Source organism: Dromaius novaehollandiae, chromosome 4, assembly GCF_036370855.1.
Source record: "Dromaius novaehollandiae isolate bDroNov1 chromosome 4, bDroNov1.hap1, whole genome shotgun sequence".
In the NCBI taxonomy this organism is placed as follows: domain Eukaryota; kingdom Metazoa; phylum Chordata; class Aves; order Casuariiformes; family Dromaiidae; genus Dromaius; species Dromaius novaehollandiae.
Window position 1 is genome coordinate 86,065,561 of NC_088101.1, and position 64,574 is coordinate 86,130,134.

Below are 64,574 nucleotides of genomic sequence, written 5' to 3' on the forward strand. Positions count from 1 at the left end.
GGATCCTTGGAAATGGATGGAGATCACATTCTGCAAACCAAGAGGGAGACTTGTCCCACCAAAGCATCACAGAGCTTTGCAACACCAAGAGATCTCCTTCAGAGGCAGGGTTTTCTCTTCTGGGGTTATTTGCTAGCAATCCCATGGTCATCCCCTTAAGGACAGACTGACGTTGCAAGCCCTACTGGAGAGGCCTCCAAGCAGCTCCGCTCTCTGCAGGTTAGCAAAGCCCTCCAGGTAGCAGAGTCCACAGAAGATTTAATGATAATGAGACCATTTCACTCAAAAAGTGCCAGCAGGGCTCAAGGCTCTTTTTGCTCCAAACTCTTGCCTGAAAGGTGTTGGAGATCCATCGTATAGCTGACAGCCATCCGAAAGAGCAGTTATGCCACTTCTACCTGTGCTCCTCTGTTCTCAAGCCTGGCCACAAGACATTTCCAATGCACTGTAAAACTTCTAAAAAAGGAGGCATCACCTGGATGTTTGTGATGGCCCAGTCCCAGCTCTGCAAGTCCTGGACAAGAACCTGATCTCCTGCCAAAAATACAGCAGAGCTCCATTTAGCTACATGCAAGATCCTGTTCTCTAAGAGGAAGAGAACAGAAAAGAAGAGGACCAACCATTTCCTGTCCCAGAAAACAATGTTTTTTGAAGTTTAATGGAGAAAGTTCTCCAGCCGATTGTTTTGTGGGCTTTTTTCAACTATTGTGCGTGTCACTCAATGCCAAGGATTTCAAAGTGTGTCATCGTTGATTTTCTTTTGTCATTAACTGCCAGGTTTGGGGGTTGGTTCAGAGCTGAGCCGGAGGAAGATCGGAGACAAAGCTGACTTGATTAAGACTGTGTTTTGAAACCTTTCTGCATCTTGTTTAAATTGATTTTCTTCTGCTTCTGCTCTAAAAGGGGAAGGAAAAAAAAAGAACTCCATACAAGGGAACATCAAAGGGAACTGAGCTATTTTCACTGCTGGTATAAAAACGAAAAACATGCAAAGACCAAACTGCAAGACTGATGCTAATTAAGTGTCCAGGAACAGAGCCCCACAGAGACAGGGCACAAGAACTGACGTTAATACCTTGACTCAGTCCTGAGGGAACGGAGATGCTAGCAACACAAAAGCCTCACACTCGCAAAACCCTCCTGGGAAAACCACTGCTGAGGAGACAGGGTAAAAATCCTGCCAAGAATGATCTGAGACTCAAAGAATGACTAAACTTTGTCTTGCAGTCATGTTGTTTTTTGGGTTTTTTTTCTGGAAAGGGCAGGCAGGGGGAGAAAATCCTACAGAATGAAACAGAAAAAGAAATTCAAAAACCCAGCTGTTTTTTTTTTTTTAATGCCCAGAATTAAATTAGACCCTTTATCCAAATTGCAGTTCATGCTGGATTCGCTAAGCAAAGCCAGCAGAATGTCTCTGCAGGCCGGACTCTGTCCTTCAGACATCTCGAGGACTATTAGGTGTTTGACAGCTGCTTTAGTCCAACAGAAAACCAGTGTCTCCTGTCACAAGCTCACAAGATAGTGCCCATACCTGCTGTCCTGCATGTGCGTTTGGCCCGATGTGCATTCACAGCTGAGGTCCTGCCCCAACACTCACATCTCCCACTGGAGACCCTTGCACAACTGGAGCGAGTCTTCGTGGGGCTGCCCTGGCATCGCAGGTCTCGGGAGCTGGAGACTCCCTATGCCAGCCTTTCCATGGACAGGTCCTGCCCTGCAGCTGTGGTTCCAAAATCCTGGTCTGTTAGATCACACACACGGGCTGACTGTGATACCTGTAGCTCTGGCTTCCAGGCCCAGCCCGTTCTCCCCGCTTGCAGCCTGGGCAGGCAAGCTGAGCCGTTCTTGAAGTCGGGCTGCTGCAAGCTCTGCCTTCCCCTGCCCCTTGTGCTTTCTGCCCTTCTTCCTTACGTCATGTCCAAACACAGGGCATGGACGTGCAGCGGGACGAATCACATTAGCAAAGTCTTGCTGTAAATCCAGAAGTGTAACTTCACATATTGCTACAAAATCAGCGCAAAGGCTGCGTCTGGTTGATCCAGCTGAGAATCAGAGAGTGGCTATTCAGGAAGAAAAGAGGCCTCACGCTGGTGCTTATGTTTTCTTGTTCCTCATATACCACTGGCTGCAGAATAACTGTCTTCCCATGATGCAGGCGGATATATGGCAGCAGGCAATCCCCATCTAGACATTTAGAGATGTGCCTCTTAGATGAACCCTCTTCCACTTTGACACCTAAGGTGACTTAGGGACTCTCTTGTGCCTTCACCTATTCCCCACCAACCACAGCTAGAAGCAGGAGAGGGACCAAAATGGACCATCCTTGGTTGAGGAGAGCCACAGAGAGGAAATATATTCCTTTTCAGGCTAGTCCCAAAAGCTGTGACTGTACTAGCAAATTGAATAGTGAACTGAAGCCAACTGTCTGTGCAGTTTGGCCGTAGCATTTGGCCTTAGCGTGGTCCTATATGATTCCTGCACAGGTCAGCCACAAGTGTGGCCCAAGGATCATTCCCGGAAAGCAGCTTGCTGCTCGCCACCTTGTTTTGGAAAGTAGAATTTAATAACGCAGATGAAGACTGCTTTGTGCCATTGGCCTCAGGACCCCCAAAACGTTCCCAAGCACATCTAATATACCAGCACGGACACGACCAAAGCTCCCTGCTCTGCAAGCCCAGGGATCGCAAAGTGCATCCTTCACAGACGGCTGCTTGGGACTGTGACTTTGGACAGGAACAGCTTTATTTTTTTAATGCAAACCCAATAAAGACAAAATGATCCGTTTAGGACAAGAATTTCATCCTCATACGCATTTCTTTAAAGCACCTTTGGATACCAAAGAAATGGCAGTAATAGCAATAAACAGCCCTCTATCCTATTTCATTTTACTATCTAGGGGTTCATCTTGACTAATTTTAACCAACTAAACATTAAATGTCTAGACTAAGCTATTCATTCAGGCTCCATCCACAGCCCATGGAGGCAGACTGACACTTTTGAAGCACTTCTGCTTCCCACCCTGAACACCCGCCACGGGAGGGGAGGAACCACCCTCGGCAGGGGCCAGGCCACGTCAGGGTCCACCTCGGAGGGTGCTGGAGGCTGCGCAGACCAGCTCTGCCGTTTGTGGTAGGCGAGTCCTGCCCAGAGTCTCTAATCCTAAACGTGACGGCGGAGCAGGACAGCCCAACGCAGGGCAGAGGCAAGCAGAGCTTTGAGAGCAGAAGTTGGAAGAAAACTGGTCACTAAAGCCAGAAATAACGCTGGACTAGGTTTGGGAGAGGGAGAGGCAATGTTGGACCTGTTCAACAACTACATTGAGCCTCCTCTTCTGTTTCCTTTAACCAGAGAAGAAACCACCTGGGAGACCAATGTCCCCCCAGCCTTCCTTGTTCATGTAGGAAAGTTGGTTGAGCAACGTCCTACTCTTCAGAGCTTTGCTGCTGAAGGGCAGGACATTGCTCACGTGCTCAGCGTGGTGGAGCTGTGGGAGAAAGCCCATGGGCTCAGCAGGGCTGATAGCATAGGCAGCCTTTCTTATGGGCTCTATCAGCCCAGTTCAGTCGCTGGCTAGTCATCGTTGTCCTCTGCGAGCAGCTCACAGCCTATCAGCGGCCACTGTGGTGCAATCCCCTAAACCAGCCCTGCTCCCTGCAACTCTTTATTGGCTCCATTTTTCTTTACCTAGCCCCTACCTTGAGTCTAATTCTGTCTAGGCCCTCTCAAAACAGTAATTCATGCCACAGCTGGGGGGATCGAAGGTGGGGAGCACTTAGCTATGACTCTTTGCTACCACATTGGTCCCAGCTGCTGGTAGAGCCTTTGGGTCTGGTGGAGTAGGTTCAGCACAGAGACTGAGGAATTGTCAACAGGGGCTCATTTCACATCTCAAGATCTTTATCTTATCTTTGTACAGTCCTTGTAAGGTCTTTGTAGGGTCCTTAAGTCCCGAGGAGTATTAAGTTTCAGCCTCACTTTCTTCAAAGGACCACTTACACTGGGAATAATCCTTGAGGAGGCCCTGGCTAAGACGAGGGCATTGAGATCCCCCTGCAGAAGGGAAATCGAGTGCAGCAGAAATAAATCTGCAGTGTAACAGGATCAGCACACGCACTGGGTGAGTCTCTTGTAGGACCCTCACAGCCTGAGTCTGGGTTGCCGGTCTCATCCTAGGATCCCAGGCTATGGCACTTAGGTTTCCTGTCACTACACACATGCTCGTCCCGTTTATACCCATTGAGCCAACAGCTCACTGGCTGGCAAAGTCTCCTTGGCAACAGGTTCCTTTGGCTCTCTCAAAGGTCTGAAAAAAAAAATTCAGAGACAAAAGCTCTTTTCTTCCCATCATCACCCAGAAAGCTGATACCTTCAGTCCTGGGAAGGGCTCCAAAGGGGGTCCTGTATCCCAAAGGTGGGTCGAGCTGTGTGTGCATGGCAGGCACCACTGGGGACCACAGCCCCAGGCCGAGTATGTCGCATGAGATAGTAAGCACCATCCAACCCAGAGGCCAGACACTGGGGTCCCCACCTCAAAATGCGTATTTAGATGCACACCACCCACATGGAGGACTTCTGCATGCTGGAAAGAGCAGAATATCTTAGTATGGGTTACTTTAATATGACTCAAAAGCTCTGAGAGAAAATAAGGTCTACTGAGGAGCTGGAAGGAGAAAAAAAAGCACTCAGAGATGTGTTTATCTGGGCAGCAGTTCAGTAAGTCTTGCTGAATTAGGCCAGGACATCTCCTCTTTCATTTATTTATCTGTTGAACTCCTTCCATGAGCTGGCCACCTGGGTCTCATGCAGCATTTTCTAAGCCACACTGTAGTATTTTTTTCCACCACCACCCCCACCCCCATCTCCACATTCTCTGACTTCCTGGTTTTAGTTCTTTGGAACGGTTTGGTTTGGTTATCCAGGACCAAAAGACATGTTGCACATGTTCTCTGATAACCAGGTACAGCCTTCCCTTTGTTCACAGATGCTTTCAAACCATGGTGGACAGTAGAAGCATTTTCTTTGCATAGAGATGCCATGCCTCCATGAAGCCGTAGAGGTGAATTTGGGCAACAATCCCTCCTCCAACTGAGCAGCAGGATCTTTACTAGCTATCCCACTTCCATCTGGGCAAGGGATGCTCAGACACTCCCCACATTAACCCTGAGTGGGAACCTTGCACCAGTGGACAGGGGAAATGCTTCTCACCAGGTTAGCCTCCTCATCCACAGCTTCACCCCAGGTCAGCCCTGCATCAGAGAAGGCAGTAAGGCAAATATTCCTGTCATCCTTGTCCATATCCCTCCAGCCCTTCATGCTCTCAGTCCCCACAGAGACAAGAAAGTCTCCTTAGCTTGTTCCCCAGCAGCCGCTCCCTGCATATTGGCTTCCCAACAGGTAAATGGAGGGGGTCTGCTAAGACCAGAGCTTGGTCACCCTGTAAGGAATCTCATGGCATCTGCCACCAATCAAGGACCCGGGTTCTTCTCTCTGTGACAAAGTAATAAAGAAGCCCTGAAAACTACCCACTTTCCATCACAACTTTTTTTCCTCCTTCCTTGCAAACAGAGCCAGCACAGTGCAGGGCTTCATACCAGCTCCAGACATTGCCCAAACTTGCCCTGATTTTTTTCATTTATTGCTCCAAGTAAGGATTTAAAACAGAAAGAGAAGTTGGAGACAGGGAGCTGCTTCTTGCTTTGACACTCCTCACACAGAAGTGCTCCATCTCCAAGCTCATTTTGTACTTCATAGCACTGGGACTTGAAAGACACTCACTTCTTTAAGAAATACTTGGAAATTGGAGAGATGAGAGATCAGCTTTAGGCAACACTTCAGTGGCAACACTCAACGGGACCCCAGTCTTTAGCATGTATGTGTGTGTATAAAATTATAAATGTATTTCTCTCCTTCTCTCTGCATATATAGAAATGTTGATGCAACGAATTAAAATCAAGCTGTGCTTTATACTTTCATTTTTAATGGGACCGTTCTTGGCTCCAAGGAGAGAGCTATCAGCCCCCGGAATAGCAGAAAGGGGTGGAGAGAGCAATTGTCTTCTGCCAAAGACAAATAAAGTAAAAGGAAAGAAAAGGCACTAGAAGATGATGAATGGTTCAACTTCCTAGGCTGCAGGAGCCTCTTCATTAACTGCTTCACTGCCTTTTTTCCTTCTCTTTTCTTTTTCCCTGGCTCTGTGTATGCACATGTCTGCCTGCAGTTCTGAGTATCCGTGTGTGTGTGTTGCCTGCCTGCAGCTGTGTGCTCCCACTCTGGGTCTCCTTCCCCTTCATCTTTCCCACCCTGGGATACAACATTAAATGAGAAAAATAAGAGGAGGATGGTTTTACACTGGCAAGGGATTTACCTGACCTGCACTGAGCTGTAGAGGACAGAAAGCTGGACCTGGAGGTGTACAGGGAGGGTGAGACAGACACCCCTGAATTGCTGGAAGCCAGCTGGCTAGCTCAGGTGGTCTGGCGATGTCACCTAGCGCTGCACCATGTGGGACAGGGCCTGCCTGGTGCCAGGACATGCACGGACATGCACTGGTCTACCTGCAAACTCGGTGTACCTCTAATCTCAGTGCTCTATCAGCAGGCAGACATGTGGTCCATGCTTCTTGATGCAAGGAGACATCCCCAGCTTGCTCCAGAAAAGCCCCCAAATTCTGCAGCTCACTGAAATCCATTTGAACCTTGGGGACCCTCCCCTACCCCTCTATTGCTTTGCCCTTCACCCACAGCCCCGCTTGCCTGGAAACCCCTGCAGAGCCCAAGCAGGCCAGAAGACACAGAGCAGGTCAAAGCATCCTTGCACATCCTGGAGAGTTCAGCCTTTCTCTGGGGGTCAGGATTTGGCCTCTTGCTGTGGCTCCCACACCTAATGGTAATTGGGCAGGACAGGACATGGGGGGGACAGCAAGTGTGATGGGTGACAACAACCCCCTGAAATGACCAGGGAGGTAAAGTCCCAAGTCCCTTTCCCACTCCCTCTGCAATCTGGGCTTGCTTTCTGCTTCATGGGGAAAAGTAGCTCATCCCAATGAGCCTGTTAACATGATGGGGCAGCTCTTCAGGGGCTATCCACGGTCTCACCACTTTGCTGGGGACAGTAAGTTAGGCTGAAATGCTGGTTCCAGTGGAGAGAGGAGCCCAACAGCACTGTAACCTCCCAGAAACCACGTTCTCCATTAATGCAGCATGGGCTGCTGTGAACAGGCCCAGCTAGCTGGGGGCAAGAACTTTGTCTTATTAAAGGAAATGCTAGACACTGAGGTGGCTCCTAGAAAACAGTGGTGAGGAAAAGACAAGTGGCTGCCTCATGCCAGTCTCTTTGGTCTGCCAAATTTACCTTGGAAATGGTTCACCTCCCTGCTTAAGAGGAGGGCAGAAGGGAAAGATCAGGGCTCTGGGATACTGGTTTCCTCAGAGGAAAACTGTGCTTTGGGGTAAACTCGGAGGGCTTCTGTTAGCAGGCTCCTGGGTGTCCAACACCTTCAGATATCCAAATTGTCTGTGCCTTCCCTGCAGAAGAGAGCCATCGCATCCTCCTCCTAGTGAGCTACATCAGTCCTGTCTCAAATGCAGGGCCTAATCCTGGTGTCCTGGCTAGGTCCACCTGTGACCAGGAAGTCAGTCTCAAGGTGGAGGTAGTAGAAGTTGGCTGTAGCCTCTCCACCACCAACAGAGCAAGCTGGGTACTGCCAGAGCTGTTTCCCTATGGTTAGTTGTTTCACATCTCCTTGGCCGTCTCCAGGACCAGAATGGGCCCAAATAAGCCCTATCACCTCAGCAGGCTCTTTCTCCCGGGTTCTGGCTGTGCAGTCTTATTCCCTGGCTGGTTGGTTCAAAGGAGTCCACTGTGTTAAAAGAAAGCCTGGGAGATATTCACACACACACATACACACACACACTCTCCCTCATCAGCCCCAGTAAGAGTGAAAGTATCCAGAAAGCCCAGAGGCCTCTGCTATTTTCGTAGTAGGCTGGATCACGAGCTCTGAATTCTGCTGTTTGCAAAATGCCTGGTGCACTGGGACCTCTTAGAAGTCTTGGAAAGAATGTTAATGGAGATGAGACACCAGCAAGAGAACAGCAGATAGACAGAGAAAGAGACACTGCTGGAGATGACTCACTCAAGTTACCCCAGCTTAACCTCTCTTCCATTTCATTTGCATAGGACTTGGAGTATCTCAGTGCAGGAGGAAGAGGAATCCCCATAAATTAGGCAAAAGCTAGAGAAAACATTTGTACTGCTGGAAGAAAAGCGCATGAAGATGTTTCCTGAAGCAATGTGGGCTCTCCATCACTGGAAGGTTTAAGAACGTAAGGGCAATTATAGTGGGACAGAGCAAAGAGCTTAAATGAGTCTCCTTAGGGAACAGACTGAAATCTGCAAGGAGCTGGGCTTTGCTCCATCTGTCTTACCCTTCTTCTGAAATGTCCGCATCTAGCTGCTGTTGGAAATGGGATATCAGACCAGAAGGAGAAAAGGGATGGGCCCATCCTGTCTTTCAACATGTTACTGGGAATTCAAGAGCATGTAAAGTCATTGAATTTCATGTAGATGCTTTCCCTGAGGGAGACAGGAGGGGTTTTTTTTTTCCCCTTATCTTTCCCACTCTAATCTCACAAACTCTCCTACGTGGCAAGTACAAATACCACCACATAACAAGAAACATACATGCTAAAAGACTGGTCAAACCAGCAAGTAAGCATTAGCCTGAATCTCTCAGCCTCAGCCCTGGCTCAAGAGCTCCCCAGAGGTGGGGGGTTTCAGCACACATCTCCATAAACACTGTCCCAGGTGCTCCCTTATTCAACCACAGGGGTAGCAGCAAGGCCCAGCCTACCAGTAGACTAAGCATTTTGGGGACACTTTCATTCTGAGAGGCAGCCAAGCCAAGGCTAAAAAACACAAATGAGTTAAAGCAGATTACAGCAGTCAGTGTACTCTGGTGCTGCTCTCTGCCTCCAGCTGCATACCAGGACAGACAAGGTATATGAGTTGGTCTCTCTGTCAGCAAAGCTGGGAAGAGACCTCAGAAAAGCTGATGTGATGAAGGTAAAACTGGTATGAACCTCCGCCCCAAACCCAGACCTCCAAGCCTTAGACAGACTCAGACACATTTAAGCAGCAGATGGGATGCTGCACGTCTCAGTGCCCCCAGGTTTGCAGGGAAATGACTAAGCCAGAACCAACACTGCAGGAGCCTTCCCCTTTCCCCTTCACAGAGCACAGGCTCCATTAACCAGGAAGGTGCCATTGATATTGAGAACATGCTACAGAGAAGGGCTGTGATTTTTAATTCTCCGCCATGATTATCCAAAGGTACCCAAACTACAGGACTCCTCTATTATGGGGAAAACTTCACTTGAGAGAACTTCAAGCTCAGCTAGCCATCAAGGGAACTCAGCAGCTTTCATGCCCAGCTCACGCTTATAAGAGGATTGCAGATGCTGAGGCAGGCAAGGAAAGAGCAAGAAGAAAAGCTACACTTGAGCATCTGGAAAATCCCACCACAATTCAGAGGCAAGGCTGAATACAGGCTTTCATGGTCATATGCTGCCATCTAGTGTTATCTGAACGCTCAAAAGCCTTCCCTGATTCATGAATTTCACTAACCAGTCCCAAAGTCCTGTCTGACCCACACACCACAGGCCACATCTTGCATCTGTGGGTGCATCAGGATGGATTTCTTCTCCCTGCACTCCCCGTGGCCCTCTCAGGCCAGTCAGGGCCAGGAAACAGACAGCTGTGTGCTGTCCCTAAATAACTATCCCTCACGCCACTGATCAAGGCCAGAGGATCTGGGTTCATCCATTCACATGGACGTGCCCTGAAAGGGCTGTACTCAGCACTAATGGTCTACGTAGGGAACAGAGCATGTGACTGGTTATTCGCACCATGGCACAGCTTTTCTGCCTCAAAAAAATCCACTGGTGCATGCAAGGACATCTTCCAGGAAGACAAAGGATCTTCTGAGATGGTTGAAAGCAGCATTGCTGAGTTCTTACTGTGCTGCTAGGTAGAGCTCTAGACCTGTATGACCTAGCAGGATCCCTAAGACCAGAAATGGGGGTTTCCATCAATTCCTTTCTAGTCTAAATGGCTAAAATCTAGCCCAACTAATGTACATGTCCTGGCTCTGCATCACTGGTGAAGGCTGGGTACCTCTAGAGGAAAATTCAGCCCTCTAGGTGGGTAAATCTCTATCTCCCTATTTGCAATAGGAGAAGGCAGAGAGGAGCATGATAGTCAGGTACGTGACATTAATAGGCAGGAATCAAACCCAAGGGACATAGCATCAACTTGATGTGATCACTTAATTGCTGGCCCCAAATGTAAGATGCTTTTTGACTGTGGCATTGTCCTCCCTCGCCTCCTTCTTCATTAAACAAAATGAATCAACTCCTTGAAAACAGGTTTTCCAGCCCCGTCATCACTGTAGTGACCTCTCCAAACCCTCTCCAACTGTTCAACCCTCTGCTGACACCAATACCAGACAATAGAAGGAAGGACATCCACACACAGTGAGCAGCGTCTCCCTTCTCCAGCAGCTCTGTAGGCTCTCACCCACGTCTGACCATGCTCAGGAGCCCTTGGGAGGTGGGACCCCATAAAGTTTTAGGGACCTGTTCATTTATCCTGTCCTCTAGAAGGCTGCTGAGAAGGTTTAAGGAGTCCTCTTTCACCAGTGGAACAGCCTCATCTCCCCATCCCAATTCCTGCTCAGCCAGTGAGTGTGACCAGAGTGGTACTTTACAGGGATCCGAACCCCACCCCAGGCAATTCCAGGGAAGGTGAGGGCACTCCCTCCAGCTGGTCTGTCGCCAGATACCCCTTCTTCCTTGTGCTTAGGGAACAGCAAGTTTCAGAGGCAGAAGTCCAGAAGAGCTATTCAAACATCAGGGCAATTCTTTCCTACAAGCAGCACTAGTATCCAGCTCCGAACCTAACAAGATTTATGACAAATACAAACACTGCTGCCCAATCCTGTTCAGTGGATTCAATGGGAAACATTTATAGGGCTCTTACAGGCCACCAGCAGTCTTCAAAGCACAGTTTACAGATCCCTGATGGCCTCTGATGCATAGGAAACGAATCACAGCACTGGTCCCTACCGTCCAGTAACATCTGGACATCTATCTGATCTGAAACATCGATCGTGTTTCATAGACTCATAGGAAATACAAAGGGCTTCCAGGAGACCATCCACCTCCAAGCCAAAAGCAGGATTAGGCCTCCCCCAAGAGGCTACCAGTTTTCTCTTTAGCCCATTTCTCTTGGAAGAAAACAGATTCCCAGTGCTGTCAGGTAGCCAAAAAAGGGCTACCAGGATTCAGGGGTGTATGAATGGGGAATTCTCACCCAGGAATGCAAACCTGTGTGTCTTGCACATTTGTTATCAAAGTAACAGGAGCTGCAGGACCCTACATCCCACCTGGATATCCACCTACCAAGAAAGATGTGGAGGCAGCAGAGATGCTTCAGGGAAGACCCATTAAGCATAACCAACAACTTCAAAACCAAACCTCATCATAAAAGAGTCAGGACAGCTTAGGTTAAGTCAGACTTAACCATAGTCTGCAATTAGCAGCACCAGGGAAACGAACCTGCCAGGTGCAGAACCTTAGTCCAGCAATTGAAAGTAGAACAGTATCTTGTGGCAGCAGATGAAGGTAGACAAATTCACCCCAGAATAATGTGCTTATTTTGTAGCATTGAGGATAATGAAACACCAGCAGTTTGCTGAGGTTCATCCCTGAGCCTGTATCACAAGCAAGTTTACATCGGTTGGATGTATCTCAAAGATTTGTCCTAGGTCAAATAGGATCTAACCCAGTGTAGCTGACACGTTACATGCTGTTGGAACAAATGAACCCAGGTTTAAGGGCTAACAGAAAGGACTTCCAGGATGTCTGTTTATACTAGTGTGGTGGAAGACATGGAGTTTTTGGTGTCTAAAGGCTTTGGGAACTTCTGAGCAACAAAACAGCTGAAGGAGCCGGGAGACTGTACAAAGCCATTGTTCTCATTTCGGACCTTGACACAGCCGCGTATCAAGTCATAGGAAAGTGGCACGGTATAGTACTGTGCAGGTCAACAGCACCTTTGATCTGAGGATTGTAAAGCCCTTTCAAGACGTCAGTTTGTTAAACCTCACAGCACCCCTGTGAGGTAGGTATTACCCCCCATTTTACAGACGGGGGAACTGAGGCACAGAGAAATGCAACGGCTTGGTCAAGGCCATTAGGAAAGCCAATGGCACAAGCAGGAGGCCTTCCTGCTTTTGTTCCTGGCTTGTGACTCCTTCCCCTTTTGGGCAGCAGAGTGTTAGCAGCTCACAAAGCCACTGCTGGGCTTGTCCCATGAGCAGGGGACATGCAACGTTTCCGGAGGGCTCCTAAGCCCCTCAAAAGCACCCTGGTAACCAGCCACCACCAGCACCGCAGACACTAAACCATTTCCCAGATGGCTGCTCCTTGCAGGTACAGTCCCAGGATTGCCACTGTTTTCTTTTTTTTCAGTCAGAAAGGAAGCTGAGAGGCATCTGAGAACTTGGTCCTTCATGCAAAAGTCCCAGCACTGTCTAACACAGTTCAAACTGGAAACCATTTCTTTTCTCTCATTGCAAATGGCTCCGGAAACAATGCCCAGCATTGAACTCTGGTGGCAATGGGTGGTGGAGGGTCTCACCAGGACTGGAGGAGAAGGAGGAGGTAGCTAGAAGGATATTACACGGCTTCCGCTTGCACTGTCGTCAGCTTTTCTCGTCAGTGTTGGATGCTCACTGGACCCCAAGCCACCCCGTCCCAGCGCATGTGCAACGTCAGTAAGAAACCAAGACCGGAGGATAAATTGGCAGGGAAGCAATGCGAGGAGTGGTGGTGGAGCCTCCATCATGGTAATCCCACCACCAGTCTATCCCAACCCTTAGTTATATCACGGTACCAATTTCCCCTCTCCTCCCCTCCCTAACCCCCCACTACTGTTTTTGTGCTGAATACACATACTGTCTTATAAAAATAGTCCTCTGGTATCAAAATACAAACAAAACAAGAGAGAAATAAAAGACCCCTGTCGCCAGCAGCAGTGCAAATCAGGAGAGCCAGCTCAGGAAGGATGGGCTTAAGGTGTCCTTGGTTTGTCATTTCTTCAAGGGGAATGAGGTTGATTGGATTTTGATGGTTGGAACTGGCCTAGGAGCAAAAAGAGCAAGAAAACAACTCATAATGAGTGCAGAGACACCACGCATCCACCATCTGCACTACAATCATCCTTCCACAGCTCAAGGAGTGCAGACCAGCAGCTATCCCTGAGACCAGAGGAGATGCAACCTGCAGCTGTTCCAGGTCACTCCAGCATCATGCAGGCAGCCTATTCAATTTGGATTGCTTTGGTGCTAGGCTTCAAGTCTAAACCTACACTTTCTTATTTCCCTTATTTCCCTTTTCCAGGTAGCAGAAATAAATAACACTGGTCTCAGCCTCGTGTTTAACCAGAGGCCATCTCCCCACAAGCAATCCCGTTCCCAGCAAAGGTGCTGTCCTGCATGGTGTCTGGGACTCACCTTTGAGGCGGCATCGGTCTGTAGGAAGGAAAGACAAATAGGGTGTCACTAGCCATCCCTTCACTCGTCTGTCCCCAACAACTCACTGACAGCCCCCTCTGCGCTCTGGAGGGGGAGACCCCATGCACCCACCAAAGGGGGGCACCTCCCTTAAGCCCGCAGGACTCCACAAACCCTGAAGGCCATTTTCTGACCTTGGTCACATTACCCACAGCCCCCTGACATACACGACTCCCCCAAACCTGCATGCAAGGACCCCCAAAGTCTTAAAGGCCTTTTTCCCAGTTCCCTCAGACTTGGTGGACTTTGAAGTCCTTTGTAGCCCAGGCAGCAGGGCACAGAGCCGCACACCCCAGAGCCCAGATCATTCCTCTTGCTCCTCAGCAGCCCAGCCTGGACACACTAGCCATGTCGGGGAGGAGCAGGAGAAGTTCAGGTAACCCTGCAGAGACCACAGGGTGAGGGAACAAGGGGCAGACCAGAGCACACTGCATCCAGATGACATTTGGGATGTCCCCCCAAGACGCGACCCACAACACCCCACACACCATCTGCCTGTGGGACCCCAGCCATGGTGGGAGGCAGCTCAGCCCCTCCTCTCTCGACTTACTTGAACGGCCTCGTGGGGTGGCTCGTGGTGCGGCTCGTGGTGCTTGTACCTGATGCCTTGAAGTTGATAGGAGGGACCATGACCAGTAGTGTCCGTCCATGTGCAGGAGGCAGCTCTTTGGCCACGAGTGGACTTCCAGGCAGTGGCCGACGGGGCGGCTGGTGCTTTGGGACAATCTGGGATCAGAAAGTGCATGGGGAGAGACAACATCCTTAGAGAAGCATCCAATAACCTCCTACGATCCTCCCTCTCCTGCCACAGAGCTGAAATGCTTCAAAGCATAAAACAACACATTGTTGATACCCAAACTACCTAAGAACACTCTCATTATCTAATGGATTTTCTTCACCACTGCAACAGACTTATCTCTTAGGGTGGCATGACAGCTCCTTAACAGTGCCCAAAAACTCCACAGAAGAGCCACCGGTGCCCACGTCTCCAAGGTTCTCAGAGGCAAGGCGGAGATGGGATGCACACTTTGTGCGCACACAAGCCCTCAGCACTGTAGTGCCATGAGCCACCAAACGATGCCACCTAAAAGGATCACACCCAGGACATCTGGAAGGAAAAACTAAGCTTCTGGTGCTGGAGCTAAAAACAAAAAGTCATAGACAGGCCAGAGCACCCTCTGCTTTTATGTGGGGTGTCTGCGTATCGAGAGCCAAGCTGTGCTGGCTGGAGGTTTAATTGTGCTGAATTTGCGGCAAGCTGTTATTCTGCAGGAAGTGGGTGGCAGCCAAAACCAGGGAATTCTTCCAAGCCCAATGGGCAAATATGGCCCACCAGCAACGCTCACCAGTGGAGTCCTCACGGGACTGCAAGGAAGCGGTTTCTTCGGAGGCGGCAGCTTAGCATGAGAGACGACTGTTTTGGTGGGGACGGCAGGCGATCTGCTAACTGGGGGAGGTGGCCTCGCAGGCTTGTGGTCTCTCGGAGGCTGAGGGATGGAGTGGGGAGCCGGGCGAAGCGGGTGGACAATGTTGACAGGCTGGGAGCCGTTCTGGTGAGCCCTGGGTTTGTTGGGGAACGCAGACCGCGTTGCCTGCAGGGACGAGAAATGCAAAAGCACGGAGAAAAACATTAGGTGTGTTTTCCTGAGCACTGGAAAGCAGAAGTCCCCTCATGGTCTGGGTACTAGGGAGTCGCAGGAGGAGGACAGGGTATTTATTCCACTTCCTGGGACTGACCTTTCACCATCCTGCCCCAAAGTGAACACAGAGCAGACAGAGAGGAGCGAGGCACCAGGAGAGGGCTCAGGAGACCTAGAGCAGGGACAGCTCTCGTCATTCCATCCCACATTTCCACCACACTGACCAATTGCTGAGATGGGAGAGATCATCCTTTCCGCCCTGCGCTCAGCCACTGCGGCCATGCTCAAAAAAAACATTGCTCTGTCTTCCTAAATTCTGCTCTCTGCGTATCTATCCCAAAGCTGCCAGAGCTGTAACAACCAAGAGCAAACCATCTGCCTTCCCGGAGACTCAGTGAAAAGCTTTCAGTGGGATCACGGAGCCCCTGCTAAGCTTTGCCATGGTGACAGGGCAATTTCCCTGCGGAGACTCCTAGCAGAGATGAAATGTCAGCCAGTCATCCAGGCCCAGCACTGCAGCCTGCTCAGGGGTGCCACCTCCGAAACGCAGCCCGGGGTCAGGGCTGCCTATGCCAGTTTGTGCCACGTCTCATTCACGCTCAGAGGGCACAGCAGGAGCGTTTGCACCGAGGAACAAGAGCAAAGCAACAGTGCACTGTGGACTCGTAGCTTAACTCAGGGCTACTGACTTGACACCCCCGACTCCAGTGTACTTTTGCTAGACTCAGCTCTAATGCAAGGCAGAATACATCCCTGCAGTCACAACCCTAAGGAAATCCAGGTGAAAAGTCGTCCTTTGACCAAAATATTGCCCAAACAACTGAATCCTGCACATCGTAGGTGAGTATGCAGCTGGCTGGCGGTTGGTACCACCATACAGACACACAGAACTGAAAGATCCTTATCCCCAATCTGCAGCTTCTGAGCCTCAGTCACCTTGAAAGCCACCAGCAAAGCAGCTTTCGCACCCAAGCTGCAGTCACAGGTGTGGTGACCCTAGGCCACCCGGCCTGAAAGTCTCTTTGCTCACAGCAGAGACACACGCAAAGCAGCATAGAGTACCAGTTGCTAGCAAGAGATGAGATCACCCACAATTATCAGTCTACAAGAAGGAAATCAAATCTGGAAGGTGAGTTATCACTTACTTTATTAGTGTGGCTGGAAGTGGAAATGTCCCGTAAGGTGAAAGCAGCTTTGGAACGGCCACTGTTTGCCTTCCGATTGACGGCTTTGCTCCTGCCCAGGATCACAAACATAAATCACAGATGACAAAATAACGCAACCACCTTTGCCACAGCTGCCTCCCAAAACAGTGCATGTCAGAGATATCATGTCTCCATTAGTGGATAGGTAAATGTCTTGCAGTGCTAGGTTAGTGAGAGCTAGGTCTGCTTTGAAATAATGGGAGTATGGTGGCATTTTTGAAGTTGCTTGTGATATAAAAAGAGGAAGCTTATTTGTTTCTGAACTTTTTTCTCATATGCTTGCAGGGGCTTTGAGATATGTGTCTGCACCTGTGCTGGGGAAAATAGGGGGTGGAGGGAAGGAAATAATGAGAATATCTAAATGTAGAGCTCAATTAGAGCCATTCCAGCTCTTGCAGTCTGCTAGGAACAGATGGCAAACTGGCTCCTCAGTACCAGGCCACCTCCTCATCACTCCCTGGGGTTGTGCTGTCCCTGACAGATCATTCCTGTCCTCTGCTCATGAAGGAGCTGAAAGCTTCAGACCATCCCTGGGAGAAGCTTTTTCGATCTCAAACCACGTCTAAGTTCCTCCATACACACTCAGGATGTCAGTAAGTGAACCAACGCTATCAGATTCGTTTGTGCTCTGATGTGACCCTATTTTTCCCTTGACAATAAACCCAGAAGCAGAACAGGGCAAAATTCACACCAGAGCCTGAGGCTCCAGACACCACAGACACAAGCCAGTCTGCATCATGTCCCAAAGACCAGGACTCATTACCTGCACGCCTGAAAAGGATGCTTGGAAAGGACTGAACAGCTACAGCCCCTGTGATCTCAAATCCAAGTATGTTGTCCCAGTTCACCATTTGTAAGGTACTGAAACATTTGCTTTACAGGTTAACCAGTGGATTAGACCCAGAATGGACACATACTGGTTTGTCAGCCCAAGTGCATGAAGCCAGCTGAGACCAGCTGCCCCTCCATTGTGGTTAGACAGCTCAGGGTTCAAGGTAACATGTCCTGCCACCCTCAAACAGCATGGGGTCCTTGCACTGTGTTCTTCCATATTTCTGTCCCAGGAGGGCTTTGCAGCTTTGCCACGGCACCATGGGAGTATAGGTGGACTTCTAACCTGGCCCCAAGGTGACTTGCTTTGGTATTATCTCCTCCAAGGACTGGAGCTACCGGGAGCACAAGATCCTCTGACAGCCTTCAAAAGACAGATCTGGACACTGTAAGACCTTGCGTTTCTCCTGAGCGTCTCATGACCCCAGACGATGGAGAGCTAACTGCTGTGTCTGTAACTTCCCTGAGTTCATACCAGATTGAAACAGGCCCTGCCCACCCCTTCCATTTCCCCACAACCACTCCTACCAAGCTGCATTCTGCCAGTGGCAAGAAAACAAGGTTTCAGGGTCTCACTGGGTCCTCAAGAGAGAAGGGATTCAGGATGTATCACTCACCTGTATGTCTCATGGCTCCTCCTCATCTCCTTTATCCATTTATTCAGGAGCGAGTTCTCCTGCCGGTACCAAAAGTACATGATCATCACCAGGGCCAAGAGGAAGAGCAGGAAGATGAGCAGCACGGTTATTAGGATGACTTCGTGATCTAGCAGGGAAAGCACAAAGATGAGCACAAGGCTGGGAGGGCTGTCAGCCTAAGTGTTTGCCTCAGCTCTGCAGTGCAGCTCAATGCGAATAGCAGTCCCTTCTGCCTGCTCCTGGACAGCTAGGCTAGAGACATCACTGCTGCGCACACCTTCAAAAAAGGGGAAGTAAACACCTCTGTCCAGTGGCCTCTGATACCAGTAGGCAGCCACCAAATGACTGGAGCTGGGCACAACCTGCAAGTCTGCCTTATCACGCCAGACCCAGCACATCTGGGAACAAAGCTGTTGGCAGCATTCTCTCCATCTCCCTGTCTTTGTGGCATTGCTCCAGCCCCACTGGCACCGCAAGGCACTGGGTGCTCCCCCAACCACCTCAGCCACTTGCACCACACAGATGGGAAGTCAGGACTCACTGTCGCGCTGCACAGGGCCGCTGTCCACACTGCCACCCAAGCCTGGCTTCTCGCAGTACGGGGGAGCCCAGCCGGCACTGCAGTGGCAGTTCTTGTTGCTGTTGCAGACCTATGGGGAAAGGATGGTTGGAGACGATGAGGGGCAATGGCGCATATGGAAATGATGATCCATACAGGGGGATGAGATCAGATGGCCAATGAGAGAAATCTGGGCTGGAGATGCAGAAGGAGCTTAATCCCTGCCAATATCCATCCCTTGAACATCACTTGGATCATGCCTATGTTGCCTTCAGAGCTGCAATTGCAATGTATGGAGACATTCTTTTGCTGACACATTTATTTCCCTGCTCTTTGCAAAATCCTTTAAAGACAAGTATCTTACACCCTCAGTTTTCACACCACTTGACTAAACAAGCCCAATGTCCTTAATACTTCTTGGGAGGCCAGAAGTTTGTCAGACATTGTGTCTTCCCCTTGGAGGCCTTCCCAGTAATCCATACCTTTCATAAAGCACAGAATACAAACCTGAAGCATTAACAATGCTGAGCAGAATGCAAGGGTAAATTTCGGTGCCCTGCCTAGGACCTCCTTATATTTAATCCCACTGTGATTTTCTGCAGCAGTTTGTTGTTTCCTTACAGGACAAAGCCTGAGTTCATGACCTAAGGAATCCCTGTCCGCAGAGGTCAAATCTTTGTAGCCTTTAAGCTTTGGACAATAATGATTCTTTCTGTTCTTTGAACCACTTCCCTGCTTTTCTGCAGTCCCAGTAGTGCTTCTGACTATTGCTTTGCTCTCAGAGGGAACAGGCACCTGCTCTGAGCTCTGAGTTCAGAGAAAATACTGATTCAAATTTTGCAGATGGTCCTTACATCAAGAACAATCTTCTCCAACTTGGACACCGATAGCAAAGATCTCAGCTCAGTCTCACCCATAGCTGACACGAATGTGATAGTTATGAAAAGCAGGTGCCTGCTGCATTGCAAGACTCATCCCTGTGGGAGATGTTTGGTTTTGCTTAAGAATCTGAGCTCATCTCAGTACCCTGCTGTAGGTCTCAGATAGCAACTCACCCCATGGCCGTTGCACTGGGAAACACACTTTTCCAGCTCAAAAAGGGAGGCATTCTGGCACCGGCGATCTTTGCAAACCTAAGAGAGATCCAAGGAGCCAAGGTCAGAGAAAGACCCAAGAGAGGGGAAACAGTGATCTTCTGGCTTCACAGACAGGAGTCTTCTGAAATGACACTGTCTGCTACAAAATGCAGGTTGGTTAAATCATATTATTCCAGATCAATGCACTGATTTCACTCCAATTTTCAGCCTATCCCAGGAAACCTCTGCCATGCTCAGTCCATGCCAGCTCACCAGACAACAGCCAACACAGCTCCCACCTCCCTCCCCTGACAACCCACCTGGCAGCTCCTGGAGAAAGCATTTCCCATCTGCCCCTAACAGGCGGGCCGAAGCCAGAAAAGTCTACTTTGGCTCTTCAAAAATGGGCATCCTTTCTCATGAAAATGTCAATGTTTTGGCCTTTCATGCTAAACTAGGATGAAAATTTCCCAATTAAAATGCCAAATAGCGAAGACCATATCTCCCTAGCCAGCTCTGTCTGGCCTGCATCCCTGCTACCGTGTCGTTTAGAAAGCCTCCGCGATTTCTCAGATGAACTGACCCCTCTCTAAAGTATTGAGGGATGCAGTGACTGTAAAACAGACTAATGTTTAGCTAGCAGCATCTACTTGGAACTATCCTCTTGATTCTTAACACAATTTTCCCTTGGGAAACAGTTTATTCATTGACAAATTGCCTGGAATTTACCAGGAAGTTTATATGCAAGAAGAACATTTTGGACCCAGACTCCAGGCCCACCATGGCCGTAGCATCCCTGTTTACCCCATCTTAGGTTAGCGCACACAGCCTGGCTGAGGGCACACAGACCTCTTCTCTGCTTATGGGCATCTCCAACACATCCTCCTGGAAGGAAGCATCATCTGGCAAGGCCTGAGGCAGGCACCTATCTTGCTGGGTTGCTCTACTTTGCATTAAATAGCTAAATAAGCACTGAGACAAAAGAGGGATTCGGTTGCCCACACACAGGCATCTGGTACCATCTAGAAATGCCTCGGCTGAGAACTCCTTATGAGGGTTCATCTCCCAAGATAGAAGAGGGAATTGAACCTGGGTTCCCGCACTCCAGGTGCTGCTCCATCCCCAGGGACCTGCTGCATCCCTCCACCTTTGGGAAACAAGGATGTCATCTCCTTTGCCTTTCCTACCCATGCCCGGTGGGAAATATTCCCAAGGAAACAGTCCAGAGAACAAGATTACACTCACAGGGAGTTTAATTTCAGTTGAAAAGGAAGAAAATTGCTTGGATCCGATCAGGACTGATATTATTTGTAATTATTGTTTCTTGTTTCCCTGCTAAACTGGTAAATCAGTGGTTTGTACTGTCATTGCCAAAGATTTTCCCCCAAAACATTTGTCCTCCTACCAGCAGGGACCTCTGATTTGGGGACATCTGCAAGCATAAATAAAACCACCTCCCGTGGCCCTGCTGTCATGCAATGAAGCTGGAGCTGGGACAAGAAGCTGAAGAGCCAATCTCCCCTGCACCACCGGCCCATCCTCAGACCCCAACCCTAGCAAGGGGTACTCACCATCCCATCCCCACATTTCGTCCCCGTCATCACCAGCCCAGGGTCCGAGAGGTCCTCCTCGTCATCCTTTGCCGTGTACATGTACGTGCCCCGGCACTTCACTTCCCGCCCGTTAAACCGGATGGTGGTGTCGATGGAGACAGTGTTGGTCCCCTGGGGTTTCTTAGCCGAGCTCTGGCACTGGATCTTGCCACACATAGCGTCTCTAGGAGGAGAGGCACAGCCATGAGGGACGGGGCCTGCTCACTTCGGCAAATTCACGGACAGCAGAGAGAGATGCTGGAGGGAAACAGGCAGGGATGTTCCCTCTAACGTCCCAGTGGATGCGGGGGAGCAAAGGGGAAAGGACTGCTGCTGCATTCCCTGAATAGCGTCTCCCACTGTCACTGTCCTTGTTGATTTTCCCTTTGGGCCGGTGTGCGGGGTGATGCTTGGCGGAACAACCTCCCAGCAGTGATGAGGACTGAGCCCAGGAAGGACCTGGCAGCTTTCTCGGGTTCAAAATGGAGCTGGCCCAAGGCTTGAAGCTGGGACTTCAGGGTACAGTCCTGGCGTCCCTGGGGGAGAGCGAGCACTGGGGGCCATGGGTGCAGGGGGAGGAGATGGGCACCCGCAGGTGTCCGTGCTGCACTCACCTCTTCTCACACTTCACATAGCGCCCTTGGCTGTCTTTGCCACAGTTGCCATAGGTGTTGCCAGCCATGTTCACGTCCTGGAAACAGGCATCAGGGGCTGGCCAGGCACCTGCAGGGAAGCAGAACGGATCCAGCATAACCAGTGGTCCAGAAAAGCAGTCAGGAGGGAGAGGGTAGAAACACTGAAACCAGGAACAGTATCTGAAAGCTCACGCAGAAAACACCGTGCAAGGTCTCCTGGAGCACCACTGCTGCGGGTGTGAGGCTGCGAACAGCACAACAGGGGCGAACCCCCTGTGCTCTGGGGGCTTGCGGAGGATCTCAGCCCTGGGGGAGGCTTTGCCACCGCTGCCTGCTGCAGCTCTCCTGCAGAGGGGCGTAGCATGGCGCTGACCCCGGGAGGTGGCAGCGTCACTGCGCGAATGGGGACGGGAGAGCTGTGCGCGCTGTACGGTGTGTGCGCAGTGAGAGCTGTGCGTATACCGGCTGTGAGCAGGGCGGCACGCGCGTGTACGCGGGGACTCCGGTGCGCACACAAGCCGTATGCAGTACGTGAGCATATGCTGCGTGCGGCCCTATGTAGCATTAAGGCCATAAGCAGCATGTGAGCCCTAATGCGGCCTCTGGGCCGTAGGCAGCGTGTGCCTGTACGCAGCGTGGAGGCCATATGCAGCACGTGAACCGTGTCACCTACGGGCCATATGCAGCACTGGAGCCATATGTAGCCCATGTGCTGTACGCAGCGTGGAGGCCATATGCAGCACAGAAGCAGTATGCAGCATGGGGGTCATAGGCAGCGTGTGGCTGTAAGGAGTGAGGGGGCCGTACACAGCATGGAAGGCATATGAAGCGTAGGGGCCATATGCAGCATATGGGCTGTATGAAGCAGAGAGGCCATACGCGGCACGTGGATAGACTGCGCACAGCGCAGGACCGAGCACCTTTGAGTGTGCACGCATCGTGCCCACAGCCCTGCCAGCCCCACTGCGCCAGCCCCACAGACGCAGACGTCCAGTCCTGGATGGGGACAGCACACGCCATCCATCCACCATGCTCCAGCCCCGTGGGCAGGGGGCACGGGGACCCCGGCCCTTCCCCAAGCACAGACACAGAGTTGAGACCCGACGTGGCTCCTGCTCCAGGGAAGGGCTGCAAGGAGGCAGGGCTTGGGTCCAGCACGCTTACCCGGTCCCCAGAGCTGGACGCACTGCTCGTGGTGGGTCATGCACATGCCGTTGTTGCAGTAAGCCTCGCCATAGGCGCAGGAGGAGCCGTCCAGCAGGTAGACGTTGGCTGGGCAGTAAGGTGAGGCACCCGTGCAGTACTCGGGGAGGTCACAAGATCCCGCTGCTTCCCTGCAGATGGTCCCAGCCACCTTTAACTACCGGAGGAGGAGAGAGAAGTCTCAGTACCGAACGGCAGTAAATGTGCTAAGCCAGGACTGACGCTGCCTCCCAGCACAGCCCAGGGCCAGAAGCCATGAATATAGTTCCCTATGGGACTAGAAGGGACTCCCAGGGTGGATCCCTGTGCAAAGCCAGATTCCTGGTGCTGGACCCCAGTCACAGGAGCAGCCAGCAGAGAATCCCCAGAGAACGCGTGTTCACGGATAAACCTTCCCATTTGGCCCTGGAGGTGCTGAACTCGGGGCCTGAGGAGGGACATGCACAGCGTGAGTCCCAGGGGGACGGTGGGGGCTGTATTTCCCTCCTCGGCCCCAGGAACCCACACCTCTCAGGCGGGTGGGCGTGCGGGGAGAGGAGGCGTGGGTTACCCTGCAGCTCTGGCAGCAGTCCCCGTGGGCACACTGGGCCCCCATCTTCAGCGTGCAGTTGTGCGCGTTGCAGCACGGGTTGGTGCATTCCTGCGCAGAGAGAAGACACCACTGTGTCAGCGAGCCCGTCCCTTCCCCTTCCCCAGCCGAGCCCCCTCGCTCCCTCTGGCTCCTTCACCGAGCACAGCATTATTCTCCTCACTTTGCCAAAGGGGAAACTGAGGAATGGGGGAGTGAGGAAGAAATGGGCACACGGGGCAAAGTCAAGAAGAAAGCAAGGCCCAGGCTAACAGGATTTAGGAATGCAAGACTGGAAAGGGCACTTGGGATGGAGTCCCCACTGGGGACTTCCCTGAGGTCCCATGACCAGCAAACCCATTCTCGTTGGAAATGAGCCTCTCCACATGGGATGCCCTCCTCCTGCCTGCCTGGCTCCCCGCAAGCAGCTGAGAGCCGAGCTGCAAAAGCCTCTAGAAAAGAGACGCAGTGCCCAGGACCGTACCTCCACCTCCCCACAGTCACAATCTTCTCCATCTTCCAGAAAGCCGTTGCCACATTTCCGGCCAACCACCAAGTCCTTGGTGTCAGGCAAGTTGAAGAGACACATGCCGCCTCCCTTCTGGAAGTAGTTCTCCAGCTGCCTTTTGCTGCAGGAGCTGAACACACGAGGGAAGGGATGTCTGTGCAGGGGAGAGATGGGGAGAGATGGGAACTGGGGCAATCAGGACTAGGAAAAGACGGAAAAATCACAAACAGAGTTTGGAAATAGGCACACGAGAAGACTAGCACAAATCCTTCCAAACGCCAGAGTAGAAGCCATCATTGGCCAGATGCATTGATGCTAACATCCCCCACCCCAAACCCACACAACTGAGCATCAGACAGGAATAACCACGGAAAACTACACTGAATCCAAGCATTTTGCAGAATGGGATTGGCTGGACAAGCAGGGCTGCTATATATCACCCCACAGAGCATCAGGCACCCAGAAGAAACCTCTTGGAGACCCCCATGGTCTGAATCCCAAAGGCCTGAAGTTTGGAGCCATTCAAACTGCAGCCATGGGTATAACTCCAAACATGGCAACACTGGAAAACAGGGCCTTTCCTATGGGAAAGAAAGCAAATTGCCATTCCCCCCCCACACACACAGATTTTTTAGTAGGAAAAAATCCTGTTTAGTAGGACCCCTCGATGTGGGGGTCACCGGTGCAGGCATCACCTCCATGCCTACGCCCAGGATGCCGCAGACCCCCCTCCACCCTCACCGCAAGGCCAGTCTCTATGTTACAGTGACTATTTGCCCAGGGTGTCGCCTATATACGTGTCTGTTACCACTGAAGTGGTGATGGGAAATACCCATTTGGGACTATTTAAATACCGCTAAGGCTGAGACAGACAGAAATCCTTTAAAAAAATAAAGAAAAAAGAAAAAACAAAATGGCTGTATTAAATCATTAACAAGGCTTGAGCAACAATAAAAAAATAATAATAAAAAAATCAGTACACACTACATATATGGCCATTTCTCTAACAGCCCAACTGATCTTTCATCTAAGCAGTTGTACAGAAACCGATGATTTGTTTTTTCTGAGAAACTCTGAGAACAGTTCTTCCTTAATTTTGCACAAAATTGTGGGGCTCCTTGCATGATGCATTTAAAAGGAGGAAGCAGGTGGTAAAAATGTATGCACTGCTCTCTGTTTCAGTGTTGTTTTCGCTTCCCCATATTACTGAAAAAAATTTTCTTTGAGATTAGGACATCCTATTTCTGACATAAGCCAGAGAACTTTTTCTGAAGTAATTCTGAAGCCTGGGGGAAATCTCTTGAGCTGTACGGAAAATGTAGGCGCATACAAGCTATTGGAGAGTGAGCAAGTAAATAAGCCCACAAATTGGTACATGAACATGCAAATAGGGACAGTCTAAAGATAGTTCAAAATAAGCTTCCCACCCTTGTGGGGAAAAACGTTTTAGCAAAAGAAAAAATTTTAAGAAATATTTGGACTGAAAAGCACATCATCCATTTGAAAATGGAGCCAGGCTATTCACGTGCCACTTCTTTCCCCCGCCAGTTGTTCAAGCCAGGTGGCATCTCCCATCACCCTGCAGGGTCCATCTTCTCCAGGAGGAGAAGCAAGGCATTGCAGGGAGATGTCTAGCCAGAAAGCTTTGCCTGCAGAGGCGAGCGGGGGCACAGCACAGCTGAACTACAGCACGTGGTATACTGCTTTCTTCCAGGGTATCCAACTCAAATGGATGAGGGCAGGAAAATTAAGGCTTTCCATACCTAAATAAATAAATACACAGCTACATCTTCCTGGAAAGCAGACACTTTTCCCCATCAGAAGCTACCTAAACAGAGAATAAACCCTGTTCTAACAGCCAGGAGACCCAAATCTGTCACAGAGAACAGATTAAGTACCAATTAGGCTCACTCTGGGGCTGACCGGGCAGTTCCCTAAAGTGAAACAGAATTGTGATCATTGACTGTTATTTATTAACTCTCAGACCAGGTGAGTTCAAAGAACAGGGAATAAATCACTGCTCTTCTGCAATGCAGGGAAATCTGGGACAATCCTATTGTCAGGAACTGGGAAACCTGATGGAGGAATGGCCTTGGAAGGGGAAGTGGTGCCAGTTAGATAAATTTCATACAGCTCTGAACTGAATTAAGGGGTAAAAGTAAAGAAAAGGAAAAGGGGGAGAGGGGGAGGTGCTGGAGAGTGTGAAAGTTAGCTACTGCTGATCTGGAGCACCCTTCACTGGGACTTAGTGAGGCTGGCTTTAGGGAACGTGAGCTCATCCCACCAGCACAGCCACATCCTGGCTGCAGACTGGGGACTCCTCGTCCTCCAGGATTACAAGCGAATAGTAACTTCAGCAGGGCGTAGGTCAGCCCAGGAAAAGCCTTGCGTTCCCCAGCAGCGTCCGCCTGCACAATGTCCCACTGTACAAACAGCGAAGGAGCAAAGCAGCACCACTGGCGAGAAACAGGCCACGTAACGTGTCAGCCAGATGAAATCCATTTGCCTCCGTCCCTGGCTCTTCCTAGGGCTGGGGCTGCTCAGGGAGTGGGCTGGAAACCAAACGCTGCCTTCGCTTGTCCTACCTGCCTCCCTTGTCCTCTCCTAGCTGCTCTGCTGCCCTTCGGAGACCTCCAGAGTGGTCTGTTCCTCCTGAGCAAGGCAGGAGTTCACGGAGATGCTGTTACCTTTTCTCTGCATGTTTTGCCAGGAAGGGATGAGAACTGCCTGCTCCCCTTGACCTCTGCCTGCTCTGGAGAAGCAGGACGTGCAGGGCAAGCAGGGAGGAAGGCAACCAGCCAGCTTCCCCTTTGCGGTGTGGAGCCACACACATAAGAGAGCATCTGCAGGACAGGTCCCCCCTCTCTGCTCCCCAGCCTGCACATCTGGAAATGGCATCCGGAATTTGCTCGAGGCCACATTCCCCATGTCCCGTCCCCACCGTCACCCCGTCTCTTACCCAGTAGCCGCTGCCATGACGCACCCGCCTTGCTCAGGAGTGGCCTCCACGCAGCAGCCCTGGCTGTCGTGGCTCATGCCGAAATTGTGGCCGATTTCGTGGGCCATGGTGGCGGCCGCTCCGATGGGCTGCTCCGAGTGGTCCTGCGCAGGGATATGGGGGCGGGGGGGGGGGGCTGCATCAGAAAGGCAGCCAGAGAGCAGAGAAGGGCAAACACCCCACAGCGGGGACAGGGCTGGGGTGGGAGTGCGAGGCAGAGGGACCGTGGCACTCCTGGGTTCACAGCTGGATCCCGCAGCGGGGAGGGAGGGAGGAGGGCTCACTGCAGAAGCAGGGTTTGGCCCACCAAAAGCCCACGTGGAGCTCCCCACAAGTGGCAGCATTTTTTCTTTATAACCAGCTTGGTGGCAGGAGGGCAGGACCTAGCTAGGAACAGGCCTGCAGAGCTCAGAGGGCAAAAGAAGAGGCAATGATGGATTTGGGAGAAGATGTGCCGCTAGAGCCAACTACTGAAAACCCTGAGGACTGAGGCACACGGCCTGGAGACCAGAAACCACAGCACCCCACACCGCCATCCTGCCCAGGCCTGCAGGGTCACCAGGGCTGCTGTCACCCCACAAGGGAGCAAGAAGAAAAGCAAAACCAGAGGGCATGAGCAGGGAATAAGAGGGAATGTTCAACATGAGGGGCTGGATTCAAGAGATCCTGATGATGCTGCTAGCTGAAAGCTGGACGTTGTACACGGAGCAGAAGAGCTTTATACTGGCCCTTTCTCACCCTCCTCCTAATTGCATGGCCTATATGTGAGAGGCATAAGGGACTACCAGCATCTCTGGTGCAGCTCAGCATGGCTGGGCCAGCGAAGAAGATGGGGTGGTGATGGGTCCCCAACCTGGGAAGATCAGCAGAGACTCCCATGCCTCCCTTACCACGCTGACGCCTCCAGAGTTATCTGGGCTGCACATCCCCTCCAGTGGGGCCATGCCGATGGTCGTCCCCCTGAACGTCTTCCCGCTGTCCAGACGTGTACCGGAAAGGAGAGCGGATGGGCAATTAGTGCCTCCGGACAGGGCAGTTAGCCCCCCTGGGGGCACCGGGCTCGGCAGAGACCCCAAGCTGGGCTGGGAGCTCCCTGTCCCACCGTCCCCAGGTCCACAAGGATGCTCACGTCAGCAGCTGGGCATTGTCATGCTTCTTCCGAGACCTCAGTGCCTTCCTCCACTGCAGGAAGGACCAGAGCGTGGCGTTGGCATCACTGGTCACGGTGCACTGGTCCCGCTCTGTCCACACTTCCAGGCCGATCAGGGCCACCTTGATATTCAGTGACCTGTAAAACTGCAGGAAGGGGACAGGAACGGAGGGGACAGGGACTAGTATTTACAGCACTTCATTATGCTCCCCCGTCCCCACCACGATGCCCTGGTCTTTGGGACCCAGTGAGCAATAAGCACTGTTTCAGCTGGTGGATCCCCATGCTTTCCCTGGATGACTCAGGGACACATTTGTCCCAAATCCACCTGCAAACATGAGCTCTACAGGCAAAAGTGTGGGCATATGAGCCAGTGATAGTGGCAACAGCTTATGTACCTCCTGTGCACACCTAAGTCTGTCCCAGCTGCGTGTCAAGGATGCTGGCTTTAATCACAGTCACTGAGGTTACAGCAGGACATGTACCCGGGCCAGGCAAAGAGCTGGCACTCACTGTGCTGCTACAGCTCAGCTGATGGGTGGGAACCCATTTTCCACCATGCTTATGACCACCATCTAAACTCCCAGCATCAGTGACATAGGGACAGGCCCTGAGGATTGCCAAAGGGGTGGCCCTGAGCTCGGGTGCTTTCCCATGCACTAGAAATGACAAAAGGGATGGGCTGGTCCCTCTCCCCAGCCCTTACCTTGTCCACGTAGTTTGCAATCTCCACAATGCGCTGCTTGGTGTGGCCCAGGTTGAGATTCTGGTTCCTGAACTGCAAAGAGATGAGCCCAGGGAAGGGGGTTGCTACCCAAGTTTGATGCTTTCAACCCCATCTTCCCCGTCACGCCAGGCTGCAGGGGGACCGGCGGTGCAGAGGACAGGATAAGGGGGACTGGCCCTGGCAGATGCTGTGCGGTGGGAGAGCCGAAACCACTGAAGACCTGTCATTTCACTGGTGACTCTGCAGTGCTGCTGATGCCGTTAAGCTACAGCAGCATCTCTCACACGAGCGCGACAGAAGCAGGGGGAGGACACCCACGCTACCAGGATGTGACAATATGTGATTTCAGGTGACCTTGGGAAAAACACAGCCTCCGAGTGAGGCCTAGAGGAAATATGAGCCGGCACATCCACACCAAGTCCTGCCCTGTGCTGGACACATCCTAGCCGTGCTGCACCCATGAAGCTTGGAAAGTCCAGCCATTAACGGTGCTGCTGACGGTTATCAGCAACCTGCTGGAGATTGCCAGACGAAGAGCGGAGAGGGAGACTGAGAGGGGTCCTGGCTTATCTGCAAAGGACCATGTTTCTGCCCCTCTGGAGCTCACCAGTGTGTGATCAGCAACGATGAAGAGCTCCATGTACTTCATGGTCCTCCAGGCATCTCTCTTCGCCTGCAAGACAGACGCAAGGCTCACAGGAGGGAAGAAGCAGACAGCTAGGGGCACAGAGGCATGGGCCACTGGTATCTCAGGCTCCTCAGACATAACCATCCTTCCTGGGCAGGACTGCCAAGGGCAGAAACTGAGGCATGAGAAGACAAGGAAAATTTGGGCAGCTATGGTGCAATTCCCAACCTCATCCCAGGACCAGGACCCCAAGGCCAGTTCCCTGGTCAGGACTCACCAAGATGCTGCATTCAAACACATCTGCTGGCTCTCACAAGATATCATCCGGCACCGGTCCCCCACCCACATCTCCTAGGGGTTCCCATTGAGATCTCCTGCCCAAGCACAACCCCCATGACCTAATACCACCCATGGCAGCAGAAGACATTTAGCAGGGGCATGTAGGGACCCAATCCCAGCCCTCCGTCCCTCCTGTGAGCGAAGGACCCAGGGATTTACCCGGTAATGCACTGGCTTGAAGAAGCGAGCAATATCAGCTATGCTGCTGCCAAAGTCGTCGCCGTGGCCACAGGTCCCACCTTTGATGGGCAAGTGCTCTGCTCGGTAGATGACGTGATGCCCTGGCTCTGGGGTTCCCAGGGGTTTCAGGTAATAGCTGTCATTGCTGTTCACTACAATCAGGCCCCTGGCAACAAAGAGGAGAGCAAGCCCTGAATGGCTCCTGTTGCTCTTTCACTCCTGCTCCCCCAGCCCTTGCTGAGGCCTCACAAACTGACTGCACCTCAGGCTGGTTGGTACCCAGGGTGGGGGCACAGAAGAGAGACAGATGCCCCTGTGAATACAACCCTATGAGCTAGTATACTCTTAGCATTAAAACCTCCACGTTTGTAAGATCACTTGAATGCAAAATTGCCTCTATCAGCTTAGATCATGGCTGCATCTTTCCTTCCTCATTTCCCCCACTGAGCTGGGAAACAGTCCTTGTCCTGCAGCAGGACAGCTGCAGAGCCCTGTAAGTGCAAAGGGGACTTCCCTGGGCTATTTCCAAACCTCTTCTCGGAAAGTGAGCAAGATACCAGCAGGAAAAGAGCCCCTTAGTTTACAGCAAAGCTCAGTTCCGGAGCATCCACCGTGGGGTACGGGGTCTTGCCACCTCTGGAGCCGGATTACACTGAGCACCCTGCACACGCTGAGCATCCCGCAGAGAAACGCCAGACAAGCAGCCAGCTGGGGCACCTCCTCTGCATGCTAGAAGCCACAGGACCCCTGGGGCCGTAACTGCAGCGCGTTCAGTGATTAAAACACTGCAGGTTTTCCTCTTCAGGGATAGGTTCAGTCTTTGGGGATGGGATTTACAGGCCAAGTTGGGCCACACAGAAGGAGTTCAGGAGTGCCAGGAGATTGTCTCTGTTCACCTGGCTCACCATCACCCCAAACTTTGTGGAGGGAGACCTCCTCAGCAAAACAGACCCCAAGGGAGGCAACCGGGATTCAGACCCCACTGTTGCTACTCCATCCTGCACCCAGGGTCAAGGCGAAGGATCGGGGAAGGGAAGTGATGGAAAATCAGTCATGCGAACCATCTAGCGCTCACTGAGTGCTGAACAGTCCATGATGCAAGGAAGGGATGCAGTCAGGCTTGTCGGATGCACTGCCTTTGTCTGAACTTTCAGGACTTTCCTCACTACCTTTGGTGCCAGGGGATTTATCAGGGGAGGATAACTGGAAGGATGGGGCTGCCGAATCCAGCCCTTCACCTGCCCACAGCCACGCGCTCCCTTTAGCTTGCGAGAACGGCAGCCCAGCAGCCAGGAGCCTCCCATTTGGTGTCACAAGCCTCCCTGTCCCACACTCACTCCCTACCTTATTCCTGAGCAGGTGCTGAGAACAACCCAGGAGCTCCGGTAGCCCCGGACATGTCCATGGTAGTAGCAATGGTCCTGAGAGAAAGGCAATGGATACTAGGCATTAGAAACCTTCAGGCAGAGCCAGGCAGCGTCCTTCCTCTCTGCACTCTCAAATTGGGGGGCAGGGACCTCCCTTGCCCCCTAAATAAACTTCTCGCAATACCCTGAGCTGGGCAGGGCTGCATGCCTTGTCCTAAAGGCCACCTGACTCCCATCTCTGAGCATTTTACAGCCAGGCGAGTGGTGTTGTTCTGCACTGGGGAAAGGGAGGGATGGAGCCAGGATGCTGTCTCCTCTGGCAGTTCAACCCAGGACACGAACAACCCCTTCTCCGGGCTGTGTGTGCTGGAAGGGAGACAAATAGCCAGAAGGGGGGGACGGCAGGGAAAGCCAGGGATGCTCGAGGCCTGCTGAGCAACGGGACAGGGCAGGGGAGGCGAGCGCAGCCCCGGCACAAGCGCTGCCCTCCGTGCTCTGTGTTTATTTCCCTAGGTGCTGTATCTCAGCCAAGAGATACAGGCAGCCGCGTGCTGCTCGCATTCCTCCCGCGGCATGCGTCGCGGATGCTGCCAGGGAAAACATGTCACCTCCCTCCCGGTGAGGTTCTGTCTTCAACCTGGATCGTTTTACAGTGCGGGTTTGACACACAGCCTCTCTGATGCCACTGAAGGGACAGCAAGTTGCAACGTGGCGGGACGGGGCTCTTTTGACCGGTTTTGCTGCTGCAGAAAACATAAGCCACATCCAGCAGACCCTGGTCTGCCCATCTCCGTGGCCCAAAAGCCTACAGGCAAAGGAGGGCTGAGACAGGTCTGGACCATTCAGCCATCCCTGGTCCCTCCGGCATTCACATCAAGCAGGCTTCGAGGCTGCCGACTGTCAGTCCTCCCCCGCAGCCACCACCCGGTACAGAAGTGAAAGCAAGAGCCTGGCTGCCAGGACACCTGGGTCCCGCTGCTGCGGCTTTAAGTTTCTGTTACAATGATGCTCAAGTGCGGTTTCTGGGGAGGACCTGAGGCGAGCTGAGCTGCTGCAGCCTCAGCAAAGGAAGGAACATGTGGTGTTGAGTACCGAAAAGATGGTCTACCTGCAAAAAGCACCTATAATTACTGCTGATCAGTGGCTTTTGGGGACAGAGGTAAAACACAGGAAGGCAGAAGTGCCCCCAGCATCACCTAATATGGCACCTCCGTGGAAGGAAGCCCCCCGGGGACGAGCAAGTCTCCTCCCCTGCTTCCTCCCTGGGGAAACCATAGAGCTGCCGCAGGATCCTGCCGTGCCAGCCCAGCCTGCCCCCCCTCCTGCCCCACAGCATCAGCCCTGCATCTGCAGCACATCTGGGCACCTGCTCGCCCCAGGAAACGCATGTTTTCTGTCAGCCTGGTAACAAACCTGGGCCTTGAGAGAGCTTGGACCAACGTGACTTGCTGGATCAGAGCAGGGGATAAAAGCTGGGCTCCGCAGCGAGACACCTGCCCTCTCTGAGCACCCTTCTCCCTCACGAGGCAACTCAGCCAGCTTGAAATACCCATGTGATGGAGCTCTGGAGGAGGGAGAGGGGGAAGGAGGGTCCAGAGGTATTAATTGCCAGACTGGCGATGATTTTAGTGGAGGTCTTCTAATTTACGTCCCCTGAGATGACTCCCCTAAACAAACACACAGCTCACGTGTCTGGTGCACCAGCTCTCTAACCACTGGGCAATACTCCCTCCTCGAGCATCTCCGCCCATCACCAGGGACAACAGGGGCATCCAAGGCACCCCAAAAATGTTATTTCCCTCCTTCTCAGAACAGGAGATGGGATATGAGACGTGCAGCGGCCTCTGTGCCCACAGAGGAGGAAGCGACAAATGCTCTGCAGAGGAAGGAAAGGCTTCAACAGGCAGGTTTCGGCAGCAGGGAACAACGCATGGGGCGAACGCTGCCCCAGCACTGCCTGACACCACCCTCCCCCGGCACCCACCGTGTAGTTAGGAGCGACCGTCACGGGCTGCCCATCCGCAGCATAGTGAGTCTCGGTGTAGTCTGGTGACAGCAGCCTGCGGAGAGAGAAAGGAGCAGGGTGAGGACTGCCTGGGCTGCTCCTGGCACCTGGCAGAGGAGGGGGGAGATGTGGGGCCAAGCAAGCCTCTGCACGCTGGGCCATGGGCAGCGATGCTCCAGGATGCCCCGCGGTACTCCAGCGGTCCCGGGGCGATGTCTGCAGGGACAGCAGATGTGCCAGCCTAGGATGCATCCCAAGGCCTGCCAGGGCATCTCTCCCCACCTTCCCCAGCTGCTGCGATGCTGGGCCGGGCCGGACGCACGGTCCCCCTTCGCTGCACCCCTTGCAGGCGGTCCGCGCAGACCGCAGAGCTTCCTGGCCAAGCAGGTGCCGAAGCGTCCCTCCTCCAGGAAAGCGGAGCCGGCAGCTCGGCTGCCAACGCTGCGTCAGCGCTGGGCCCCCGACCAGCGGCACCGCGGCCCGCTCCAAGCCGCGTGCACGGGGCTGGGAGAACAGCCGCCCTGCCAACAGCCCCCTCCTAAGCGGGGCGAAACAGCAGGCACCGTTCATGCCGCGCAGTGCGCCAGCACACTCGCACCCACGCCAGCCTGCTCCTGCACGGATGCGGGCATCGAGGCAGGAGGCTGGCCTCAAGGAAAGGGAAACTGAGGCAGAGGAAACCTGCCCGTCACCTTTACTGAGCACGGGGGTACCCAGACCTGGGAGCATTGCCCTTGCCCAAATTCTCCCTATCTCAGCACTGTGCATTGCAGCAGGGCTGCAAGATGTAAGGCCGCCGCCAAACCCCTCTTTCTCCTAGTTCCCTCCATGGCCCAAAAGGAATGGGGACGGGCTGGCCAGTGGGGACTGCAGCCCTCTTGGCTCCTGGGTGACCCTGAACAGAGTAGAGCAGCAATGAGGACTGGTACTCGGCCCACTGCCTGGCCCCAATGCTGCAGGCTCAAGCAAGGAGACAGGCACAGAGGATGAATCACGACGTCCCACTCCTTTCCAAGTCCCCTTCACCTTCTGCATCCCCCCTGTGTGCTGGCGCGCTCTGGCCCATGCTCAGGCAACACACCAGCATGAGTCCAGATCTGACAGCAGAGGCTGGGGCATCTGCCGTGGAGCAGATAGCTGGGGGCAGGGGGGAAAGGGGAAACACCTCCAGCCGTGGGCAAGGCCAGGCTGGGCCCCCGCTTTGCATCTCAGCAAGGAAGAAGCTGCCTGGGCTTTCAACAGCCTCGGGCAGCGTTGCTGGCCAGGCAGGATTTGGCAAGGATACCAGGGAGGAGATCACCTGAAGGCAGCCCAGCTGCCCACCTTTGGCTATCTGAGGGCCCAGACACGGCCCAGAGCCTGTCGGACACCTTGCCACCACTGAGGACGAGCAGCCAGGGCTGGCAGAGGCTTCTCCACAGAGGACCAAACCCCCAGTGGGACTAGCCACAAAGACCCTCAGCCCTGCCAAGTCTCCCTCTGCCCTGGCACAAAGTGGCAGCATTTGAACCCAGCACCAAGCTGAAGGCCCTAAGGGAAAGAGCCCTGCCTGGAGAAGAAAGAGTCGGCCCCACGCTCAGTGCTTCAGCTGAGGGCATGGGAAATTGGGAGTCTCTGACACAACACTCCGTCCAGCCTTGGGCACGTCACTTAGCCTCGCTCACTGCACAGAGGGGCACCACGAGGACAAGGCTCCTGGTGCACACTTCAGCAACGGGGCAGGGCCCCAAAACCAGAGTCAGCTCTGAGGAAGATCAGGCTCAGGCTGCTGCCTGCAGCAAAATCTGCATGCACACACCCCTGCCTTCGCCCTGCTCACATCAGCCAGGATGGTTTTCCCACAGCTGCAGGCAATCTCTCAGCAAGGCCAGCACCAGGGCCCTTCCACCGACACAGCTCCAGTCCAGCACTGATAAATCGCTTCCTGCTGCTGGAACGGTCACTGAAAATTGGGAAGCAAGACAGAGCGCGAAGAAAAGCCAGAGCAGTGTTTGCATCCGGCAACTGTACGTGCACAGGGGCTGAAGGTCCCGGTGAGGAAACGGAGGAATTAGACTGAAATGACCCTGCTGGAGGTGGGACAGCAGAGAAGAAGCTGGGTTTTTTCCCATTCTGCCTCATGGCAGGACACCAAATGCTGCTATGACAGCTTCAGCCTGGAGGAATCCACCTCGGGAAGCTCAGCCTGATGCGGGAGTGGTGGGAAGGGGGTTTGGCACCAACAAACCCCAGCTTCCTCTTGTGGGTCCCACGGCCTCTTCCAGAAGAGATGCAACAAGGACACTCCTCATGTCCCGTCCATCTGCGCTACTGTGCCCAGATGCCACAGTGATGGATACCCTGCCGTGAGCTACAGCTGGGTGCCACATGGAGAACAGAGTGTGCATACAGGGGTCTTGGCCATCCAGAGACACAGCTCTTTGCAGACTTAAGGCTCCCAGTCGTGACCAAGTGGTTAGATCCCACAGGAAGAATAAAGCAGGGCTCAGTTTATTCTTGGTGACAGTTTGGCCCTCAATACACAGGTTTTGGCCCCATCCCAGTGATCTTATTCTGCGGTAGAAGAAAATAAACTAAGCACCCGCCCCTAGGCTAACCTCAAGCTCTCTCCTCTCTTGGTTTCTATTTTGCAACCAGTTTGCCCAAAAAACGTCCTTGTGGGCTCCTGCCCAGCTTCCAAACCCACCAGCCCCTTGCCCACGCAGCCCCACAAGCAGGTGCTGGCCCAGCCATGGCCCGGCACCAGTAACTCCAGTTACCCCAGGGAAATAACACAGGGGCTCGGACTGGGCCCTGGCGGCTCCTCTCCCACACCCTGCGTGCAGAGAGCACGCGCCAAGCCGCTCTGCCCAGCAGCGGGGCGTCCCGGGCGCTGCTCCAGCTCTGCGCGGTTAAATACAGAGGTGCCCGGGGCGGAAAGGCTGTCGGCCAGCTCGCTGAGACAGCCACCCGGGCAGAGGAAGGGCGGCTGCCCACGCGAGATGGGGACATGTCAGCCAAGGACAGCAGAGCGGTGAATGCCTCTGGACTGTGGCTGGGAAATGGGGGGAGCAGGGAGGGTTGAGCCGATCCCATAACAGGGGACACGGCGAGTCCCAGCACGGCTCAGACCACTGGGATGTCTTCTCCAGGGCAGGCAAAGGACCAAGAGCCTCAGGGAAGGAAGGGCAGGGAGGAGATGCGACTCCTCCTATTCCTGCACAAGGCAAAGCCTTGTTAGAAGACACTGCCAAGGGTGGGTTTTGGATGACAACCATCTCTCCCATCCCCCTGAGGAAAGATTTGAGGTCTATCACTTGCCCATGAGCTAGAAGGGCCAATGGAGCCCTGTTAGGTGGCACAAGACAGCAGTGTGGACGGCCACAGCTGTCTTGGTCTCCCCAGCAGACACCACCTTTATGCATGGACAGTCTTGGGTGCCGTGGATGCTCTTGGGTACTCAGCTCCCACTTACTGCCACAAAACCCCTCTCATGCTTCCCTCACCCAAGCTCAGCATCCTCCTGCCATGCCCTGCTCAGCCTCCTCGCACTCTTCCAGCCCTGCAGAGACACTGCAGACACCAGGCCTTTCATCAACCCTTTTCTACACCCCTTACAGCCACACTTCACCCTTTGGGAGGGCGAAGCAGCACCAAGGCCCCTGCTCACGGCTCCCACGTACACTCCCACCTCTCTGGGGTTCACAGGCGTAGTTTTGCTATCGCCTGTTTCCACTCCCTCCAGGGCTGGTCCTGCTCCCAGTCAGCCCATTTCCTCACCCCAGTTCTCCCAAGTTCAGCACTTATCAGCAAACCAAACGCCGTCTCTGTCTGGCCGGGGCTCAGCTCCCCCCGTGCAGCCAGACAGCCGCAAACAGGCTCAGCTTCCAAACATTTATGGCCTGACGATAACAAGAGGCGCACAGGAGGGTCATAAAAGCTGGGAGCGATCTAAGAGATCCAAAGCAAGGATTTCAGCCCATAAACTAAGCCAGGAGGAAGCCAAGTCTCCACCTCATGCATCTCCTTCTCCCTGCAAATGGCATGCCTTGCAATGCCAAGGGGGAGCTAGAAGACTGGGGTACAGCCGTCCTTCATCTTCCATCCTCACTGACCCTAAACCACCAGATCCCAGTACTAGCAGCTAAGCCATCATCCAAGCATCAGTATTTACAAGCAAGATTGCATGGCTGGTGGAAATCCGGCCATCTCCAGAACTGATACTAAGACCTGGGGTCGCAGAAAATTGTCATCCCATTAATGAGGTTACAACTATTAATGGCTCAGATTCTGGGTTAGACCCTCTTGCAGGGCCAGAATTATGGTCATGAGAAGAAATAAAAATATTTCTGCACTGGGTGCACCAGTTCAAAACAAGGCTAAACTTTGCACATTTGCTTTTAACCCCCTACCGGCTCCCCCATTGCTCACAGTCCTAAAATGAAGCATGTCCCAAATTCTCTTTCTTCACAGATAAAAAGCCCCTCTGCAGGTCTGAGACCTGCTGCACAACAGGACAGCTGATGGGACACCGACATGGGTGATTGGTACCCCAACCACCAGCAAGAACAGGGCTCTTCCCTCCACCCCAGCCCCCACTTTGTTTCCTGGGACAGTCAGGTTGAATTCAGGAGGCAGATGTGGCCAGATGCAGTGCTGCAGCAGACCCAGCCAGATGTGATATGGCTCAGGCAGGCGTGACAAAAGGCCAGGCCAAGCCAATGCCAGGGGACTCAATGCAGAGAAGTGACACTGTGCCAGCATGGGGCCTTGCCTCGCTCCACCCTGGCCTTGGCCAGGGCATGAACCTCTCAGAGCCACCGGCAAAAAGCAGAAGTAGAAAGCAGAAGCCACTTCCGCAGAGAATAGCTTCCTGCCTTGCATCACACTGCTCTGCCACAGCAGCATCAGGTAAACACCAGGAGGGATCTGGATCCAGAGGGACAAATGCTCCAAATTCCCCACGGGACACTGCAATCTCACAGGGAGGGAGCAGGGATACTGCAGGGATGGGCGGTGGGATAAAACCCCATGCAATGCCCTAACTCCGCTCCTGCCCCTAACTCATGCCATGTAAAACAAAGTGAGCTCACATCATGCAAACCGAGTGAGCGCCCTGGCTGTCAGACTAGACCAGAGCTTCTCTTTATCCACCAGGATCCCAACAGATCCCTTCCCCAAAGCCTCAGAGGTCTCAGGGAGCAGGCCACTGAGCACAGGGGCAGGAACAGGCGCCAGGCACTGGGAGGGCTGTTCCAGCTCTCAGGCAGCTGTCTGTTCCCCTCCCTGGTTATTCTGGTGAGCGTGCTTCTGTTTCGGATCTGGTTTCCAAAAGCGAGCCTACCTTGTGATCGCTTCCTGCCTCAGCTGCGCTCCAAGCTAAACGAGTTTTGCAGCAGGGCTGCTGGCAGGAGGAGGAGATGGGTGCACTCTCCTCTCCTGCCTTTCCTCCCTCTGATCTGCAGGCAAGGGCCAAGGTCCTGGCACGAGGGGACAGCCAGGCTGGATGAGTGTCACAGCACATCTGAGGAGGGACGATGCTGCTGGCACCAGCAGGTACCTCTGAGCCGAGCCAGGAAAGGAGATCAGAAAGGGAAGAGCGAAGCTGTGCAACAAGATGGCCCTTAGCCCTGCTAATGCCAGAGCTCCGCACTGGCAAGTGCACAGCATGACATCAGTCAGGGCTGCCGGGCCTTCTCCAGAGGCAACCTGCTTTGGATGGGCCGATGCACCAAGAAGGGACTACCAGAAGAGTAACAGAGAGCTTCCCATGCCACGCTGGCCTCTCAGATCCCCTCAACGTCAGCAGGAGCAGAATCAGGCCAGCCTGATATCTCCAAAGACCCCGTAGGGTCAGTCCTGTCAACGAGATGACTCCCCAGCTAGCAGCCCTGTGGCACTAGTTGCTCACCCGGCGCACGAGCAGCACAGAGCCCCTGCCCATCCTGCTGAGCCTTTGTACCCACCACCTTCTCCATCCTCAAACCACCTAACACCATTTTCCTCCATACTGGTTCCTGCATGACAGCACTGCCCTGGCCTCCAGTCATTACCCAGGATCTGGGAGGGTGTTGTCAGTAATTAGGAACAGACCGACCACCACATCTTTATGTTTTTTGACACAGGTAAGGCAGGGAGATGGAAGAAATAGCAGTCAGTGCTTGAATAAACTTGACAGCACAATACCACACAAGAGATGTGGCACAGAGGAACCAAGGAGCTGATGCAAAGCCTGTGGCCAAGGCTGTTTCTTGCATGACATCCAGCTATATCCAACACACTGAGACTGCCCTCCGAGGGAAACGCCCCTAAAGAAATTCATCATCCAGATTCCTGGCCCAAAGGAAAAGCCACAAGCCCAAGTCTCGGTGGCCACACGTGGTCTGTCCTCACATGGGAGATGGGCACCATGTCAGCCCCACTGTGCCCATGGTCACTCCAAACTGAGCCAGCCAGGAGGAGGTCAGGGACTTCCCTACAGAGCAATGGACAGGCAGGGGAGCGGGGTGGCTTCTGGGGCAAGGCAGTTCAACCAAGGGATGGGACAGCAACCCTGATAGCTGATAGCGTATAAAGTAAAGGCTGGAATACAGTTGGCAGGGGGGACAAAGGTGGGACAAGCTCTTTACACAGGACACGATGACTCCAAAAAGCTGCAGAGCAGGAAAGAGCTGGTGAGGGTCAGGGGGAGAGGTGGTTGTCGGCAGTGGAAAAAAGTGAGCATTTCAGCCCTATCTCGGCACAGCGGAGTGCTACGTTGGCTCCAGCTATCAGGAAGCCACACCAGGCTGTTACTTCCCCTGCAAGGCAGAAGAGCCAGGGCAGGGCCCGAACAGACAGCCAGGATAATATTGATTCAGCCAGCAGCCGTGCTGGGATGCCCAGCATGCCAAAACCCAGCTCCCAGCAGCTGAGCCAGCCCCATGTCCCTTCCCTAATCCCTGGGCAAGGCCAGCTCTCCCACGCCCTAAAACAACCCTCACCCTAGTGTTGGATGAAGCAGCAGGAACAGGAAGGGAAACCCAATCCCCTTCCCCATCGCACTGCCTGCAAAGGCAGCCCCAGCCCCGTCACTTACTGGTTTCTCTCCAGCACCAAGATGAGCTCTCTGCCCTCAGCCATCACGGCCACTTTCCCACGGGCAGGCGCTGGCACCTAAAGAGGAAGCAAAGGAGGGACAAAGTTAGAAAAGAAAGAGCCCAGGCAACTGTTAGGCAGCTACTTGTCACTACCAGTGCTTATCCATATTATTGTAGGACATGTGCCCTACTGGCAACAACCAAAGCAACACGCACGAGTTTCGAGCACAACCCCTGTTTGGGAAAGCGGGAGCTGCTTTTCTGATTGCAAAATCATGATGCTGGGACCAGGCCTGGCCTCAGGCGCTGGGTCAAATGGCCTGGGGACACTACGAACAAACATGCGCAAGGGCGGAGGGCTCAGCATAAGCGGGGAGACAGGGGACCGGGAGCATCCCAGCCCTCCAGGCATCCCCTGCTGCTCTGCACAGGAACATCCCTGCGCTGGAGGCCAGTGGCCAAGACAACTTCACAGGCTCGAGCTGCAGCAGCAGTGGGTCTTGGCAGCCTGAGCTGAGTGCTGCCACCCCCCGCCACCCCGGGGTCCTTCCTCACCTCCCCATTACCAAGCAAAGCCCTAGAGAAACCCGGTAAAAAGCCCAGTCCTCCTCCTGGGGCCCTGCAGTGTCTCTGCACAGCTCTGCAATCAGATATTGGTTTCCTTCCCCTCTTCACAGCCCCAGATCTGGGCACTTTCTCAAGCCTAGCCATCAGCATAAATTCTCACCTCCCAGCAGCTCAGTCTCCCTTGATTCGAGCTGTCTGTAGACCACTGGGTCCAGGCACCCTGTGCTGTTCTCACGGGACACTATCTCCTTTGCCCATCCCTGTCCCCAGCATCTTCCTCTGCTGCCCAGTTCAGGTCACATCTCTCAGCCCTTCATGTGTGCATCTGCTCCATCTACTCCATCCCATGCTGTAAACTCAAGGAAGGAGGGAAATAAACCTTCCTGCTTAATTTACTGTGAGTTTCCACACCAGCAGGAAATAGAAGAAAGCACCTGCCAAGCAGCCAGGATTCACTGTGCAAGGATGTGGGTGAGAAAGCAAATCCCCAGGGAAGTGCAACACCTCTCCCCAAGGGAGAGCATATCCAAAAGCCAGACAACCATATCAACCAAAACAACCTGCTTTATGGTAACATCAGCAGAGATCAGGACCCTGCTGTGCTCACTGGAAGCGGTCCCTGCCCAAAGATGTTTGGGGTGATTGGATTATCTCCTCCCTGATGGGTGGGCAGCACAGACCCAAGTTCAGGAAGACGTAACAGTTCGGTTTCTACGCGCCTTTCAGCACAGGGTCTGGTCAGGTAACACTGAACCACGGCCAGGTTGGCTCCGCGGCCAGCGCTCTGTCCCTCCAGCCATCTCCAAGCCATCAGGCAGCTGTCGGCAGGATGAGCCCGAGCACCTCCGCATGTGCCGGCCAGGAGCTGTGCCCTCCCACGGGGTGACTACATGACTTGTCATACCAGGGCTATGGAAAGATATAGCAACCGCCCCAGCTCCCGGGCACCGGATAAACGCACCGTTAAAAATACCGTCGGGCAGCAAGAGGAAATAATTGACTCAGCTTCCCCAGGATGCTGGAGGTTTTACTCACTCCCTCACTTTGGAAGGAGGGAAATGGGAATCAATTCCCTCGCTGCATGCACCAATTCACACCAGTATAGCTTGTTTGCACATAATGGGATGTACTGGGGCACCTGATGCCCAGAATAGCTGCCCTCTTCGGATGTCCCCTGCATCACCTCCCCAGTTCCACTACTGGGGATGCTAAAAGCATCACTAGCCTTCACCCAGTGCCTTACCAACACTCAGTCTTAATGCTCTGGTGTCTTCATCCAGTCCATTTTTTGTGTAAAAGCAAACCCCCAAACCTGCCATCACATACCACAGCTGCAGCTTCAGCTGAACAGTGCACACACGCTTCCCTGCACAGCCCAGGGCAGCAGCACCCACACGTGCGCGTGCTTTCACATCCATCCCCTGCCTCGCAATTCCCATGCTGCCAGGCCATTCCCCCCTTGAAATAAAAGAGCTGCCCAGGTGCTCAAACCACCCCACACCATGGATGTCCCGTAACACTGGCCTAAAACGACAGCAACGGCAGCTGCCTGCTAGCTCAGGGCAAGGTTTCCCTGGGGCTTTCCAGCAACCACACAATCAGCTACTCCTGCAAGCAGCAGAGATGCTGGAGCACCGCAGGCTGGGATGCTGCATGAGGGACCCTGTCCCCAGGACCGCAGCATGGCTCAGCACCACGGCACAGCACGGCTCAGCACCACGAGTGCTGTGCACCCGAGCAAGCACCACTGACGAGTCCTCTTCCCACTCCTCCAGCACTGCACGAGTCTCCCCGTATCTCCCTCTATCTTCTCGTCTCCGTCTCTGTTTATGGCCCTGCCTGCGGGACTGGCTCTGTTTATGTCTCGCCCTCTCAACGTCAGTCCCTCCCCATACGTGACGGTGGAGCCTTTCCCTTAAGCTAAGTAAACAAGGCCAAGGCAGACTGGAGCACACACTCGCCCAGCTCCAATTTCCCAGCGTGACGGCTGTTATTGCAGCGCCTCCGAACGCAGGGGAGCCCGGCAGGCTGCCAGCGCTCAGGCCTCCACACCGGAGCGTGTCCCGGCTGGCCCTGGAAGCCACCGTCAGCAGCCGTGGTGCCCCCCACCCTCATGGCTGGTGGGTGCCCAAGGAAGGAGGATGCAAGCTGGCAACACGACCAAGCATTTTCCCAGCTCCAAAGGGGAGAAAAAGGGAGAGGAAGGAGCCATCTCCAGGGCCTCGCCACACTCTGGCCTCAGCCAGTCTTGGTAGTGCAACTTCACTGCAGAGCGGGTCACTAGGAATGCAACAGGGTGGTGGTGAAGCCAGGTTATTCCCAGTCTGGGCTAAGCTGGAGTCCAAATTCCCTAGTTTTCCCCTCTCATTCCTCCTGGAGACTGACAGCAAAGCATCGCTCCTCACCAGCATCCTGGTGAGCACAGACATCCACCGCTCCTCCAGCTCAGCCACCAAAGCCGAGGCTTGGGGTAGCCCATGCTCCTGGGCAAGGCACAAAGGTGACGCCAGAAGCTCTCAGAGCCACAAAGTGACCTCCAGGCCAGCAGCTCCGAGGCTGCTCTCCTGGAAACCATCACTCTTAAGGGAAGGCATTGCAGTAGTAGAAGGCATTTTGGCATGCAGGGCAACCAGGCACCGCTCCTGTGTCCTGGGACACGCATTTCTGCGGATCTCCTGCCTCCCACATCCCTGGCAGCCACCCCAAAGTGACCTACCATGACGGAGGCACCCTGTTAAGCTGCTCAAATCAGCCATGGGGATGCTTTTGGCCCCAAGCAGAGGTACGGACCCAGAGCCAAGGGTCCCTGCCTCGCATGGAGAGCTGGCCAGCAGTCAGCTCTCAGCACCCCGTTTGCCCAAAGACAGCGAGGCGCCAGCCGCCCCAGCCCACAGCAGCGTGGGGACGCAGTGGTGGAGTCGGGCTGGCCAAGGCCCCCCTCCCCCTCAAACACCATCTTTCCAGCTCCAAAAAAGGAGACCAGACACGGCGTTAAAAAAAAAAGCAAATAAAGCCGAGTCCGAGGCCCTGCGAATTCCCAGCGAACCCCTTAGTCATGGCCAAGGCACGGCCGCCTGGCTCCCCAGCCCCAGCTCTCGGCGAGGGGCCCTGCGTGATATATGGAGGAGGAAGCCAGGGCAGAGGGCTCCTCTCCTTCGGCGATGGTGGGAACGGGCTGTATTTTTAGAACATGATCTTATACAAACATCGCTGCCTGGCCAAACATGGTCTGTACATTTTTCTTGCAATTTCCCTTCTTCCTCCCCATCCCTCCCTTACTTCAAGCTGTTTCTCCCTGTCTCTGATCTTCTTAACACCCTCTCCCTGCCGCCCATCTCCTCCTCCCTCCCTCACCCCCAAGTCGCTGCTGATTCCTTCCTCCCAGGCGCTGGGCAGCTTTAAATTCCCCAGCAATTACACCCTGCTTTGACTTAAGGGCCTTACTGGCAAAATGCTCTTTTCCAGCTGCTGTCTTAAAGGGACATGTGCGCGCACAGGGTTACTACTACTGTCAGATGCTCTCGTCTCTCATTGCACACCCCGTGCAGCCACTGAGATTTTCAAAGGCTGGAAAACAAATGGGTGCTAAGGGCATCTGCATTCAGCCCCACGGAGGTGATGCATCATAAACTCCCCCACCCCGTGCCTCAGTTTCCCCCGTTGCCAAAGGAGAGGCGCATGCAGCCCACAGGAAGGCACCGGGGACTGATGTACTCTTATGGCCCTCAGATTCGGTGGGATTTCTCCTACTATAGAAAGATTTGGAAAGGATGGGGGGAGCAGCATGCTAGCTGGACTCTTCTGGGGAGGAGAGGGCCCTTTAAAATCCAGCTGCCCCAGATGTTCGCAAGCCCAGGGGACCCACAGAGCCCCCTTGGCTGGGGAGCCAGCTGGATCCCTTCAGCGGGTCCCTGCAGAGCTGCTCTGAGCTGAGCACGGCTCTGCATCACCCTGCTCACAATAGCTGAGCATGTTCCTGGGATGGGCTGAAACCAGCTCAGGCCCTGGAGGAATAAAGAGCAGCAAAGCGGGGAGAGAGAGGAGGAGTGAGTGGGCACCACTTATTCCAGGCAAGCACAGGGTACCTAGCACGTGGCTTTCACAGGGCAGGAGTCAAACCTCCCAGCTCTAAGGCCAGTGGCAGGGCGTTGGGTGCCCTAGAGCTGCTGGGCAAGGCCTCGTGCACCAAGCACGGGCACGGCTTGGCCCGTAGGAACTGCTGCCAGCCGCCGCTGGGGCTCTAGCATCTTCTTCCCCCCACCAAACACCACCAGCTCCTTTTATCAACCAAGGGGAGAGGGATGCACAGGACCCTGCCATGGGCTGCAGGAAGCACCTTCCCTCACCGCGGGCTGGAAGCAAACGTGGTGAGCCCTCTCCAGGGCGTCCCTGCAAGCCAGTCCCACCAGACCGGAGCACGAGCTCTCCAGGGAGGGACAAAGTACGCACAGGGCTCCCACTTGGGTCCAGGCAGCTCAGCCAAAGCAACGGGGCTGCGAAGAGCAGCTGGGATGAATCTGCCCTGGCCTGGGCCCAGCCCACGAGGAGCCCAGAAGACCCACTGGGCAGAGCTCAAGTCTATTTTTCTTTTTCAGTCTGCTGATCAGAAAAACCACAAGAGCTGTTTGTAGAAGAGCTGAGGCCAAAGGGTTTGCGTTCCTCTTTGAGAGGAAAAATGATCTTTGTTTCTCCACAGCTCCCAGCCATCTTCCTCGACCAGACTCCCTCCTCCACCATTGCTGGAAAGCTCGTGCTGTCTAGCATGAGACCAGCTTGCCTGAGAGACCTGGCTAAGGAAACACTAAACTGCTTGCGAAATCAATAGTTGAGACAAGATCCAGAAGCCACACTAAAGTCACAGCCCAACCATCTGCCTGGGCAGGTCACAAAAGCCCCAATTTCCAAAGCAAGCGCAAGTAAGTCTGAATACAGGAAGGAAGAAAGGAAGACTGGTTCCCATCCCACCAGCAGGGATCAAAGTTTACCAGGAAACACTCTGCAGAAAATATCTTGATGGGTTTTGCAGCTCAGTTCCTGGCTGGAGCATCACAGCTGAGCAAGATCTTCCCTGAGCTCAGACTTGAGAGGCAAAGTTAAGATTTCAAGAGCTCTGACGTTAGGTAGCAGTGCACGGAGACCAACTTGCTTTGAAATGACTTGCTGCCTTGGGCCAGCCTGGAGCTGCTCATCACAGGCCACATCTCCTCTTTGTTAGACTTGCTGGGACAGGGACAGTCTCGCATGTGGGAAGTCCATTGGGGGTCCCGTGGTTATTTGGGTCCCATATGGGTCTGGCAGTGCTTCTAATAACTGGTAAATAAGGGTCTGACAGAGGCACTGTTCTTTGCAGGGGCCATGAAGGCTTCTGCCCATTGCACTCAACAGCTCAGACCACAGAACTCAACAAAAGCCTCAAGTGCAGCCTGGACGCCATGTCCTCCCCCTTTCTTACTCCAGCGACTTTCAGAGAGTAATGACTTTCCCTGAGGCCTCCTTCCCACCACCACCACGGTATAATGATGACTCTCCACCCCCTTTTACAGAGGGGGGAACTAAGGCACAGGACTGCACCTCACCAGCACCTCACTTTGCTGGTGCCTAAGGAAAAAAATCAAGATTAAGCCTTGCTCCAGTGTGTTACTTCCCAAGATGGACATCAGGGTGGGTTTAGCCATCTCTCACTCCATCTTCCATTGGTTTTGCCACCAGACCAAGTAAGAGATGCATCTGATCCCTAAGCACCATGGCCAAGCAAACAGGGCTGCAGAAGCACCTAACAGAGGTGCGTGCCCTCCGAAGAGCAATTCAGATCCACGATCCCATGGATAAGCCTTTGTCTTGCTCCAGCTGCTCACTGGAAAAGCAACTAAGGAGCTGGGCTGCCCTAACATGGGAATCCAGGTTCAGGAGATAAAGGCAGGATTTCAGTTGTTTCAAAGCAAATGCAGCTCAATAATTCCACCGTGGCTTGATCTGCCCTGCAGTATATCGAAGAGGAAAAAGGGCTTCCCTGCAGGAAACAGATTGCAGAAGCACACGTCCCAGGCAGGGAGAGCAAAGCCACCCACGCACCTGCTGCTGGGCAGGGGCCTCCAAAAAATACAGAGCATCTTTCTCCACCCTTCCTCCTTCTGCCATGCCAGGACCAGGGCGGTGACCCCAGCAGCGGCTTTGCCAGGTCCCCCCACTACCAGAAGGCAGGACAGGGAGGTCTGTGCTCGGCTACAGGAGGCAACGCTGAGCAAGCGGGGCTACCCCGCACCCAGCTCGTGGGCTGCAGAAAGCACTGCAAACCTTGGAAATTTCTTCCAGGGTTTAGAGAAACCCCCTGTTAAACAGGGGTTTTACTTTCACTCAAAATCTGCATCCCCAGTAACCACGTCTCATTCCTCATCATGAGAAGGCAGTAAAAATCCTGTCCCTCTTGGGCCATGCTTCCCCCAGTCCCACGCAGAAGCAGCACTTCCCAGCGACGGTCCCCACTGCGGGGCCAGAAGAGGCTCTACACACCACAGCCCTGCTGAGACCAGCAGGGAAGCCCAAGCACTCGCTGACTGAGGGCACAGCAGCTCGATTCCTTCCCAACCGGGACTCACAACATGCTCAGGCTGGTGGAGCTGCCACGACCCACCCCCAGGCTCACAGCCCCACGATGAGGGACCCAAACCAGCTGATGGGGTGATTCAGAGACCTGCGAAGCAGCTGAAGGACAGGCAGGAAGACCTTTGGACACCCTGACCTATACAGGCAGGAGGATCAAGGCAGCAAGAAGCCGCGTTTCGGAAAAAGCAATTATGAAGAAAAAGAAGTAAGGCCAAGCCTAGCAAACACCTGAGCCAAACACAGGGGGCACAGAGCAGCATGATGGGCTGTACTGCCAGCCATCCAGGGGTGCTGCAATCCCTGGATAAATCCCCTTCGGATGAGGGACAGGAGACTCAAATGCCTCTGGATTTGATACCGATAAAATTCACTGGATGCTGGTCTGGTGTCAGAGGAAGCAGAACTGCTGGAGAGGGTTCAATTAAGTGCTGAAAGAATGACTCCAGGATTGAGAAATGCGCCCTGAAGTTGTGCTTGCGTTCACATGAGAAATAACACAGTGGCAAGGCTAGCACTGCTGGCATCTCCATTAGCCGATCACAACAACCTCCCCTGGCTCCAGGCCACTCCCTGCAGGGTCCCAGGAGCAGGCCCAACAGCCAGCCTTGGCTTGGCAGAGCGAGATGTGGCCCAGGCCAGGATGCAGGGCATGACCGATCCTTGGACCTCAACAATCCTGGAAAGGCCTATGGGTCAGCTCTGGCACAAGCTGCCTGCCCCATTCCCAATATCTTCCATTTCCCCTCCTTTTTCCTCTCCCTCTCCGCACAGCATAGCCCTGTGTTAGTGTCAGCCCTGGTACAAGACCATGTTGGGGGCTTCCCCAACCTCCACGGACCCCCCAGCCATGAGGAGGATCTAGGAACCCCCCAGCCGTACATGGGAAGGACACCTGACTGCTGTCCCCTACCTACGTGACACCGCTCCAGGCCACAGCAGCATCCTGCTCTGAGGATCAGACAACGCCCTGCACAGACTTCACTGGCTGGATGGAAGATGCCTGCTCAGGCCGGAGGCAGAGTTGGCTCCCAGAGCTGCAAGGACAGATCTCAAGTCCAAGGTAAAAAAAAGCAAAAACAAAACCAACTCCAAAATGCTCAAAAAACAACAACAAACAGGGCCATGCTGCTTACCTACACTTACAGAACCCCTCCTGATGACAAGGACCAGCCAGAGCCTCCCTGCCCCTGGGGCCATGCAGCCATAGCACCAGCCTGCAGACACAAGGGAGAAGAGATGTCCCCACTCGAGGAGCGGGCAGGACAGAGCTAACCAGTCCCACCCTCCCCACTGCTGAACAGCAGCTTGGTGGTTGCTCCCCCCTGCTCATCCCTACAGCAACCTTCACTCCATACCCCAAGCGGAGGGAAGGAGTGGGAAGAAGATCCCAGCAGCAGGAGGGCAGGACCCTGTCCCGAGCCAGCAAAGAGGAAGCTGTTTGCAATCAGGGTCCCCACGACCTCCTGCCAGCCATGCTCAGAGCCGTGTAAACCTCATCGGCCTCCCTAGGCCCCACTGCCATGAGTGCTGTGGAGCAGAGGGCGGGAGAGCAGGGAAATCACTTCCATCTGTGCCAGGATCCATCAAGTCTATAGGGAATTCAGACCAAACAATATGAAAGAGAAGGGTGAGGGGAAGATGAGGCAGGGTCCAGGCCTGTCGAGCACCATGCCAGGCCGCACATGATGGGATTACAAGCCACCGTGATCTCCCAGCTCTCTTCCTGCTGGCCTGACCTCTGCTCTGGGTTCCTCTGGGAGGACGACAGCTTTGGCTGGGAGTCTAATCCACCAGGGACCTCTTCGCTGGAAAAGGAGATGTGGTTACAACCCTCAGAAGAGGGCTGCTTCCCAGGACAGGCTAGAAACATCACCAGATGGGCCACCCGGCAGCATCCCACCCTCTGCCACAGCCTGGGTCCACGCTGGAGCTACAGCAGGGGTAAGGAGGAAAAAAAAGAGATTTGTGGCAGGTTGCCTCGTCCTGCAAGGGCAAAGTGAGGCCTCAGAATTAACTAAGCACGTGCTCTGCAGAGACAACAGCTAGGAACAGCCACTGACACCCTCACTTCTTACCAACCATGTGTCACGTCTGTGCCCAAATCTGTCTGCACCAGGCTTGTGGCTCCGGGGCAGGGCCTCCACTGCTGGATGCAGCCCAAATGCTGAACAGAAACCCTGGCACATCACTCCTCTCCCCCTGGACTCAGGCGCCTATTTCCCAGCACATGCTGAAGACCGGCTGAGCCTGAACAACTCACTACCCCTCCTCATGCCCCCAGTTCTCCGCAAGCGACTCCTGGAACAGGAAACACAGGATGGAGGAGTCACAGGGCTGTTGCCACGCTGAGCCCAGCATCGTTTCACACTTTCAAGCAGCAGATGTTGTTTCCTTACAAACCCTTTGACGTCCAAGCCACAGAGGGACTGACCCACACATCCAACAGCCTAGGAAGATGCCCCACCTTGGGGTACACACAGGGACAGCTTATCAAGGTAGGATCCCCAAGGACGTACCAGCTCTGGGCACAGTCTAGCTGTACTTGCAGCTTCTAGCTTTCATGCCAGCTCTGGTAAGGTCAGGACACACTTGCCTGCACAGGAGATGTGTCCCAGTTCATGGCCAAAGAGGAAGATGCTGTATTAGAAACCAAAAGTCTTGGCCACAAATTCCCTTCACACTCAGATATATAATCTGCTCACACCATGCTTCTCTCACTTCTCAGCCTTTTCCTCTCTCCATGTTGATGTTTCCCCCAACAACAGGACACAAAAATCTGAGGCACCTGTGTGGGGAACCCACCAGAGACGAGGAGCCGTTCATGGCAGGAGTTTCCCACACTGCATCCCCGTGCTTAGCAGAAAGTGCCACGACCTGCCACTTGTAAAGAACCAGAGAAACCCAATTCCAAGCATCCACGCAGCCCACCTGGCTGTGCTCAGGGGCTGAGGAACATCCTTATGTGTTTATGTGGCCAGGTAGGTGCAGGCACTCCCAAAGACAATTTCTCCCCTCTCACAATCTGCCTTTAACAGCCTGACCACCATATCCAGGCCTGCTAAGATAAAGTATCTCTTTTTCCTCCCCATTGCTTCAGGCCATGCACGAGTTTCCACTACTCCCACCCCTGAAAACCAACTGTGCCTGGACACTACAAATGGCAGCATTGTGCACTGGGAAGGCCGGCCAGATGCCTCGCACACGACCTGGGCTGCGCCAGGCCCTGGCAAGCTGGGCTCACGCCAGCCGCGGGAACGCGTGGGCTGAAAGCAATCATGCAGCTGCATTTATTTCGAGGATCTTTGCTGGAGGGGAGAAGGAGACAGGGTGGGGATGAGACAGAATAACTTTACCCTAAAAATAAGCACTCTTCAACATCCGATATCAAGGCAAAAGGCTCAGCACAGATCGAGCAGCTGTAAGCTGCTCTTAGCAAATGCTTCAGGTATCTCTGCAAACAGGGATCGTGCTCTCCCATACCATGCCCTTTGTCTGGTTCCCACAGTCCTTCCCCCACAAAGCCTCCCCTCTCTCCCACCACCAGCAGCACGCACTCTTCCTGGGTTTGACCACCCTTCCTCTCCCCGCCTTCCCCGAGAAACAGGAGCCTCGTTGTTTTGCGCTGTCTGCAGTGAGCTGAGGCAGAACAGATGCCAGGAAATGAACACAGATCTTGCCCACCCACCCCCTTCCCCACTCAAACAGTGGCCGGCGTTTTACCACTGCTGATCATGGGGTTCCTGAGCAACTTGTAAGAAGCCAGGGCCCCTGCACATGTGTACCATATGATTTGGGCTCTCCCAGCACCCACGGCTGCCTGATCCAATTCTGGGCAATGGGATGTTCACGAGGGTATAAATAAACCTCCTGCTGTCCCACATTCCCCATCCCAACTGCCTTCCAGCCTATATATAGGCTGGACCACTCTGATCTGGGCCTGTCATTTACTTGAAATGGAGGGGACAGTTCTGCAGACTGACCACAGGATCCTCAGTGCAATAGGGCTGTTACGGGCAGGGCATGCTGTAGGCTCTTTCCGCTGCTGGAGGGACATGTTTCCCAGCAGCCATCACCAATGAATGGTGCACCAGAGGATTTCCCTGCTTCCCATGCCTTTAACAAAAGGCATTACTCAGCCCCTTAAAGGAGGAATGGCATTGCAAACCCCTCTGCTTTAGATGGGAAATGGAGCTGACTCACCCCTTGGTATCTACTTCTTGGAGCAAGGAGCTGTCACATACAGTCCAATAGCTCTCACCTAGAGACACTCAGACTGTTTTGAAGCTGGTTCTCAGCTCCTGATCCAAAAACATACCACCAAAGGGGCCAAAGGATTATATTAAGCACTGAATCTTTGCAGCAACAAGTCTACTCAGCCTCCAAACAGAAGATTTTCCTGTAGTGATTTGTATCAGTGCTTGTTCTGCTAGAAACCTATTTAATTTGCCTCCAAGACCACCAGAGCCCCTAAGACTCTCCCCAGCTGCTGGGTATAAAGACCAGCTGTTGAGGCCAATGGGCAGCTGCTCAGTGAGTTGACCCCAGAGCTGGGAAAGGTGCCAAATACAGGCAAGGGTCAAAAGCATCTCATAACATGGATTTAGAGATGGTGGGGGCAGAGGGGAGGGTTTGACGACCAGCAGAGCAGCTCTGGGAAGAGACTTTTCCAAGGACACCAGTCTTAAATTCTGCAGCACTTTTCCCTTAGCTAACAGTGTTGGTCTACGTGTCCTGGCCAAACCATTTCCAGGCAGTCTGAAAAATTACCTCCATTTCCCCTCTATAAACCGCCCAGCTGCCTTCCACTTGCTCCCATACACAGACCCTGCAGCTCTTGGCCATACTTTCAACCACCTGATACTTCAGGCCATGTTTAATTAATTTGCTACTGAATACTCTGCCTTCCTCAGCCCTGTTTGAGGCCTGAAGCCACGCTCATTTACCCTCTCCTCCTGCAGATGAGACACGTCAGCCTAGATGCAAATATGACCAACCCTGCTGACAGCTACTGCATTCTGGGTTTTTCTGATTTTCATTCTCACCAGCCTGTTGGAATAAAAATTCTAATGTTTTCCCTTGCCAAACAGCTCTCCCCCCACCCCCCATCTTGTTACCATGTGGGGAAAAAGGAGGGTCACTCTTTGAGCAGTGTGTAACACGTGTCCCCACACGTCCCCTGGCAGTGGCAGTGTGTAACACCCATGAAACCTGTTGTTTCCCTGAAGATTAGTAATAAGGACTAATCTAAAAACCCTCTTGGTGCCACTATCAATGCCACTCTGGGCAGTGGCAGCAGCCCTGGACCTGGCTGCCTGCAACATAAGTAGCTGGTTATTTCTGGAACCATAAAGGCCAGTGAGTTTAAGAGGAGATAAAAAAACAAATGAATAAAAAAACACTCAGGGCCCAGCTCCTGCAAAAACTCAGCACCTCTGAGTTTGAACACTGCTTGCAATGAAGAGCTCCCTGTGCAAGATCTGATCTCCCGCTCTGACTGCTTGGTGCAGGGGCAGGAAGCAACGCTTCCTTTCATCTCTAGGCTCACCTTTTCCTCCAGGCTGACAGCTCGCCTGCTACGCCCTCTGAGCCAGCGTGGGGTGACCAGTTCTCCCTGGGATGGCGGCCCTAGGAAAGAAGAGACCGGGTGAACACATGAAGGAACCAAGGATCTCTCTTTTGAGCCACTGACAGCGAGAGCTCCTCTGCAACCACATCGAGAGAGAAACGGGAGGGACAAAGCTGACATCTCTGGCTGACACCCAGGGCCATCTTTTAGTTGTTATTGTGGGACAGAAACCAGCACTGAACCCAAAACATCTCCCTCTTCCCCATGCCACTGAAGCAGCCCTCTTCCTTGAAGTGTCCCAGGGACACACCACCTCTCTCCCACTCTGCTGGGACCACGCTCAGGCCCAAAATCCATGGCCTAACCCCTCGGCCAACAAAATCTGCACTGAGAGCAGCATCACAGCCCTGAGGAAAGGGGCTGACTGGCTCCATGGGCGACATCTCCCTGGGCCAGGGCAGCTCTAGGGATGAGATGGCAGAGCTCACCCACCAAGACCCCGTTCTGTCTTCACCTCTTCCACCCCATTTGCCAACCAAAGCAGTATTTGCACTGGTAGGGGGTTGTGCTGTGGTTGCTTCCCTTGCTCAAGTCACTGCTAACAACAACACCCCCCCCCCCCCCCCACTGCAGATATTTTGAGAGTTGGATGTTTTTAGCACCTCCATTACTAGGATCTTTTCGTTAGGAGAGAATCTGCTCAAAGGAAGGCTGTGGCTAGGCTCAGTTTAAAGTTAAACTGCTCCACTGAGATGCAGTAACTGATAAACACTTCCAAGCCTGTTACCACCAAACAGGTGGGCCCAGCCTAGCAGAGCTGAGCTGCCAGAGCAAAACATCTCCAGCCACCCTAACCGAACCGTCCTCCACCATCCAAACACACAAACTGTCTCTGTCCAGAGGTTGCAAAGCTTCACACAAAACCACCATGAACTAAGGGGAGAGGTTCAGAAACCAGCACTCGGCTCTGCATCTCACCCGCTCCGCCTCTCCCAGCTTATTTTGAAAGTTTCATGACATCAGATTTAGGCCTTATATCACACAAACAACTTTTTTTTTTCCTTCATGCTTTCACTCCACCGATTCTCATTATTTATGGCATCAGGAAATTTACTTCGATCACACAGAAATCAAGCAGAAACAAGCCATAACCTTCTGCTTGTTTCTAGCCAAAGCTGGACATGAAAATGGAGCAGAGCAGCTAAAATAGCTACAGCACATTACGGGTTTCTCTGAGACATCCCAACTCCCCAGGGCAAAGCAGTACAAGTAATTCCTTGGCTCGATCAGAGACATGCAGACTTTCTAAGATTTTTTTTTTTTCATAAACAATGTGGCTGTATTTGATTGCAGGAGCACAAGCAGCTACTGATGACTTAAGCCTGGAAAACAACAGAAAAAAAACGCTGCTGCTGAAGACACTGTGAAGAGGGGATAAGGTCTAGCAAGAATGTCAAACGATGGGCCACCTTGCCAAACCAAACGTTGTCAGTGAAAGCTTGGATCTAGTAACCTTCCTCAAGAAAGGGCAAAGTTATTTACTAAGGGAGTGGAAAAATAGGGCTTATGGCTTCATAATTTTACGTGCTTGTTTTGATTCCCCATGCAACTATCTGGGGAGATTTGGCTTGAGGAAATATTAAAAGATGAAGTTATTGAAAAAAGATGAAGTTATTGGCTGGAAACTGCAGATTGAGAGTTTAAAATGATCGAGCTATCCAAAGCATGGCTGTGTCTGTCACACAGGGCCCCCAAGGACTCCTTCTGCGATATCGCACGGTGGCATTTAATCAGCTTTCATTATATATAGCATTTAATCAGATTCCACAAATAACTGTAGATAAGGTGATGGCAGGATCCCAGAGTTTCCCTCTCCTCACCTCCTCCAAAAATGTTAATGAGGCCTCCAAGCCCACAGCCAAAAATAATTCTTTTGCTAGCAGGGAAACTGAGGCATCGCTGTGAAGTGACTTGCTTTCAACCGCACAGGGTAAGCAGTGGCAGAGTAGAGATGAGATGCACAGAGAGTTGCCCGGCTCTGGCCATCACGCATTTATCCATTGGGGTTTTCTGCCTTCTCATTACAGAGAAAGGGAAAACGGAACTTTTTTTTTTCCTTAACTTGCTCCTGCGGACCAAGAAGGGCAAATAAAAGCTCTCTCTCCCCACACACAGACCATCCGAGACAGAGGAGATGGCCTTTTGGTCCCATCTGCCGTGGGCTAGATCCAGGGTTTTCAGCTACTTGGGAAAACATCTAAAAAAGCCTTATAGATAGCATGGGGGTTGCTCTCTTTCCTTGCTTACTGCAAAGCCCATCTTTCTCCCACGCTGTCTGGGGAGAAGATGGGATATGAGGGGCAGCATTTCTGCAGGGATTACTGGGCTGGGCTTCAGGCCACATCATAAAAGCCTCTTGGTTATTATATTAAGCTTCTAGCTGTTTTGACTATAGCTTTTGCTGGGAATAGGAGACACTCAGAGCATGAGACAGGGCCTTAAAATCTAAGTCAAATAAACCAAAATGTATTGCAGAGGGGGTTTCCCATCCCTTTCTAATTTTTTACCCGGAAAACGCATACGCTCATTCCCAGAAGGGTCTGGGAATGTTTCATCTGGAACAGCGTTGCTTTTGCATTTCAGACGTTCTTACTGCTCTGCCAAAGCAACACCTAGCATTGCCAGCATTTTACCCGGGCAGCCCCATGTTAGGGGATGTACAAGCCCAAACACAAGCCCCAGAGCGCAGAGACTCCAGCTGAAGCAAGCCGGCAGCTTTTCTGTCTGCTTCTCCTCTCCCTTTTATCCAAACAGAAATTTCTGGCTCCCATCACATTCTCCATTCCTCTCCCAGATACACACCTCACAAGGGTCTCTCAAGCTTAGTGTTGCTGGCAAACTTATTTTCAGCAGCAACAGAGAACCCAGCAAAGCTTAAAAAAAACCCATGCTTAACAGAGAAAAAACAGTCTCAGCTTCTTGGTGGGGTTGCGGAAGAAAGAAGTGATGGAGAACAGAGACCGTAAGCAACTGAACCCAGTCTGGCAAAACCCCACCAGGCTTTCAACAAACTGACATGAACACATGTCCGAATTTGAAGGGCAATAAAAACCTTTGGGGAAAATTGCTTATTTCCTCAATAACAACAACAAAACCAGGTTTTACTCCATCAGCAACAAAAGTCAGTCCTAGTTCTGTTTCAAGGTGCCAAGGTCTGGAGCTGGGACAGCTGTTCGGACCCAAAAAAGACCGGTTCTCCTCCAGCCAGAGTGATTTGCCACGGGATGGAGGACAGGGGTATCTCTGCTGTTCAGAGGGGCCTCCAAAGGGATCCTGTGGGGAGTCAAGGTGGGACCGGAGGGGTAAGGAGCTGTCTCCTCCCTACCTCTCGCAGGGGGAGGTTGGCTGGTCCCAGCACTGTGCTCCCAACCAGACCATATAGAGTCATAGCGCAGAGCCCAGCTGTCCTGCCCCAGGCAGTGCTGAGACAGGGTTTGCTGGACCAGCCGAGAGAGGAGAGTTGGGGGGCACTTTCCCAGCAGGACTACAAGGTCAGGAGGAGGAATCGGAGCCCATACCTGGCCAACTGGTCCATTCAAACCCAGGGATGCCATTCCACGTGCACCCAAAAAGCCATTTCCATTTTCCCCATATAAATCCCGGGGTACCCCAATCTGCACCCCTCTCCCTCCAGCCCCAGCCAAAGCTCGGCTTTACCAATCCCTCCCCTCCATCCCCATGCTCTTACCTCGTGGCCCAGAAGCACCCGCCTGGCTGGGGAAAAGCAGCAGCCCCAGGAGGAAAAAGTGGTCTCCCCAAAGAGCGGTGAAGCACCTCCGGTCACAGGGCTTGCGGGGGGCTCGCCTCGCCATGCCCGCTCTCCCCGGGGCTGTCACTGCCTCTGCTCGCCGCCTTCGGCCCTGCCTTCCCTCTTATGCACTCAGGTCCCCTCCCCTCCGTCCAGCTTCCCCCCGCCACCCCCATTCACTCTCCCCGGCCTGCCCCGCTCGCCGGCAGCCGGAGCCCCTTTTCTCAGGCACCCGGCTGCATCCTGGGCTTGTCGGCAGGGAGGGGGTGGCTGCAGGGAGGGGGACGGCATTGTTCGCATTTATTTATTACTGTGTTTCTTGGCCGAGCTGGGCTGACTAATGAAAACCAGACCGGCGGAGCAGGCTGCTCTCAAGCTCCCCCCGCCGGGACATCCCGCAAGAGCCAAGGCGGCAGCCCCCCGCGCGCATACCCTCCGCGTCCCCAGCGCAGCCCCCTGCCCCTGCGTGCGAGGCCGGACCCCTTCCCCCCGGCCCCAACACACACACACACACCGTTTTTCTTTCACAAAACACTGCCTCGTTTTTCCCCGCAGCCGCTTCCACTTCCCCCTTGCTCCAAGCAAGCAGCCCGTCCAGGAGGAGGTACCGACATGCTACATATTGCACAGTGTGCACAAGGAGGGCAGGGGGGAGGAAGAAAAAGCGGTTAAGTAACTCCATCCACCCCCGTAGCACCCAAAGCTGGGACAAGACAGAGCAGACACCTCCATGATCCTCAGTACATTATTACAGTTATTACTAATAGCATTTCTTTTAACAAGAGAGGGGTGCCAGCATCCAGCTCAGCATGGAGCGAAAGCACACAAAGCTCACAGAAAACATCAGAAAGAGGTGCTGCTTGCTTTCTGTCCAACACACGTACCAACACACACACCATGGTTTTGCTACACTGCTTCAGCCTCCTTCATTTCTCCAGCCAGCTCGAGCCGTTTCGGGGGTCACCAACCTTTCCCCACGGGGTTCAGCCAACGTGACTATTCCCAGGATCGAGGACATTGTTCTTTTCCTTCACTCCTTCCCTCTCCTTACCAAAACCTCAGCACACTTCCAGAAGAAGGCTTTGTTCTGCCCTGCTGCCTTTCAGTCAAAAGCAGCTTCTGGACTGAGCTGGTCATTAGAGATCCCTCAAGCTTGTCTGTCTCTCTCTAATCATGACTGAGTTAAAAATCAGCTTGTGAGTGTAAACAAGCCTCAGAGCCAAAGGGTGTGCAAAAGAGACCAGGTAAGTGAACACCAGCTCCAGGTCAAGCATCAAAGGTGGCATTTTAGATAGACTCCTAAGAATTCAAATTATTAGCAATCCTAATAATAATAGCGATCGGCCCTAGTAATTAATGCTTTTCAAAACTTTTTACTCTCAAGACACACTTTTACTGTCTCCCCCACCTGAAATGGGGGCAAATTGTAAGATGCACTGCTAAGAAAAGTGCTCTAGGAGTCTCCGGGCTCATCCGCCCCAGGTGACATACTTCAGGAGATGGGGACAGGGAACACTTCTGAGGCTTCCCAGTGCAAAGGGCAAGTCCAGATAGTGCAGCCCTGGCAGCAGCTCTGTCAGAGATTGTCCGGCAGTTTAATAGGTTTTAAAGTCCTGTTCAGTAGGTGGTCTCTGAGGTCTGCGCGGAGGCTTTGAAGCAACCTGGCTGTGTCTTCCAGGCCTGTTCAAAGCACAGCACCATGCTGACGCTGCTGCTGGTCTGGTTCTAAGTCAGCTCATTCAGTGCGAGCACAGCATTTCATCACAGCACAGCTCCGTCTCCCCACGCAATCTCAGCAGCTTGCTTCACCCCTGCCCAGACATCCCCCTACCCGTACACTGTCTACAAGTCTTCCCTAGCTCAGCAGGGCTTTAGGAGCCCCAATTAACAGATAATCAAGTGGCCTTGAGATGCAGCATTTTTTAGGTGGTTAAGTACCATTTAGCAATGCCCCGTTTTCACCACAAACATCTTTCTCCCTTCTGAGGCTGAGCTCTATAAAGCACTAAGAAGGACTCACTGAAGCTGGAAGATCCCCTGCTAAAACTCACCAAGGAGGGGTTGTGCAGTTCCCATGCTCTCCACAAGAGGACAGGAGGGACAGCAAACACTCTGCAAAAAAACAAAGTCACTCTAAAGGATAAACCTGTGTGTCACGGAGACTGCTCAGAAACAGAGGGCATTATCATCCCATCTCAAATCCAGACAGCTCAATGGAAGTTCAATAGAACAGTCATAAATCAGCAGCCTGGCATACAGCTAGGAGAGATTCAAACAAATGACATAGCTTCCAGCCATCAGAAAAACATAATCAGCAGTGTCCAGAGTGACAAGGCTCTGTAGAGCTGCAGAGCGCTGTGAATACCCTTCTAACCTTCTAAGAAAGGGCAATTTGTGGTCAGGAATGACACGGAGGGGTGAGCCAGGGGTAGGATGGAGTAGGGATCATAAGCCGGAGGGAAACCTTTTTGCAGTTTGATAGTCAGCAGCTGACAGACTCCAAAAATCTTCCCACACCAGTTCTTTAACTCACATGCTTCCAAGAGGCAACCATTTCCAAAGCATCTTGCTGTTAATGCATTTGCCCACTGCATCACCCCAACAGATGTGCCTTCACCATTACCACACACACAAGTGTCATTTTCTGCTCATTCCTCCACTTTCTCAACCAGCACTAACTACTGGTTGCACTTCTTAGTTATCCTGTTTAAGTGCTTGGAGCAAGCCTGGGTTTGGTAAAAGCGCCTAAAATTAGTGCAGACTCAGGACCAAGTTAACGCAGGCTATCACTGCTTCCCGCCGTCACAGGGAAACTGAGAGTAGTTGTAGGCCATGGAGAGGTACATGGCACTACATGCAGCTTGGGACCGCAACAGCTGGTGATTATCCAGAACAGCTTATAAAAGGCCTTCTTGTGAAAAGCAACAGGCGTCCTTATGCCTGCCTACGGCCTTAATCACTTGATATCCCTGCTGACAAAATCCTACGGAAGCTATGGCATTGAATGCAGTCTGCAGCTGGATCACACAGCCAGGCAGCTGTGGCACAGATCAGGGGTTTCTGCATCTCTACCTAAACCACGACGAGCACGTGTGAGGCAGGGGTGGGGGGATCATTCAGCTATGGAACTGAGAAAGAAGGAGCCCCTTGTATCTTCTATCCACCTCAGTATGCTCTGGCCTGTCCTCCCCAACACTCGCCCTTCCCTGTGTTCTTCCTACTCATGAAGGAGGCAACCGGAATATCTGAACCTCACAAGCACAGGTTGTGAACTCGGTACGATCCTGGGCACCCACCCTTTGGATCTTCCACCACTGATTTGTCTTGGCCTGTTATAGCTCATTCTACAAGGGATAAGGACAGCTGTAGTGCAGTAAAAGGGCTCACCATTTATAAAATTTTCTGCCTTGATATATAGGCCAACAAACGGTCTCCCTACACCCAATTTCACAAAATCATCCATGAAAAAGACTATTCAATCTGCACACAATACCACAGAAATTCAGGTCCTCATGCACAGGCCTTCAGGATCCCAGGAAGCATACGTGGTGTGTTATGACCTCCAGATCCGATCAGCAAGTCTCAGAAAGTCTAAGACACTTACCCGTCTCCAGAGGAAGGCCAAGGCCTGGCTAGCTCTGTGGATGACTCAAAGAGACTTGGCCACGACTAGCAACAAGCCCCCTATGGCATAGCGATTCATGAGACACACCAAATTGAATTCAGGTAGAGGAGCCAACATAGCTATGGGAAAACGAGAAGAAAAGAAGTCTGAAGCTTTTGTCACCCTACTTCTGATAAGGCTAGAAAGTGACAGGGTTGCAGTACTGTCTTTTAGAGCATATGAATACAATTAGACTGTATTAAAAAACTCTATTAATGTTCTTATAACTGTCCTCATCACCATGGAATCTGAGTGCCTTCCAGAAACGTATTAATCAACATGGTTTTCATTTGTCATGTGGAGGTCATTCACCCTCCCACAGGGTCTAATTTGGCCTGGAGAATTCAGTTTATCTGCTGATGTAGGGAGAAAAATATTAATAAACGTTTGACTTTCAAACCTTACTTGTGTGAAAGAATCATGCCTTCTTCATTTACAGTGCTTCAGCTCAGTTTGTTGGTCAAGCCTGCAATAAGCATGTCTAATGATTAAGTTACAGCTTAAGCTTTATGGAAGTATAGCTCCCCAGCTGGTGAAACAATAAATGCAATGCAAAGAAACATTACAATAAGCAATATATTAAAGTCATCTTTTCAGGATTAAAGTTTCATATGGACTAATGAACAACCAACCAGGAAGCACCATTCCTTCTTCATTAGGTTCTCATTTCAGAACAGGAAGTGAATTTTAAACCAAGATGCTTTTACAGATGGGCAAAAGTGATTTGCTTACCTCATTTAGCATTGGGCAAATCTTTCTTCAGTTTCCACTGCTTCAAAGGCATTCAGCTGCATTCCCCTATAGGCTATCACACAACATCTAACAAAAAATGAGCACATAAGGGGACAGAGCACAGAAATCTTTCTGGGAAGCAATCCTCCAAGGGTCAACCACTCTGAAACAGGCCATATCTAGAAAGATCTACAGTAACACGACTGTATTCTGTGGGGAACAAAGTTCCTTTCCCAAGGAAATCACACACTTCAACTTTCCTTTTACATCATTCTTACAATTGGTTTCCATAGTGATCTTTTCAGTTAGCAGCAATGAGAGATGAGAACATGTCCCAGACAGCATCAGCTCAAACTCCTCAGTCATTCTCCCATCACCGCCTGCTTAGGCAAACCTCTAACTTGATATTGGTTCTCTGTAGAAAGGACTCTAAAAACATCCATTAAGAACTAGAGGATTCATCAGATTATTATAAGAGGTCCGTCAGGATGGCACTTACAGCACAAAAGGTAGAACTAATGGAGATCATCATGACAGAGTCAATGAGAAGCAAGTCTGAAAGGTGAATAAGCTTCCTTCTTTAAAAAAAGAATCTTTCAAAGCATGAAGTGTCTTTCTACACCCCCTTCTCCACCATTTTCTTGCCTTTTCAACCTGGCCACATATCCAGATTCCTACCACAATTCCAATCTGCAGATAGTACATCTACAGGCAGTCCAAAGCCAAATACCAGCCATTATATTTACTCAGCATTGAACAAGGTGCAAATGAATGATGATGGTACTAGATCAAAGCTGATTTCAGGTTCTGAAGACAATGGAAAAAAAAAGTCAGAACACTGTGCTGCTATTTTTTGAGATAGCAACTATGATAGCTGGTCTCTCAGTGAGATCTACACACACATTTGGCATCTGCACAATAACTGTTATGGGGGGACATGGCAAATGCAGACCAAAGAGCATTTCTAATTAAATTAGAACAAAAAGCCGGCTCCTCTAGGGTCCCACAGAAATACTTCTGTCCTCTTCAAACATTCAAAGATTGGCAGAACTTACCCTCAAAGTCTTTGCATAGCAGCAGATTAAGAAAAGATGACTCCATTCTGGAATCAACACAAGACAAGCATAACTTCCTGAGTCTTTGGAAAGAAGTTTTGCGTGTTGGAACCAATGACTTCAAATTTCAACAGTCTCTTTCCACAGAAATATAAACACTGGACGCTTCGCATCCAGCATGAGATTTATCTGACCTGATGACAACACGGAATTCTAAAGTGGAATGAACATGAGTCATCTTCGCTAGCATCCTTCATGAAGAAATAAAATGGAGGATAGATAGAAATGCTATTAAAGAACAGGACTGAGGAGACCACCTGCCTCTCTTCCTTTATAACCTGGCCATAAAGGATCTAATATTCAGAAGCTCTGAAAAGCTGTAGTTCCTCCTGATTTCATCTGGAATTCGAGGTGCTCACTCTTCTGGGGAGAAAAATAAAACCACCACACAATGTTCCTCTACAAGACTTACCTCCCCCTCCTCGCGTTGTGCAAAGCAAAGGGAATATTCTCTTTATAATACTTCAGAAAGCAAAGCATAAACTCTTTGTGCAACTCAAGACCAGTGTAAAACATCCAGACAATCTTCAGATCACACAGTCTAACACATTAAGTTCAAGTGTACTTGAACTGAAACCACCTCTCCCCTAGCAAAACGAAAAAAGCTACGTTACTATTACCATATGAGAAATTGTGGCTATTAGTTGCTAAAGCTCTCAAGTTGAAACTCTAACAGCTTACAGAACAACAGTGGCTGCTAGATTACTTGGTAAACATTTTTAAAACAAGATTAAACAAACTTTTGCAGCAGCTCTTCCTTTGTTTTTGAAGGTTTTATAAGTAGAGATAAATAGATGTTGTATGAGGACGGGAACTTCAATTAGTTTAAATGGATAGTCTCTACCTTTCTTTATCTGCATCATGTTTGATTATTGACCTCTGTTTTTGTTAGGGAACAACACATAGGCAATGTGGACACTTGAATAAAAACAATCATCACATGTATTATCTGAATGTAAGACAACTCCCAGGCATACTCTGAGGCATCAGCAGGGCCCCTAAGCTTTATTAGGACTGTGTTTTTCATCAGTTGAAAGCTTAAAAGTACATTTAAGAAGCTAACTGGCTTTAAATGAGTACTCAGTAAGACAAGATCTTGTCATACTGACTCCAACACAGCTGAATTTCTTATCACAGGGAAAAAAAAAATCATCTATTCGTATGCATATGAGAGGAACTGGCATGACAAATCTCAGTACTAGCAAGTTTTAGCATCTTCTGATTCAGCAACATATAAAACTAGCTTTGTAGCCCCAGAAGAACATTTTAAAGGCATAGAAGCAACTTCCATCCAAACTGATCCAAGGAAAATATTTAGCTGAAGGCACAAACAAGTAAAAACACATTTTGAAAAGTGGAAAGATCTAAAAATCTAAGCAAATCTGAAAGCTCATCTATCATAGTCATGGGCTATTGTAACAGTTTAACCCACTCTTAACTTAAAATTTCTGAGGCTAGACCAGATATGGTCTTCCAACATATTAGATTGTGGTTCTGTATTTCTTTTTTAACAATACTTTTTATGCTGCTCTGATACAGAGTACACCCAGACACATTGTCACATTTTCTTATTTTCTTCCAACTCTGGGGTAGTATATAACAGCTGCTTTACCAGCATGTGCTACCACTAGTACAGGACAGTTGGAAAAGTATTATGTCTCAGGTAATTTAGTGTAGTTCCACTGACTTTCAAGGGAACCACATTACTTCCCAGGAATGAAGATTTGATTCATTACATCCCGATGGAAATGCTTAGGATAATCAGCAAAGCTGAGACACAGCCACCACCGGATGGCTCAGCCAACTGAACAAAAGGTTCCATGAAATTCTTAACACACACAAGGGGTCAAAACGTCTGCCTTGCCAAATGCAGTGTACCATTAGAGTCGTCCTTTGAAATAAAGTGTTATGGACATCTTAACTACAGAAAACTTGGTCGTATGAAAACAAGAAAACACTGTTTGCATACACTTGGTTTT

At 52.2% G+C, this 64,574-nt stretch overlaps 1 protein-coding gene across 2 annotated transcripts; it reads right to left on the bottom strand.

Annotated features, from left to right (window-relative positions):
- Window positions 1-12,013: 12,013 nt before the first annotated feature.
- On the bottom strand, window positions 12,014-59,175 carry ADAM33 (ADAM metallopeptidase domain 33). Of its 2 annotated transcripts, none has more exons than XM_064511648.1 (24): window positions 59,136-59,175; window positions 53,256-53,335; window positions 40,540-40,616; window positions 33,462-33,537; window positions 31,455-31,531; window positions 30,090-30,276; window positions 29,571-29,636; window positions 28,943-29,014; window positions 28,216-28,382; window positions 27,977-28,061; window positions 27,048-27,190; window positions 24,065-24,242; window positions 23,563-23,652; window positions 22,974-23,169; window positions 21,789-21,897; window positions 21,154-21,358; window positions 19,562-19,639; window positions 18,489-18,597; window positions 17,927-18,074; window positions 16,419-16,509; window positions 14,980-15,225; window positions 14,184-14,359; window positions 13,574-13,591; window positions 12,014-13,202 (listed from the first exon to the last, which is right to left on the bottom strand). In XM_064511648.1, the coding sequence occupies exons 1-24, from the start codon at window positions 59,158-59,160 to the stop codon at window positions 13,151-13,153; spliced, it is 2,751 nt and encodes a 916-aa protein (XP_064367718.1). In that variant the 5' UTR covers window positions 59,161-59,175; the 3' UTR covers window positions 12,014-13,150. The 2 variants fall into 2 exon arrangements, with proteins under 2 accessions (XP_064367718.1, XP_025977597.2); XM_026121812.2 differs by lacking the exon at window positions 59,136-59,175 and adding an exon at window positions 57,025-57,382.
- Window positions 59,176-64,574: the final 5,399 nt, after the last annotated feature.

Bases quoted from the DNA above. Each gene is read 5' to 3' on its own strand.
- ADAM33 (XM_026121812.2), bottom strand. From the start codon at position 57,148: ATGGCGAGGCGAGCCCCCCGCAAGCCCTGTGACCGGAGGTGCTTCACC. The intron at 27,191-27,976 runs GTAAGGGAGGCA...ATCCCTGCGCAG, and splicing joins ACTCTGGAGGCGTCAGCGTG to GACCACTCGGAGCAGCCCAT. The intron at 21,898-22,973 runs GTAAGCGTGCTG...GCTTCCCTGCAG, and splicing joins CGTCCAGCTCTGGGGACCGG to GTGCCTGGCCAGCCCCTGAT.